The 72,089-nt window shown below is 42.4% G+C and overlaps 2 protein-coding genes across 9 annotated transcripts; one reads left to right on the forward strand and one right to left on the reverse strand.

Annotated features, from left to right (window-relative positions):
- Positions 1–23,211: 23,211 nt before the first annotated feature.
- LOC137032700 (ribonuclease inhibitor-like) lies at positions 23,212–58,447 on the forward strand. Of its 8 annotated transcripts, none has more exons than XM_067404586.1 (15): positions 23,212–23,639; positions 24,350–24,463; positions 24,741–24,849; positions 25,599–25,712; positions 28,680–28,775; positions 43,101–43,271; positions 43,350–43,520; positions 47,238–47,408; positions 47,630–47,800; positions 55,432–55,602; positions 55,802–55,972; positions 56,166–56,336; positions 56,521–56,691; positions 56,934–57,104; positions 57,216–58,447. In XM_067404586.1, exons 3-15 carry the CDS (start codon positions 24,746–24,748, stop codon positions 57,220–57,222), a joined length of 1,860 nt encoding a protein of 619 aa, XP_067260687.1. In that variant the 5' UTR covers positions 23,212–23,639; positions 24,350–24,463; positions 24,741–24,745; the 3' UTR covers positions 57,223–58,447. The 8 variants fall into 8 exon arrangements, with proteins under 8 accessions (XP_067260687.1, XP_067260689.1, XP_067260690.1 ...); XM_067404588.1 differs by having other exon boundaries at positions 24,741–24,798; XM_067404589.1 differs by lacking the exon at positions 55,802–55,972.
- Positions 58,448–68,566: 10,119 nt separating this feature from the next.
- On the reverse strand, positions 68,567–70,748 carry LOC137032661 (small integral membrane protein 28-like). The gene is made up of 2 exons (XM_067404522.1): positions 70,539–70,748; positions 68,567–68,989 (listed from the first exon to the last, which is right to left on the reverse strand). Exons 1-2 carry the CDS (start codon positions 70,641–70,643, stop codon positions 68,567–68,569), a joined length of 528 nt encoding a protein of 175 aa, XP_067260623.1. The 5' UTR covers positions 70,644–70,748.
- Positions 70,749–72,089: the final 1,341 nt, after the last annotated feature.

The raw sequence follows: 72,089 nt of genomic DNA on the forward strand, positions 1-72,089 counted from the left end.
GATCTGATTAAACAAATCCACAAACAGCACATTATCTCATTAACTTTAACTCTGCTTTAGTGTTATTTTAACTCTGGGGATTTTGCTGTGTGGGGTGTTCCCGGTCTGCAGTGGTCAGTATCTATCAAAAGTGGTCCAAGGAAGGAACAGTGGTGAATAAATGAGATAATTAAGTGATAAATTGACCATTATTTAAGACACCTGATGATAACAAGCAGAATCAAAGGAGAAAATCACAATTTTAAGCCACCATCATGGAGATGAGTGTTTGCTTTAGTTGGGCTCTTGATCCTTGACTTTTTAATATTAGATTTTGTTTGGGCTGTTGAGTTATAACTGCCAGACAAGCAAAGAAAAAAAGATGATCAGGTGGTGTTGGTTATGTAATCAAGATTTACATTATTGATTACAGCAGCACTGTGATTCTACAGCAGAAGATCAGCTTTTTCAATATAATCCAAAGAATTTCACAAAAGGTGTTCTGATCAAAAAAGAAAAAAAGGAGGTCTTTCATTTCATTCCTGTTTGGAAACTGCACCTTTCTTATTCGTCAAGCCAAAACTCAAAGGTGTGATTTCTGTAGAGGTTAAAACACCCCCGCGCAGATCGAACTGGTCTCTCATTGGGTCTTCTGCCTTTGTTCTTGTTGATTCTACTGATTGCTGGTCAACTCACGTGGCCCCCATTCACTTCACGCCATGCACAACTTCCTCGCAAGTTTGTCATCATTTCGTCATTCAACACAGAAGACATTGATTACAACTTCAGTACCATCAGAACGAACCATCAAGAAGTAACCATCAAATTAAATCCATCAAATGAAGTGTTGATTACAAGACAATAAGGACCACATTCTGAAAAAAATTAATTGTACATGCTTTATTGTTCATGCAAGACTGGATAAAGCATCGGCATAAAATGTATTCTCAAACTGTAGATGGTGGAAGTCAACAAAGTTGCATAAATTTAAAATTATATATAATATTCTAGGTGTGATACATCAGCACATTTCTACACTAGTTCTACAAAAGATTCAAACATGCACGCTTTCAGATTGGACGGTTTCTCTGTGAAAAATCACTGCTACTCTGTGTTCAAACAAAGGAGACATAATTCTGTGCAAATCATCTCTGTCTGCCCGTACAGTTGAAAGCTTTAGGTTTGCATGAAAATGACACAATTTCATTGAATGTTCTGTATACTGTCTTTAGGGAAACAACGAATCAACGAGGTGGTCGCATCAGATTTTGCAGTCAGGCACAGCTGCTCTCCACTGACTGTGCTGATCAAAAGCATGATGGGAAACAACTTGCTGACGACACAGATTAATGATTATTTGTTTAAACAACCGGGATGCATTGTTCTCTTTTAAAATGTTTGATTTTAAAACTCTGATATCATGTTTTTATATGAATAAATTATGAGTGAATGTTTCCAAAGTCTCTTGACAGTGCATTCTCTCTATGGGCTATGTGATTTTTGTCAAAAAATATATAAAAACATGTCTGTACTTTGGGTGTCTTGTTCATTTTTGTTCATATTTATTTTCAATTAAAAGCAACAGAACTTAAATTACATCCAGTTTATTAGCAACAAAGCACATGAGTGAGAATCCCACGATAACCATCTTTGATCTCATGAGTGTGTGATCCACTACGAAAAGAGAGAACTGTCAGACTTCAATCCTCCCCTCACTGCAGCTGCCTACTCCTACATTTCAGGCGAGGCGCATCTCAAATGAGCCTATTATGAGCACTGACCGGTGAAGTGAATAACACTGATCATCTCTTCATCACGGCACCTGTAAGTGGGTGGGATATATTAGGCAGCAAGTGAACATTTTGTCCTCAAAGTTGATGTTAGAAGCAGGAAAAATGGGCAAGCGTAAGGATTTGAGTGAGTTTGACAAGGACCAAATTGTGATGCTAGAAGACTGGGTCAGAGCATCTCCAAAACTGCAGCTCTTGTGGGGTGTTCCCGGTCTGCAGTGGTCAGTATCTATCAAAAGTGGTCCAAGGAAGGAACAGTGGTGAACCGGCGACGGGGTCATGGGCGGCCGAGGCTCACTGATGCACGTGGGGAGCGAAGGCTGGCCTGTGTGGTCCGATCCAACAGACAACACTGGTCATGAATTAGAAGTCTAAAACGAGACATTTTAAAGAGAAATGTCAGAGGATTTCGATAAAAGAGAACAGGACCTTCAGTTTGTTGTACAGCCCTATTTGTTTAAACTGCGAGAGGCGTCTAAGCATACGATATTCCTACATCCTGCGTCATACATCGCTTCAGGGGTTACTCATTTGGCGCAATGAGACTTATATTTTTCTTACAAAAACCCATCACCTCACTTTGGAAGGCCTTTATTAACCATCCTGGGGCTTTATGGAAAATATTTATGATGGATGGATGCATTCATTTTTGGATTCAAAACAGGTCCCCCATTCACTACCATTATAAATCTTTGGAGATCAAGGATATTTTTGAATATATCTCCAATTGTTCATTTGAAAGAAGATAGTCACCTATAGTCACCCAGATACACACCTAGGATGGCTTGAGGGTGAGTAAATCATGGGATAATTTTTATTTTTAGGTGAACTATCCCTTTCATGCTGGTTCTGATTTAAAAAAAAAAGTGTCAGAATACACAGTGCATCAGTTTGTTGCATATGGAGCTGCACAGCTGCAGACCAGTCAGGGTGCCCATGCTAACCCCTGTCCACCGCCGAAAGAGCCAACAGTGAGCATCAGAACTGGACCACGGAGCAATGGAAGAAGGTGGCCTGGTCTGATGAATTACAATTTATTTTAAATCACGTGGATGGCCGGGTGCGTGTGCGTCACTTACCTGGAGAACACATGGCACCAGGATGCACTATGGGAGGAAGGCAAGCCGGCGGAGGCAGTGTGATGCTTTGGTCATGTTCTGAAACCTTGGGTCCTGCCATCCATGATGTTACTTTGACACGTACCACCTACCTAGGCATTGTTGCAGACCATGTACACCCTTTTATGGAAACGGTATTCCCTGGTGGCCGTGACTAGAGGTCTACAAAGAAGACTCGAGGACCCGGAACCCGACCCAGGACCCGTACGGGTTCGGGACTATATTTTAAATGGTCAGCCGGGTCCGGGTCGGGTCCTAATCTATTACTTCGGTTCCCAGGTCTGATTAACATTGTGTGTATACCCGAGCCGCTTTGATTCGGAGATCACCCGGCCGTGTTGGGAGTCAGTCAGCGCTGTGCGTGTTTTGTAACTTGCAAAGTATGAGCCGAGAAATAAGGTGAAAAAACACGAGTGGACCCAGCAGAGCAGGCGGAGTTAATGCAAGCAAACGGTGATCATCGAGTTTTACTATTCCTATCGTCTGCAACAGTAATGCAAACAAACTTCAAATCTCAAGAACTGCTTGTAGCCTTGCACATTCGCATTTAAATAACATAGCCTAGCTATTTCAAATCATTAACAAAATATGAACTATCACACAAATGTTTTCTGTGACGCTTAAAGCTTATGTTTCAGGTCGCTCCAGCTAACGCGCATGTCTCGTGCGAGCGCACTTTCTTTCTCCTGTTTTTATAATAACATTATGCCGTCTTGTTATATCTAAAGTTTTGGTCAGACTCGGCTAAGAAAGCACAGAAATGACCGCAAATAAGTAATGCTAACGTCAGCGGCCATGTCACTGAACAAGCAATCGTTATTATAGTTCAAAAGGGCAAACAGTCAAAGTTATTTTATTATGTGAGTTGAATGGAGTCTCGAGATACAACGAAATAATGCAAAACTGCAAAGTCGCATTTGTCGTGACAGCAAGTGAACTTTTAAAGCTGGAATAATGAGTGGATTAAGCATTTCAATCGGCAAGAGAGGAATAACGGATGAACTTTCTTGGCAAGCGCATCACAGTCAGGTACAAGGGAGAAAGCTTTAGCCTACTAATAAGACAACACGTTTTATTTTCGCCACTTGTTTATTGACTTATTAATAGCAATTTGATGTGGAATAGACCTATGTGCCGATCGGGTCCAGACGGGTCCGGTCGGGTTCAGGTCCAGCTTAGACGGGTCCGGGTAGTACATTTATGGCATTTCTCGGTTCTGCACGGGTTCGGGTCTAACTTTCAAAATAATAGTCGGGCCGGGTCAGTTCCGTGTAGCACATTTACGGGTCTCTTCAGGTTCGGGTATGAATTTTTGGACCCGTGAAGACCTCTAGCTGTGACCTCTTTTCAGCGCTCTGCCACAAAGCAAAAATGGTTCATGAATGATTTGAGGAGCACAACAACGAGTTTGAGGTGTTGACTTGGCCTCCAAATTCCCCAGATCTCAATCCAATCGAGCATCTGTGGGTTGTGCTGAACAAACAAGTCCGATCCATGGAGGCCCCACCTTACAGGACTTCAAGGATCTGCTGCTAACATCTCTGTGCAAGATACCACAGCACACCTTCAGGGGTCTAGAGGAGTCCATGCCTCGACGGGTCAGGGCTATCAGGGCAGCATAAGGGGGACCAACACAATATTAGGAAAGTGGTTATGCCTGATCGGTGTACTTAGTGTTCAATTGGTGATTTGTAAAAGGCAGAGTATTCAAAGGGTTAGTTCACCCAAAAATGAAAATAATGTCATTTATTACTCACCCTCATGCTGTTCCACACCTGTAAGACCTTTGTTAATCTTCGGAACACAAATTAAAATATTTTAGTTGAAATCCAATGGCTCCACGAGGCCTTCATAGGGAGCAATGACATTTCCTCTCTCAAGATCCATAAAGGTACTAAAAACATATTTAAATCGGTTCATGTGAGTACAGTGGCTCAATATTAATATTATAAAGCGACAAGAATATTTTTGGTGCGGCAAAAAAAACAAAATAACGATTTATAAATTGATGGCCAATTTCAAAACACTGCTTCAGGAAGCATCGGATCATAAATTGAATCAGTGTATCGAATTTGCTGTTCGGAGCACCAAAGTCACGTGATCTGAATCATGATTCGACACACTGATTCATTTATGCTCCGATGCTTCCTGAAGCAGTGTTTTGAAATCGGCCATCACTAAATAAGTTGTTATATTAGTGGGGATAATATGATTAATATTGAACCACTGTACTCACATGAAATGATTTAAATATGTTTAAATAGGTGCGGAACGGCATGTGGGTGAGTAATAAATGACATTATTTTCATTTTTAGGTGAACTAACCCTTTAAGTGCATTTTGAAATTGAATAGAAGTGAAAAAGAAATAATTCAGAGAATACAGTTATTGTTCAGTGAAACTGTTTTTCATTCCTTAATTAATTTTTGTCACGATCACCAGTGAGAGTGCCCTATCAGCCACTAGAGGGCACTCCATCCCGGACTCTCATTTCCACCCGTTACATGGACTACAATTCCCATACACACTCACCCGACTCATTATCCATGTTCATTGCACCCAGCTGGACTGTATTATGTTATTAGTGTCTGTCTATTTATACTGAGTTGTGTCTGTCCTTGGTTGTGGTTCGTTGTTTTGTTACATGCACGTTATATTTCTGGCTTTTGTTTGTGAACTGACTACGTGGAGTTTGACCTTTGCCTTTCTTGGGATTTATGTTTTGGATTCACCAATAAATGCTGCAACTGGATCCTAACATCTTTTCTGTGTGCATCCATGACAGAACGAACCACCACTACAAGGATCCAGCAGCATGAGGGTTCTTCCGCCAGCCACGGGCAGGGAACGTGTGGCTTTGCTGGAGACGGTGAGGGCCTTGCGACAGGGAGAAGAGGAGGTAGGGTGTTTTGCCCAGTATTTCTGGACAATGGCGGTGGGGCTAAGATATAATGATGCTGCGCTGAAGGAGATATTTAACCAGTGTCTTAATGACTCTCTGCCTCAATGGGAGATGGATGGGCTGCAGATTTTGGATTTTTGGGGCTTCATCAAATATCTCGGTCATAGAAGCCAGTGGGCTACACCTGGTCAACCTGAACCCTAAAGAAGAGACTTCCCAGCCCGTGAGTCCGCTCCAGTCCGTGAGTCCGTTCCAGCCGCCACAGAGGAGGTGGGCACTGAGTCTTCTCTTCACTCACGTAAGAGGAGGAAGAGGAGGAAGGCTTCAATTATCCCTCAAGGCCTAGAGGCCTTCCCAGAGCCCGCTCCAGCCAGTGAGTCCGCTCCAGCCAGTGAGTCCGCTCCAGCCAGTGAGTCCGCTCCAGCCAGTGAGTCCGCTCCAGCCAGTGAGTCCGCTCCAGAACCCACTCCAGCCAGTGAGTCCATTTTGGGTGAGCCACCACATCACCCTTGTAAGCGGAGGAGAAGGAGGAAGAGAGCTTCCTCCGTCCTACAAGGCCTGGAGACCACTCTAAGGGTGGTTCGTGGGTTCTCCAAGCGCCTTGCCCTGCCGGCGCCAACGAAGTGCCTTGCCCTGCCCGAGCAGCCCGAGCCGAGCCCGCTGCCGTCCCAGGGCAGCCCGAGCCGAGCCCGCTGCCGTCCCAGGGCAGCCCGAGCCGAGCCCGCTGCCGTCCCAGGGCAGCCCGAGCCGAGCCCGCTGCCGTCCCAGGGCAGCCCGAGCCGAGCCCGCTGCCGTCCCAGGGCAGCCCGAGCCGAGCCCGCTGCCGTCCCAGGGCAGCCCGAGCCGAGCCCGCTGCCGTCCCAGGGCAGCCCGAGCCGAGCCCGCTGCCGTCCCAGGGCAGCCCGAGCCGAGCCCGCTGCCGTCCCAGGGCAGCCCGAGCCGAGCCCGCTGCCGTCCCAGGGCAGCCCGAGCCGAGCCCGCTGCCGTCCCAGGGCAGCCCGAGCCGCTCCCGCTGCCGTCCCAGGGCAGCCCGAGCCTATCCCGCTGCCTTCCCTGTGCAGCTCGTTACGAGCCCGCTGCCGTCCCAGGGCAGCCCGAGCCGAGCCCGCTGCCGTCCCAGGGCAGCCCGAGCCGAGCCCGCTGCCGTCCCAGGGCAGCCCGAGCCGAGCCCGCTGCCGTCCCAGGGCAGCCCGAGCCGAGCCCGCTGCCGTCCCAGGGCAGCCCGAGCCGAGCCCGCTGCCGTCCCACGGCAGCCCGAGCCGAGCCCGCTGCCGTCCCAGGGCAGCCCGAGCCGAGCCCGCTGCCGTCCCAGGGCAGCCCGAGCCGAGCCCGCTGCCGTCCCAGGGCAGCCCGAGCCGAGCCCGCTGCCGTCCCAGGGCAGCCCGAGCCGAGCCCGCTGCCGTCCCAGGGCAGCCCGAGCCGAGCCCGCTGCCGTCCCAGGGCAGCCCGAGCCGAGCCCGCTGCCGTCCCAGGGCAGCCCGAGCCGAGCCCGCTGCCGTCCCAGGGCAGCCCGAGCCGAGCCCGCTGCCGTCCCAGGGCAGCCCGAGCCGAGCCCGCTGCCGTCCCAGGGCAGCCCGAGCCGAGCCCGCTGCCGTCCCAGGGCAGCCCGAGCCGAGCCCGCTGCCGTCCCAGGGCAGCCCGAGCCCGCTCTCTCTGATACGGCCACGGGGGCCGTCACCGAGCTGCCCGCTCTCCCTGATACGACCACGGGGGCCGTCACCGAGCTGCCCGCTCTCCCTGATACGACCACGGGGGCCGTCACCGAGCTGCCCGCTCTCCCTGATACGACCACGGGGGCCGTCACCGAGCTGCCCGCTCTCCCTGATACGACCACAGAGCACCCTTGGCTAGCCCTGCTGTCAACCAAGCCGTCTGTCCTGCCACCGTCGTCCAGGCTTCCTGCCCTGCTGCCACTGCCCCGGCTGTTGGAACCAGCCTGGTCAGTTCTTCCAGCACCACCCTGGCACCCAGCCAGGACTCTAGAACCGCTGGAACCAGCCTGGTCAGTTCCTCCAGCACCACCCTGGCTATCAGTTGGGGACCCTGGATCTGGCCCGCCATCCCTCCCCCTGATCCTCCTCCTGTCCACCTCCCTCCTGAGTTTTTGTGTTTTTTTGTTTTTTTTTTTTGGACTGGTGGAGCGTCTGGTAGCCGCTCCTTTGAGGGGGGGTAATGTCACGATCACCAGTGAGTGCCCTATCAGCCACTAGAGGGCACTCCATCCCGGACTCTCATTTCCACCCGTTACATGGACTACAATTCCCATACACACTCACCCGACTCATTATCCATGTTCATTGCACCCAGCTGGACTGTATTATGTTATTAGTGTCTGTCTATTTATACTGAGTTGTGTCTGTCCTTGGTTGTGGTTCGTTGTTTTGTTACATGCACGTTATATTTCTGGCTTTTGTTTGTGAACTGACTATGTGGAGTTTGACCTTTGCCTTTCTTGGGATTTATGTTTTGGATTCACCAATAAATGCTGCAACTGGATCCTAACATCTTGTCTGTGTGCATCCGTGACAATTTTATTATTCATAAATTCATTTTATTTCATATTTTATTTTATTCTATTCATTTATTCATCCAGTTAGTACTGTAGACAACTAAGTTCATACAAAAGCATACACACATAATAAAAACACAAATATTAATTTTATTGATTCAGTGTATGGTGTGAGAGAAATTACACATATTTGGTGAGCTCAGACCCTCGCAGATATTTTCCCTCTTTTCTTTTCCGATGTTAAATCCAATGAATGAGTTACACTTCCATCATTCTGCTAGGATTTTCATATCACAGTGGACCCATGAAGACCTTTAATGTTTCCTACGTGACAAACTCGGTTCCCCTCCCAGCATTGTCTCGTGTACCAGTCAGTCTGTCCAGATCTTTGTATGCTGTAGCCTAGAGGTGTCACATAACCTGTACATGACATCTAATCCCTTCTGAGACAAAAACACTTTTTTACATGTTACTGTTTGCACAGAATTTCATTGTCTTTATTTATAGAGCTTTAATCTGTGCACTGAAACCAAACATAAAGTGGCTTAAAACCACCTACACACTGACACACAACCCTAAGCCACTGACGCATTTGAGGTGTAATAGATGGACCCTCTCAGGGGAACAGGTGGGTCTATATCTACACATTCGGCTCATCCTCTACTTGCAACAACTCCCGGTAAGAGAAACACAGAGACCTTGAGAATCTATCCAGACATGACGATGTTGGCAGCTGTGGTTGTTTTATTCCTAGCAGCCGGCTTGAGTGACAGCGTGATTCTGACTAAATGTGGGCTGAAGCAGCAGCTTCAAACAAGCCTTACACTGCCTCCGAATACGACCAACGTCCTGGCACAGAGTAAGTCTCCATCAACATCCAGAGCTCAATATCTGACTTGAGAGAGCGAACACTGATGCCTCCAAGTATATTAATATAGTTAATACTATTTATATTGTTAATACTGTTTGCAGGTGAGCATATATTGATTTTTTGTCAACTTTAGTCACTTATATGGAAAAGAGTGGCGGTGATATTCTTAAATTACCTTTCATGCAGGTTCCACAGCCCACTCACACCACGGATGATAACAAGAATGATAATGATAAAAATACTGGGCCCTATCTTGCACCCAGCGCAATTGACTTTATACACCGACGCATGTGTCATTCCTATTTTGCACCCGCGCAAAGCGCGCTTTTCCCTCCACAGAAGCACGTCGCTAAACTAGTGAATGAACTTGCGCTCCCTGGGCGGTTCAGCGCAAAAAAGGAGGCGTGTTCCGGCGCAAACAATCCCTGGTGCTATTTTGCTGTTCCATTAAACAATTGCGCCACTGACCAGAAAAAACCTAGTCTAAATTCAGTGGCGCGTTGCGCGTTGTTCATTATGCTATTTTAAGGGCGCATGCTTGACCATAATGTATAGCGTGCACAACGCGCATACACTTTGCTCATGTAATCTACACAGATGCAACAGTTATTTTTGCAAATCATAAATTGTTACACTAAAAAAATATTAACACATGAGATGACGTAAATCATTGTGGTGTGCCACGAAGATGTGAAAAAACCTGTTTAATCGACGCTATTTTGGGTGGGTTTCGCCCATCCCCATACAACACAACTTCTCTGTCTTTCACTGCTCTTACAAGAACATCAGTCTCCTCGGCTGTGAACCGCTCCTGGCGTGCGCCTGGTAAATACGCCATAATAATAGCAATCCATAATGGAACTTGCGCACCTGCTTTTAAAGGGAATGTTGGATGACGCTCTGATTGGTTTATTTCACGTTACGGCCAAACCACACCTATGAATAATGAAGCTACTTAAGACCAACCCATTTTAGATTTGCGCCGGGCGCAAGAGCCATTTATCCCGCCGGGAAAATAGCAACAGCGCCGAGACCCGCCCACAAAGTTACTTGCGCTCCGCGCTTTGACACTTGCGTTTCAGATCGTTAAAATAGGGCCCATAGTTTTAAAAAACAAAGGTTTTGCCAGAACTATTTTGGTTCCCCAAAGAACCATTTACTTAATGGTTCTTTAAAAAACCAGTGTGAAGAATATTTTTATAATCTAAAGAACATCTTTCACTATCTAGAACCTCTTGTACAATGTAAAGGCTCCATGGATGTTCTTCATGAAACCATAGATGGCAATAGAGAACTTTTATTTTTAAGAGCAGAGTCTAAAAATAAAGGTTCTCTATTGAAATCTATGGTTCCATGAAGAACATCCATGAAAACTTTCCATTGGACAAAAGGTTCTTTAGATTATAAAAATGTACTTCACACTGGTTCTTTAAAGAACCGTTAAGTAAATGGTTTAAATGGTTCTTCTATGCCATGGCATCACTTCAAAAACCCTCTTTTGGAACCTTTATTTTTAAGAGTATCAATGGAATCACTTTCAGGACAATTTTTGTTTTTTCAGCTCAAGAATGATAAAAGCAAACAGAATCCATGAGCTTGAGCATTTAAAGCATCAGGCAACATAACTGCAGTGCGTGCTTAGAATAAACAGAACAACGTGCATTGGTCGTTATCATTTATCATTCTTGGTGTGAACAGGCCTTCACAGAAACTCTCTTTACAGTCGTGTGTCATGTCCAGCTGACCTCTAACTTCAATACCAGCGCCATTAAGACGATCATTGAGGTAGAAAAGCCGCATGAAAGTCAAGGTCCTCGCAGGGGCAGGTCTGCCAAGAACGTCCGCCCCTCCACTAAAGTCACCCCTAAACCCCATTTGGAAAGTGGCGAGGACAAAAATGAGTTCTGGACCCTGTACGGCTTGTTCCAGCTCAGTGACCATGTGGTGTGCAACTCCACTCAACGCCATTCACTGAACCTCTGCGGACTGACCTGCGACAGTGAGTACTCGCTTTTATTCAACACTATTAATATGATAATTAGCCCCGCCTCCACTCACTCGCATGAGTTCAAGAGATCCACTCGGTCAACTTACTGAGGAAAACAATCACAATGGTATCACTCTTTACAACATCGGACACATAAAGATAATTAATATGATTAGTGTTTTGCTTGGCAACATTATCAAACAGCTAATAATGTGTTGTTAATGTTACACAAATCATGTTCACATTCATGAGTCAGACAGCTGTCTTCTAACAATCAGTAAACAAGTGTGTCCTTAGAAATGCTTTGAACAACTCAGAATGTCAGTGGAGAAAGATAAATATAGTTCATCATAACATCGTAATATGCATCAAACACTTGCCATATTGCTAAATATACCCGATTTTTCATATCAACAGAAAAATATACTGGGATAACCTTCTTTTGAGACTACCTTGCGCGGTCAGTTAATGATATGCTAAAGCCCGCCAGCACGTTGACATGATTGGTTACAAGTTAGTTTGTGACGTCAGAAACGTCTTTGGTTTACTGCAGTTTTAAAGAGAAAATACTCAACAATGGTGTTGACTGATGAATTTGTACATGGTTTGTCTTGAAGCATATTAAAAACAACAGATAGACATATAAATAACATTAACGTTACGGACTGCATTAATCATTAAAGAATTTTTAATCATTAAAGAATTGGAGCTGCATGATTAATCATTAAAAAAAAAAAAAAAAAAATTCCCAATGGCAATGATTCGACCAGATTTAAACATTTGACAAAATCACACCAAAACAATAAGATCTGTGTTTGCACTGCTGCTGATCCAGAGAGAGTAGTTGTCATATTTAGGTATTAAACAGCTTCACACCTTCTTTTCAATCACACAGTATTGTTATTTTCAAATATTCAAATTATTTTAAAAGTACTGGGATAAAACTTTATAGTTTGGATATAAACACTGATGTCAATGGAAGTGATAAAAATAGAGCAAATCACCTTTTGAAAGTAACTTTAACACTTGTGTCGATAATATTGTTACACCAGTAGGTGGAGACTGTTAAATGACTGTTAAAAAGTGTATTTGTTTTTGAACAAATCTCATGAATGAATGATTCAGTGACAAAGGCAGTCCATCCAGTAATAAAACAAGTGAAGTGTTTATGGTTGAGTCATTGAATCATTCATTCAAACCATTTTTTTTTAAATAATTCATTCCGATTGATTAAATGTTTTAAATAGACTGCAGCAATTAAAACTGCAGTCCGTAACTTTTGGCACTCTAGCGGATAATAAAGAGAACTGCATCCGTTTTGCTGTAAAACATTGTAGCCAGAGCTATACTCTGTTTATGTCTATAACGAGTCACGCAGGTACTGTTACTCCACAGAGGTGCCGACCCGACCCATGATGGTCTGAATATAAACACATTACAGTCAAAGACTAAAGAATAACACAAAACTTGTCACTCGTATTGTTTTGAATGGGAGAAAGTGTAACGCGCAATATGGCGGAACAAGTCCCGCCTTCTAAATAAGAGCCAATCGCCGACTGTTGTTAGATTTCATTAGTGATTTCAAATATGAAATTTAATCGTAAGGTTGGCGAACAGTTTTGGAGAATTTGATGTTTCCCCATTCAAAGAGATTGCATGATGCCCACGATGCCTAAGAGGCATTTCAAAGATGGCCGCCGAGGTAAATGACTTGTCTTAAAGGGACTTTGGTACAGTACAGTAGTGATTCAGGATTAGACAAAAACATGGTTTGGAAAACTGATTCATGATGTACTCGCTTATTATATAATTTGTGTAAGTTTTGAACTCAAATAACGTTACGGACTGCAGCTTTAACATTTTTCAGAACCTCTTGTAAATTACATGTTTTTTGTGTAGTTTGTCTGTTCTGAATCGTGGGAAAATCGTGATCTCTATTTGAAACAAACAAACAAAACAAAAATCTCAATTTAAACAGAATTGTGCAGCTCTACAAAAAAATCTGATGAGGAACTGGGGGATGATCACGGTTTCCACAAAAATATGAAGCAGCACAACTATTTTCAACATTTATAATGATAAGAAATGTTTTTTGAGAAGCAAATCATGTAACACTGAAGACTGGAGTAATGATGTTGAAAATTCAGCTTTGATCAAAGGAATAAATTATGGCTTAAAATATATAAATGTGTATTTTAAATAATATCTCACAGTATTACTGCTTTTACTGTATTTTCAATTAAATGATTAAATAAATAGCCTTCATGAGCAAAAGGGACATATATAGGCCTAAATATATATATATATATATATATATATATATATATATATATATATATATATATATATATATATATATATATATATATATACATAATATAGAAGTGTGTGTGTGATTTTATCTTTTTCAGAGCTGCTTGATGATAACATCAGTGATGATGTGGCCTGTGTCCAAGTCCTTATAAATAAAATGTGAGTAAAATTGTACACACAACAGTACATACAAATAATAATAATAAAAATGCTGTTATAGTATGAAGGTATTTTCGCAGTGAATCTTAATTTCTAGTGTTGTATGCTTTAATTAGCTGAGCTATAATACACAAAAATATACATTATTCTTGAAATGTGTTTGTAGACGTTTGAATTATTATTAATTTTGTTTATAAATAATATATGGTTAACATTTATTCCACATAGAAATGATTTTAGTAGTGAATCCTCATAAGGCAGGCAAGTGCAAGTGACCTGAAACTGTGTTCATCTGACTTTAACAGGACTGCAGTGATTCCTGACCCCGAAACTGCTAAACGCATCCATAAAATGTAAGTGAAAGAAACCTAAAACTCATGTTGAATGAGTTAATGGAAAACATGCCAGAATAATACAAACTGATATAGAGGTCTCTACAATAGCCACTATGGATCATTTCTTTTCTATAAGCATTCAGTCTTGCTTCTTTCAAAGCATAATATTTGACACTTTCCTTTGACAGGATCTCGTTGATCTACCAGCCAGAGTGTGCCAATGCAAAGGCCTCTGTTTACTTCGCTGACTGTCCACAACCCTGAGTTTAGACCTCCTGATCTGAATCCTGAACTTTGACATTCCCTGCTTTACTGCATTTACATTCTTAGCTTTAGACAACAAATCTTATTCTGCACGAATCATTAAAGCCTTTTGAAATGCAGTGTTGTGCTCATGAATTTAATTCATTCCTGTGTGTCTCTGTGGTCTGATGTACAGTCAAACATTTCCATTATGTTATGACATCATCGTTTCAGAAAATATACGGATTGCCTCGTCCACACAAAAACGCAAAGATGGCGTTTTCAAATTTTTCCACTCTGGGACCCGGTTTCAAAAACTAGCGGTTTCACCTTTCGAAAACGCCGGATCCGTGTGGACGAAACGCCTATCCGATAAAAAATTTGTACGGTTTCACAGAAACGCGTCTCTGTGTGGACGGGGCCTTAATGGAATTAAGGATTAATGGTTCTCTGTTTAGATCAGAAAGTTAAAGTCCCCCTGTAGTCAATAATTTTATCCCTTAAAACGCATCTTTGATCACCAAAATTACATATTTAAACCTTTTTTCCTGTGAAAAAAAAAAAAAAAAAATTATACCTTCATACATTTAAATAGCTTGAATGTGACTACCTCTATTGTAACCACACCCTTGCTTAATTTAATATATGAATATGCTAATTAGCCCCGCCCCACCTCCTCTCAGAGATCCACTGGTCAACTTACTGAGGTAAACGCTCCATAATGGTATCGCTTTTTACAACGTAATTAATAAGATTAGCCTTTTGCTCGACTACGTTATCAAACAACATGTTGTTAATGTTACACAAACCTCCTGTTCGCCATGTCAGAGTCAGACAGCTGCCTTCTAACACTCAGTATCCTTACAAACGCTTTGAACAACTCAGAACGTTAGTGGAGAAAGGCATAGTTCATCATACACCTGCTATATTGCTAAATCTACCCGATATTTCATATCAAGAGAAAAATATACCGGGATAACCTGGCTTCTCACGAGACTCTCCTGCTTCAGAGCGGTCATGGTTAATGCTAAAGCCCGCCGGCACTTTGACATAAATGACTACGGTAGTTTGGCTACGTTCACACTGCAGGGCTTAATGCTCAATTCCGATTTTTTAAAAAAATTAGATTTTTTTGCAAGGCCGTTCACATTTTCAATTAAATGCGACCTGTGATCTCCTGTGTGAACGTGAAATGACCCAGAAGTGACCCGCATGCGCAGAAGAGTATGCAACGGTCAACGACGTCACTCGTTGTTTGCGGAAGTAGACAGCCACTTCGTTTGTTCCAGGCTCCTTGTATTTGGATCGGAGGCTTTTTATTTTTCGCTGACATTGGAGCCAGGATCGTCTGTAACCACGCTCGGCCATTCCGCTTGAAATGTTATCGTAAACCGCCCGGTTCCGATAAGAGCCCTCGAGTTTGGCCTGAATAGAGCTGTCACCCCAAATATTAATTAAATCTGTGACCTCGCTTCCCTTCCATTGACTGGTCTCAGCAGCATCGTCCGCCATGGTTGTTGTTTATCTTCTCGTTCCCGCCTACTTCAACGCACAATTATGACATTTGTAGCGTATCAATGACGTACGGGTCGGATACATGTGGCCTGGTCGTTCAGACGGAGGTCGCATTTCAAAAGATCGGATACGTATCGGATTCAGGACCACATACCCAAGTGGCCTGGGTCACATTTGAAAAGATCGGATCTGTGTCGTTCAGACTGTCATGAAAAGATCAGATACAGGTCGCATGGGGCAAAAAAAATCGGAATTGGGTCGTTTCAGCCTGCAGTGTGAACGTAGCCTTTGTGACGTCAGAAACACCAGCGATTTCAAAACGCGTTTTTGAAACTGTCTTTGGGTCACTGCAGTTTTGAAGAGAAAATACTCAGCAATGGTGCTGACTTATGAATTTGCACATGGTTTGTTAGCATATTAAAAACACTACATAGACATTTTAGCAAAATTAAAAGCTTGATTTTCACCGCGGGGGGCTTTAAGACATTTTTAAAGACTATTTTTTCTCTTCCTGTTAGGCAGTATTTAGTGGGCAATATATTAAGTATATAGAACATCCACTAGATGGCGTGCATGTTAACGAATGGATTATGGCTCTGAAATAAATGCCAAACTTGATTTTTTGAGTACTGGGATAAAAACCGAAAAAATACCACAACAATAAATGTATTTATAGAACATTTATAATATAGTGAATTTTAAATGGACAGCATTATATTTAATGTGTCTGGCAACTTGAAAAAGTGTTTCATTGTATATAAACATTTAACAGATTTACTGTCAGTTTACACCATAGTTATTCAAATGAACTAAATGCAATTTTGTTACCCTAGCAATTTTTTTTTTTTTCAAAAAGGACCTAACAACAAATTGTGCAACTTTTGAATAATGACTCAAACAATTAAAAAAATTCAAGCATTGAATAGCCAAGCATCACATCAGCCTGAAGAGAGCTGAAGCCTGTACACACATCATATGTGAATTAAGTTGATAGTCGTAATTGTTCAATAATAATTGTTAATTTATGATACAGCATGTTATTATTACACTTGTACCTAATTGTTGTTCATTTTGGTAAACTGTAAGAAAAAATGTAGAAAAACAGAAAAAGGTAGGCTACTGGTAATTTTCTGCCATCTGTTAGGTTGTAACCATGTTACCCTAAAACACAAAATGCAATGCATGATTTAAAACACATGTAAAACACCTGTGAAAAATCAATACGGATAATTCCTTCATAGCAAAGTATATTGTGCCCTATTTTATTAACTTTTCTTAGAGTGTAGCTAACTAACTGCTAATACACTGCTTAAAACGATTATTGTTCAAAAATGTGTTGTGTGTTCAATAATTAAATGTTGCATTTAAAAATAAAAATATCTGACCATAAAGATGTTCTGATTACTTTTACAAAATAAAAAATATGTTCATGTTATTTTATGAACAAATCTAAATAAACATTTCAAATTCTATTTTTATGTGTATTTTACGCAATAACGCAGTTCCCTTTCGATACTTCACTCGTACTGCGTATGGGGAAAGGTCTCCGTTTTTCCCCGCTGCTGAAGCCTTTTTCAATAACGCAGTGTAACTGCACCGTCATTGGTTCACTCATAGACAAGTTGTTGAACCAATGGCGGCGCGGCATAGCTGCGCGGCCTATGGCGACAAAGCGCGCGAATATTCCCGCCGAAATGGGCGGGGTATAGGGCTATATAAGCAGGCGTTTCGCCATAGGATTTCAGTGTTTTCTCCTTCAGCGACGACATCTACTTCTCTTCGCTGATCTCCGCCTGAAGCCGAAGAAGCTCGCCGCCTTCCGCTCTCGCCGCCGTCTGAAGAGGCTCCCGCAGCGGACTCGCCTGGACTCGCCGGTGGAAGAAAGCGCCGGCGCCCTCGCGGACTGCAGCTTCTAGCGCCGTCGCCGAGCCGCCGCCTCCCGCTTCCGGCCGCTTCCTGTGGGTCCCCTGCCGCCATCCGGCGCGCCGCCTGAGAGCTTCATCCGCGGCTTAAACGCCGCTCTAAAAGAGCGATTTTCAGCGGTTTACACCGCTCTAAGAGCTTCCGCGGCCCTCGCCGCTCTAAAAGAGCCACCCAATTGCCGTTTTCACGGCAGCGGCGTCTCACGATGCCTCGCCACTCATGTGGTACTTGCAGGGCCCCCCTGCACGACGACGATGGACACAGCGAGTGTGTCGCTTGCCTGGGCAAGCCCCACGCAGACGGCGCGCTCGCTGGAGACTCATGCCCGCACTGCGAGTGTATGAGTCCCGCTTCCCTGCGCTCGCGGGTTGCCTTCTTCACTGAGGGCGATCGCGCCGCTCGCGCCCTCCCGTCTCCTTCCTCCCGCGAGCCGGTGAGGAAAAGACGGCGGGGTAGAGCGACTCAGCGCCAGGAGTTGAGCGAGCTCACGCCGGCCCAGCCCCCGCGTGCCTCGCCCTCTCCTCCCAGGGAACTCTCTCCCGTTCTGTTCTCTCGCCCTGAGCAGCGTCCCTCCGCAGAAGCGAGTGACCTCGTCTCATTCGGGGGAACAGACGACGAACAAGACGACTCCATGTCTCTTGCGGCTTCCGAAGCGGAAGGATGGGCTGGCGAGCCGGAAGACCCCGCTCCACCGCCTCCCTTGGAACCCATCGAGCATGGCCAGGGCATGGATGCCGAGCTCTTCCGCATCCTGTCTAGGGCCGTTGAAGAGCTGGACCTCGAGTGGGCCCCTCCAGAGGAGCCGTCTTGCAGCCGCCTGGACGAATGGTTTCTGCCAGGCCGCCGCCAAGCACCTCGCCAGCGTTCAGCGCCCTTCTTTCCTGAGGTCCACGAAGAGCTGACGAAGTCGTGGCGCGCTCCTTACTCTGCCCGCCTCCACACTACGCACCGCTCCGCCCTCACCGCCGTCGACGGCGCCGAGGAGAAGGGATACGAGCACTTGCCACCCCTAGATGAAGCGGTGGCTGCTCACCTCTGTCCTCCCGCGGCTGTGGGTTGGAAGACGAAGAGGGCCCTTCCTTCCAAGCCCTGTCGGACCACCTCTACTCTGGCTGGACGGGCTTACACCTCGGCGGGCCAAGCTGCCTCTGCGCTCCACACCATGGCCATATTTCAAGTATTCCAGGCCAAACTCCTCCGCTCTCTGGATGAGTCTGGAATCGACGCGCCAGCCTTCAAAGATCTCCGCAGCGCCACGGATCTTGCCCTGCGAGCTACGAAGGCTGTGGCCCAGGCCATCGGTCGTTCCATGGCCAGCCTGGTCGTGTTGGAGCGCCACCTGTGGCTCAAACTAACGGAGATCAAAGACCTAGACAAGACGGCCTTCTTAGACGCCCCGGTCTCGCCTTCCGGTCTCTTCGGGCCTGCAGTGGATGGCTTCACTGAGCGCTTTTACTGCCGCGCAGAAATCGTCTCAGGCTATGAGGCATTTCTTGCCTAAGCGCTCCAGCTCCGCTTCTGCGTCTAGCCGCCCCAGGACTGCGCCGGCTCAGCAGAACAATCCAGCCCCACCTGCAAAACAGGCAGCGCCGCCCAGGAGCATCGCCAGCGCCGCGCCCTGCGAAGCGCCCTCCCTTCCCGAGGCGCCAGAGACCCCGGCCCAGGATTGTGCTGGACCCGGTGCCTCCGAAGTCGTCCTGATTCGTCGGACAGGAAGAGCATGGGGGACCGTCCCGTTACGACCGGACCACCCCAAAAGCTCCCACGAGTAATTTCCCCTCCGCCTCGTTTATTTCCGCGCGTGGGAAACATACTCCAAGTGACAGCTGGGCCCACACCTGTTGCGCCCACCCCAAACGCCGTTTTGACGGCGAACAAATTTTTACCTCATCACAAAAAGAGCAAATTTCCTCTTCCACCCCTCGCGATGTACGACCCTCTCAACGGCGGTCTGTCACCCAACATTATTCAACCCCTAGCCACTCGGGCCGAGGCCTGGCAGGCCATCCCCGATGTGTCAGAATGGGTCATGGGGATTGTAAACCAGTGCTACTCGCTCCAGTTTGCACGACGGCCCCCCCGCTTCGCCGGGGTGCTTCAAACGTCGGTCAATCCGGACGACGCTCATGTCCTCCGGGCCGAAGTCATGTCGTTGCTGGAAAAAGGAGCTGTGGAAACGGTTCTGAATCCCTCTGAGACAGATGGGAATCCGGGTTCTGAATTATCTCGACGACTGGCTCATCTTAGCCCGTTCGCGAGTCGAGCTGGAACGCCACAGATCCGTGCTCCTCAGCCATCTACAATGCCTGGGTCTCAGGGTCAACTTAGCCAAGAGCTCGCTATGCCCCACTCAACGAATCTCGTTTCTGGGAGCAGTTTTCGACTCGGTCCATATGACGGCAGTAGTCTCGCCAGAGCGCGCCCTGGCAATTCAGCAGCTCACGGCATCTGTCACGAACAAAGCCTATCTCCCTCTGAAGTTTTTCCAGAGGCTGCTAGGGCTGATGGCTTCCGCCTCCCCGGTGCTGCAGCTAGGCCTTCTTCGGATGCGGCCTCTTCAGTACTGGTTGAAGTTCCGGGTTCCTCCCAGCGCATGGCGGCACGGCCGCCTATGTCTCAAGGTCAATCGGGCCTGTCTTCTAGCCCTGAAACCTTGGATGGATCCAGTATGGTTCCAGCGCGGAGTCCCTCTACGGGCGGTCTCACGGAGGATGGTGCTCTCAACAGACGCCTCCAACTTGGGCTGGGGCGCTGTGTGCGAGGGCAGACCGGCCTTCGGCTAGTGGAGCCACGAGGAAAAAGCCATCTACACATCAACTGTCTAGAGATGCTAGCAGTGATGAAAGCCCTTCAGTTCTTTCAGGCTTACTTGACGGGACGTCATGTTCTAGTTCGGTCAGACAGTATGACGGTGGTGTCATACCTGAACCACCAAGGCGGTCTTTCATCCAGCCGCTTATGCGCTCTGGCGAAACGTCTGCTGGAATGGGCTCTTCCGAGGCTTCAGTCGCTCAGAGCGACTCATGTTCCTGGCAGGAACAATCTGGGTGCGGACATGTTGTCACGGAGCAACATCCCCTCCGACGAGTGGATGCTCCACCCCCAAGTGGTCCTCACGATCTGGGAGCTCTTCGGGGAGGCAGAGGTAGACCTCTTCGCCTCAGAAGACAACTCTCATTGCCCAACATTTTTCTCGAAGGATGTAGATGCTCTGGCCCACACATGGCCCAGCACGCTCCTTTATGCTTTCCTCCGATCGCACTGATCCCCCAGGTCATCAGGCGTATCAGAGAAGACCAGCACAGAGTCCTTCTGGTGGCCCCGCTCTGGAGGAACCAGGTTTGGTCCTCAGAGCAATTCAGGCTCTCTCTAAGAGCCCCGTGGCCGATTCCCCTGAGACGGAACCTCCTCTCTCAGGCAAACAGAACAATCTGGCACCCACAGCCGCAGCTCTGGGCTCTGCACCTCTGGTCCCTCGATGGGAGCCGACTAGCCTCCCCGAGGACGTCCTAAATACCATTTCTCAGGCTAGAGCCCCGTCTACGAGGCGCCTCTACAACCAGAAGTGGTCAGTCTTTGTTGATTGGTGTTCAACACGCAACATAGACCCTGTGGAGAGTGACGTATCTTCCATACTGTCTTTCCTCCAAGAACGCTTGGAAATGGGGCGCTCCCCTTCCACGCTTAAGGTTTACGTAGCAGCCATTGCAGCGTTCCACGCTCCTATTGCTGGCCAATCGGTGGGACGAAATGGGCTTGTGATCCGTTTTTTGAGAGGTGCTAGGCGTTTGAATCCTCCTCGCCCTCTCACTATTCCCTCCTGGGACCTCTCGTTGGTCCTCAGGGCCTTGAAAGGAGCCCCATTTGAACCAATGGGTTCAGCCGACCTCAGGCCCCTAACGCTAAAAACCGCTCTGCTACTAGCACTAGCATCGGTAAAGCATGTTGGCGATTTGCAGGCCCTCTCCGTGAACCCTGCATGCCTCGAATTCGGGCCTGGTGACTCTAAGGTCGTTCTGAAACCTAGGCATGGCTACGTCCCTAAAGTGCTCTCAACTCCGTTTAGAGCTCAGGTCATCTCGCTCTCTGCTCTTCCTCCCTCGGCGGACGAACCAGAGCTACAGCTACTCTGCCCAGTCAGGGCATTGAGGACCTACATAGACCGATCACAGTCTTTCAGACAGTCGGATCAGCTTTTTGTTTGTTTTGGCGGCCGCACCAAAGGGTCTCCGGTCTCGAAACAACGCATTTCCCGTTGGATAGTGGATGCTATTAACCTGTGCTACTCCTCACTGGGCACTAATTGCCCCATAGGAGTCAGGGCCCACTCCACTAGAGGAATGGCTTCCTCGTGGGCTTGGACCAACGGAGTTTCCATCCAAGACATCTGTGAGGCGGCCGGCTGGTCTTCGCCGTCCACCTTTGTCAGGTTCTATCACCTCGATGTCCCGACCTTACAAGCTCGGGTCCTGTCGGTGTGATTAGCGGCCTTCAACAAGTCCCGCTTCACGCCACCATAGGAAGTATCTTCCTTCAGTGTAACCATGGGTTCGGTTAGGTTTTGCCTCCGCTTGTCCTTTTGGCCCCCCTCTGGGTTGGCCAAATGCAAGCTATATCGTTCCCAGCCGCGGCACGGCGTGGTTGAATTCGTTCCCCATACGCAGTACGAGTGAAGTATCGAAAGGGAACGTACTCGGTTACTAACGTAACCTCGGTTCCCTGAGATACGGAACGAGTACTGCGTCACTTGCCGTGCCACGAGGCTGCGGCTCAGGGTCGTCGCTTCAGTCGATTGACACTGAAATCCTATGGCGAAACGCCTGCTTATATAGCCCTATACCCCGCCCATTTCGGCGGGAATATTCGCGCGCTTTGTCGCCATAGGCCGCGCAGCTATGCCGCGCCGCCATTGGTTCAACAACTTGTCTATGAGTGAACCAATGACGGTGCAGTTACACTGCGTTATTGAAAAAGGCTTCAGCAGCGGGGAAAAACGGAGACCTTTCCCCATACGCAGTACTCGTTCCGTATCTCAGGGAACCGAGGTTACGTTAGTAACCGAGTACGTTTTGCGGCATGTATGCGCGATGACGTCATCATACATTACAACGTCATTTAACAACTTTTCGCAACAAATGGACCCGCCTCTTATAGCAACCTCACCTGTAAATTATGGTGCGTTCAAGTCTTCCTGGGAAGTTCGTATGTACGAGGTGGGAAGTCGTGTGTACAACAGTAGGTGCGTTCAAGTCACTTTCGTCGGAGTAAGATGGCGGTGTGCCTTCTCTAAATTAATTACACAAAATAACAACACTTCTGCTTCTAGAAAATGTAGAGCAAAGAATGTGCATTAGTTGTATGTTGCTTTTTTATGTTTTTAATTAATTTATGAAGCCATTGTAAAATTTATTGTTACATATTACATTTTTATATTGTGATGCTATCGTAGTTTTGCTTGGAATCAGCTTACTTCGTTGTAAATAGAAAAGTCTGACAATGTCACTGCTAAATACCTGCAAGTATTGTGGTATTTCGCTATGTTTCTGACTGACACGCCCCCAACTCGTATAGATCGGAGCTTAAAGAAAATTACGAGCTTCCCACTGGTATTTACGACATTGTGGTGGCGTTCATGTCGGTTCTGCTCGTAAATACGATCTTTCCGACATGACTTGAACGCACCATTAGTTGTCGGTGCTCGAAACACGGATGTGCACTTCGGATTCTAACAGAAAAAGTAGCCCATCTGGGTGTCTTTGGAGTATCCTACTCATTTCAACATACTTTGGGACACACTATATCTCATTTCGAATACCATTTATGACTGATACTAATTGGGATGGTCCCAATGGAGCAGAATGAAAGTGAAAGTAAAATCCATCGGCCTATGTTGTCATTTAAGAAAACATAAACATTTCGCCGATAGTATCAAAGAGTTTCCTTCATGTAGATTTTCCTGACGGAACATCAGTGTCCACAGACACATTTCCAGTGAGGTGAGTTACAGACACAGTTCAAGTTACCGCTTACATTTTTCTACCTTGCGCCTTGTCTCAGTTCAGGCCAGGGCCATTGTGTTTTGCTAATTACATTATTTTACATTTATTTTAATATAATGCTAAACACATTATTATGGTTTAAAATAGACTAATGCATTTGCATTCAGAACACCAATACTTCGTGATAGAAATAACAAACAATGTTTAACATTGTTATGCTGTGAAAATCTTCTTTTAGTTCACTTTTTGTATTCGAATATTTAGCGCCTGACATCATATACAGAAGATTCAAAGAGTTAGTTTTCTCTTATAGATTTACCAGCACTATATAAAAATTGTTTTTGGCACAAAGTACATAAATACTGACTGTAAATAATGTGGTGCAATGTGATGATATTCGCTAGTTTAGGACATTTTTGCTCTCTTACATTTATCCTCAAAACTTTGCCATGTAAAGAGTTGACAGGTATTGAAAGACTTGGATTATTAATATAATTATGTGGTTTTACAGAGGCACATTGACGCTGTGTGAAACCACCACAACCTAATGTGTCCTCATATGTAGGATTTAGTCTATTAAGTTAAGAAAGAAAAGTTGGTAAAATATGATTTTCATGCACATGGATCTATTTTGTGATTTCCTGAGAATGGCTAATGGTAATTAATTTAGCATAAATATTCTAAATTCCCTTCATGTTTTGTTTCAGATCAGTCCATATGCAAAGATTAAAGTCATCTGATCCCAGCTGTGTGTCCATGAAGAGTGACCGGTCAATGGATCCTCCCATTTACTTTAGTGGACACACTGATCCTGGGTTTAGGTGAGTGCTTTACTAAACCAGTTATCTTGTTACATCTGTGTTGAAACTAAGAAAATTGTTCGTTACTACTGTTAAAATGGACTAAAGTAATAATATATGTAATGCATTTCAGACGTTATTAATTAAAAGATCTTAATTAAGCTCCAATATGTGGATGTGTACTTGCTGTAAAGTCTCCAACAACATAATAAATATTAATAAAATAATTCAGTCACCTGAATCAGTTCATTACAAATTCATACATTTAAGAGTGTGATTTACATTCACTTGTGTTCAGCTTCAATGCACAGACCGCTGCTGCCAGAATCCAGCTGTGTGTCCATGAAGAGTGACCGGTCAGTGGATCCTCCCATTAAATTTAGTGGACAGACTGATCCTGGGTTTAAGTTAGTGCTTTACTTAACCACTTATCTTGTTACATTTGTGCTGAAACTAAGAAAATTGTTCATTACTACTGTTAAAAGGAACTAAAGTGATTGTATGTAAAGGTTAATGGATCAGTCAAAAAGATGTTATTTACTTCTCCAAAATGTGCATGTGCACCTGCTGTAAAGTCTCCAGCAGCATAATAAATATGAATGGAATAATTCAGTCACTTAAATCATACTTTGTGCTATAAATGTTAAACAATGTTAAATGTTGTTATGCTGTGAAAATCTTATTATAAAAACAATAGTTTGATTTTTGTATTCAAATATTTAGCTCTTGACATCATAATATACAGGAGTTTCAAAGAGTTAGTTTTCTCTTATAGATTTACCAGCACAATATAAAACTGTCAAGTTTTTTTTGGCACAAAGTACAGGAATACTGATTAAATAATGTGGTGCAATGTGATGATATTTGCTAGTGTAGAACATTTTTGCTCTTATTCTCAAAACTTTGCCATGTAAAGAGTTGGCAGGTATTGAAAATCTTTGATTATAACTATGGTTTTACGGAGGCACATTGAAGCTGTGTGAAACCACCACAACCTTATATGTCCGATTCCTCATATTTGGTCTTTTAGGTTAAGAAAGAAAAGTTGGTAAAATATGATTTTCATGCTCATGGATCTAGTTTTGATTTCCTGAGAATGACTAATGGTAATTAATTTAGCATAAATATTCTAAATTCCCTTCATGTTTTGTTTCAGATCAGTCCAGATGCAAAGACTAACGTCATCTGATCCCAGCTGTGTGTCTATGAAGAGTGACCGGTCAATGGATCCTCCCATTTACTTTAGTGGACACACTGATCCTGGGTTTAGGTGAGTGCTTTACTAAACCAGTTATCTTGTTACATCTGTGTTCAAACTAAGAAAATTGTTCATTACTACTGTTAAAAGGGACTAAAGTGACTATATGTAATGCATTTCAGACGTTAGTAATTAAAAGATCTTAATTAACAGCTCCAATATGTGGATGTGTACTTGCTGTAAAGTATCCAACAGCATAATAAATATTAACTAGAATGTACATTTCCTGAAGAAAATGTGAATGGTGCCTGCAGTGGCAAAACTCGGCACTCGGTTGCTAGGCAGTTGCTAAGATGTTCTGAGTGGTTGCTAGGCAGTTGCTAGGGTGTTGCTAGGCAGTTGCTAAGGTACTTGGGGTAGTTGCTAAGGTGGTGCTAGGCAGTTGCTAGGGTATTCTGGGTGGTTGCAAGGCGGTTGCTATGGTAACCTGGGTGGTTGCTAGGGTGTTGTTAGGCAGTTGCTAAGGTACTTGGGGTGGTTGCTATGCGGTTGCTTTGGTAACCTGGGTGGTTGCTAGAGTGATGCTAGGCAGTTGCTAGGGTGTTCTTGGCAGTTGCTATGTGGTTGCTATGGTAACCTGGGTGGTTGCTAGGGTGTTGCTAGGCAGTTGCTATGGTACTTGGGGTGGTCACAACAGTGTTGCTAGGAGGTTGCTAGAGTGTTGTGGGTGGTCGCTAGGCAGTTGGTATGGTAACCTGGGTGGTTGCTATGATGTTACTAGGTGGGTGGTAGTTTTCACAGATGGTTACTATGGAGTTTTTAGCATGTTCTTAACCCAATTTAACACTTAGCTAATCACTATTAGCATTTAGCTATTCACTGCAAGCATGTGTAGCATGTTGGAAGTCCAATTTGCTAGCTTGAGTCAAAAGAGCCAACCGCCATGTCTCTACGATGTTCTGATGCAGAGATATAGGTTTTGCAAACCGGTTGCTAGGGTACTCTGTTTGCTTGCTAGGGAATGGCTTGGCAGCTGCCAATGATGATACACCAAAGGCTGCTTGACAATATGAGCCACCCCTCATGTCTCTACGATGTTCTGATGCAGAGATATAGGTCTTGCAAAACGGTTGCTAGGGTACTCTGTTTGGTTGCTAGGGAGTGGCTTGGCAGCTGCCAATGATGACACTCCAAAGGCTGATGGCTGGTAAGAATGATATAAACCAACCCCCATACCTCTATGATATTCAGATTTTAAGATATCCCTCTATGCTTTGGGTTGCTAGGGTGCTCTAAATGGTTGCTAGGGCATGGCTATGAAGTCTTGAGGGTGATTTGTGATTGGCCGTATGCTGCCCCAAGTCAAATTAGCCCTCATGTTTCTATGACACTTGTTCTATCAGAGTCCCTTTAAGACAAGTCATTTCACTCGGTGGCCATCTTTGAAACGCCTCTCGGGCATCCTGGGCATCCATGCAGCTCCTATCTCTTTGAATGGGGAAACATCAAATTCTCCAAAGCTGTTTGCCAAGCTTTTGATTAAATTTCATATTTGAAATCACCAATGAATTCTGACAACTGTCTCATAATTTTTTTTTCCAAACGCTCAAATCATGACAAAAAAAACTGTATTTTTAGGCTGGATCAAGCTATTGTGCATGTGCAGACCTAAATGCGCGACTCTTGTGCCTCATTTCGGAGGCGCATGTCTGACTGTTTCTATAGGAACCAGAGCTTCTAACAGCCGCTGCAGTGACGCGATGACTTTACCAGTCAGTGATTGCTATTATTTTGAAGGCGCGACTTATTCCGCCATATTGCGCATTACACTTTCTCCCATTCAAAACGTTTGAGGATCCAATGGAGTTACGAGGTTTTGGCACAATCTCTTTAAAATCCTTTTCATTCATTAAATAATATGTAAAACCCACATACAAGCGTAAAGGGTGACCTATAGTTTTTTTTTTTTTAAATAACTAGTGCTTTACGTTTGACTGAACTGTACAATTGTGTTTATTTGTTGTTCAATAAATATTATTTTATATAAATATGTCCATTAGTGCGTAATATGGATTGAGTGAAAGTTACATTAATACGCCATAGATGGCGGCAACACTTTACAGGTGAATGAGTCAGTCACAAGAGACTTTTAAAGGGGCTCTATGTAAGATTTTTACTTTAATAAAGCATAAAAATACCCCAATATGTTTATTCAGATAATTAGGAAACATGCTAAGTTCACCTCCTTATTTCTCAGAAAAACAATGTTACAGCCAGATATTATACTTTGAAAATGTGAGCTCCGTGTCGGAATGTCTGTCTTTGTTTTGGTCTGTGTGAAACCATGTGCTGCCAGTTTATCCAATAGTATTTCGACATCACAGGTTGCCAGTTGGCGGAAAACACTGCGTATTGCAGCCATGGAAACCAACAAACAAACTGGGTCAGAGAATCACAGATTCTACTTGACCTAAAAAGCCTCTGAATCCATCTAAATATCTCTATGAACAACAGCATATTAAAACAGATAAATCAACTCATCAGCTTACAGTGTGTAAGTCAAACTATATTTTGAATTTGGACTGCAATACCTATTTTGAACAATGGGTGTCATTCCTACATAGAGCCTCTTTAAATTGAAAGGAACTTTTGCAAAGGAAGTTGTTTTAGCGCTGTGACATTAAGGATGTTATGGAAAATTCCCATAGCTGTAAAAAGGACAAGATCGCTTTCCTCAGCAGACATTCAAACAGACTTTCATAATGGATATAATATTATGGACATCGACTTGAAGAATGAATGTAATGCAATATATCAGACACAAGTAATAGCCTACTTTCTGAGGCAATCTTTCTCAATCTACAGCACTCGGCCTGCGGCCTCGTGCCTACAGACGAATCACAGCCATGCTGATATACAGCCATATCACATGGCTACGAGTGTGATATTGCTCATTCAGTCACCTGAATCAGTTCTTTACAAAAGTCATACATTTAAGAGTGTGATTTACATTCACTTGTGTTCAACTTCAATGCACAGACCGGTCCTGCCAGAATCCAGCTGTGTGTCCATGATGAGTGACCGGTCAATGGATCCTCCCATTTACTTTAGAGGACACACTGATCCTGGGTTTAGGTGAGTGCTTTACTAAAGATTTGATTATAAATTTTTACATTTACATTTACTCATTTGACAGACACATTTTTCCAAAGAGACTTAAGGCTGGGACACACGAGCTGACAGTTGGCCGTCTGACTGTTTTTGAGGGGTTTTTTTTGTTTGGTGTGTTCTGCACCAATGGCTCTAGTCGGAAGCTTCTGGGTTTTTTTGGGCCGATTCAGCATGTAGAATTGGTATTGGGCAGCGAGAGAGAACTCTGATTGGCTGTTCAGTTTAGTAGAACTGCCCCCTAATAGTCGACTAACCGTTAGTCTTCATGTAAACTCTCTGCATGTGAACTGATGAAGAGAGGTGTGACATGTGTAACGAAATGTAGCGGTTATTAATCAATTTATGGATGAAATATGAATATAATAATTCATAAGGTTATGAATAAATTATGATTCATATATCGACCCAATGGGGAATTAAACATATATTGTGAACCAATTACAACGAATTATAATCAATTACATATATGATTAGTTCTGGTTTAATAATTATTTAGAGAAACTGCTCGTTTGTCCAGCAAACTAAGTCCCTCACAGAATATTATAAACGGAGTTATTCTCTGGCCATGAAAATAACTAAAGCATAAAGCGATCGAAAAAACGTTAAAGTGACTTGGGTTTTCCGCTGAAAGAACAAACAGAACAATCGAGCATGAATAACGTTTTAATATATGCAAACTACGAATACAGAGGTTATACATCTAAATATATATACAAGAAAATACACACCTATGTACAAGAATAGAAGTAGAGAAGGAAAGAGAGAGAAGGCAAGTAGCAAACTCACAACCAGTCCTAAGCCAGCACGGAAATCAGTTTCATCATCTAAGATTGAGAAACGGCAGTATACTTGCATTGGTTGCGTGTGTCGAATTTCAGGTTAGCGCTGGTGCAGTTCGTTGGCTTCCTCCGTTCAGCGGGAAGGTTTGAACTGAGGACGAGAGTGAGTTTCGCTGGAAGATGGCGATCCCGAAGCTGAGCGCGATGACAGCGCGTGGTCACCGGAGGGGTCCGGGAAAAACGTGCACGAGATGCTCGTGAGACAATCGGGAGAGAACACACAAGAGATTGTGCGTCTTTGCTTTTATGACAGATAAGCCGACACACCTCCTTGAGGTGGGGTAGCCAATAACATGGGTGCAAAGTTGGCGGGAAAGCTTTCCCATTGTTTGGCCTCACGACTTAATCCAATGATTTATGACTCTCAGATCAGATCTCCAAACGGAGTGTGTTCTTCACAGTATCATTAAACACATAGAAAAATACATTTGTCCGTTTGGTGACATGTCTCAATGAATAGCTCGAGTCCGGAGCTTTGAAACGAGATCAAACTCGATAGGTCAGAAAGGCATAGGAGAGAAGTTATGGTTTACAGACAAAATTATATCGTTAAAATGCACACTAGCACAAATACACTCATTTAAACACTAGGAAACATGCATAGGCCCTAAAAATATATGAAATATATATTTCAGCATAGTGGTAGTTTACAAATACAGTTGAAAATGTATGATTGTGTGTTTCTGTGTCTGTCTGTGTGTGTGTTTTTGTGTGTCCCTGTGTGTGTGGGGTGTTGGAATGTGGATCTGGTCAGTCTCTGGGGGGTTTTACAACCCAGTCCAGCATGCTAAAAGCGTTCTGAACATTCCAAAGTTTATTGATTATCCTGATACGTGTGCATACGCTACAGATTCCCCCTTTCGGCCAACGAAGTTCCTGTGCGGACTTCGTTGGACGGTAACCAAGTTCGATGGCACATGGATCCGGATGGTCACGCAGCAGGTGGTTCCTACTGGTCCTTGAGGGAGAGCAGATAAGCACCTGTCCGTGGATTCTTGCATCCCTTTGATCCCTTGGGATAGGATGAAGGCCAGGCCCAGGGCGAGTGCGTACTTGATTGCCACGGAGAGGCAACGGATTGTGTTGGCAGCAGTCCAAGCTCGGGCTCTAGGTGAGCTGGTCAGGACAGGCAGTCGTGAGAGTGCTTGGAGGGCTGCATCAGTGGGAGTACTGTCACTTAGCTGGGACCCCCCTTTGTCAATCCTCAGTTCCATTCCTGGATCTAAGGTGTGATTGTGATCCCTGGGGGAAGATGGGATTTCCAGTTCTGACTGGTCCTCTTTGCTTGAGAGACAGTGCACTGCCAGGTGGCTGTGATAAAGGATGGAACTCAGGGGTAAATGGATCCTCTTACTTGGATTGGGCAGCCTGACATGAGTGGCGGTGTTGTGCTGATTGTAGATTACGATGGCAGCATGAGTGAGGGTGTGGATGAGCAGTCGATCACCCACAGTCTCGGCTTGTGTTCCGATAACTGGGGTGCGAGGCTTGGCCGGGCAGCGTGTGTCGCTGGTCATGGGCTGCAACCGGCCCATTCCTTCAGTGTGGTTTCTGAGGAAGAGCTGGTTTGGGCAGAAGTACTGAAAGTCTTTGGTGAAACTACACCTGCGAAAGTGGGGAGCCGGGCACAGCCGTGGGTTGCTGTTGTGGTAGGCTACCGCAACTGAGGTGTGTTTCTTGGCATGGGTGTTACGTTGCCGCCACCTGACATTGACCATGTCTTTGGGTCTGCCAGTAGCAAAGTCCAGCACAGTTTGTGTAGGATACTGAGGACTCCTATTCATAGCCACTCTGTCCATAGAGAAGCTAATTTCTCGCAGCAGGTCTGTCAACAGAGCTATAACCAGCTGATTTTGGGCAAAGTCATTCTGGAGGACTGTAAACAGTTGCTTCCTTGAGTTCGCAGTTTGGATCAGCAGGAAACTGTGAGTGCGGAGAACCACCGCAATACCTTTCCAGGATTTGCAGGTGGTTTGCAGGGTTTGGCTCTGTGTTGCGAGTTGCTTTCTCAGTTGTAGGCGGAGCTTGTTGTGCTGCTGATGAGGGGAGCAGGCTGTGATGAGACTCAAGTCTCCTGGTTGGTACAGATGCAACGGCAGTGGCACCTGCCGTGCCATCAGTAGTTCTGTGGGGAACACCTGAGTTGACTCCTGTACGGTGTCTGTGATGGCCATGAGCATCAGAGGAGGTTTTACCGTCCAGTCTTTCTGGTCGACTGACCGTGGAAATGTGATTCCTCGGTTTTGCAGTGAAGCTCGGTGCTTTGCGTTTGCAGTCTGGACATGACGGTAAACTTGACATCCTCTGGCGTGCTCTGCCACATCTTGCTGCATGCTGGGCCAGTGCGCCACTTGTTTTAATGTCTCGTCCGTAGTTCTGGTGCCATGGTGTTTGGCACATGGTGTGTCGTGGGTGTATATCAGTTCACCCCCCTTTTGGCCCTGTGGCAGTACAAGCTTTGGCGCTGTGAGGACATCAGGGACATACTTTAGAAAGTTTATTCCCACACGCAGCATGTGGTCGGTCTCGTGCAGTCGTTTGTTGCTAGGGGCCGCCGTGGGACCAGATGCCGGGAACGGGAGGTTGGAGGGGTCTGAGTGGTGGTACAAAACATGTCGAATGGAAATGTTGGAAAGTTTGGTTGTCAGTGGCAGTGGCAGTAAGGTGGGAAATGTTGCAGGAACAGTCCGCTGGCTGCGGGTTGTTGTTGCCACACTAAGGGTGGGTGAATGGGGTGGGTGTGACCATAGCTTGTTATGCAGTGTGCCAGTCTTGGCAAGGGCATTAGTTTGGTCGTTCACACCTTTGTCACGCCCTGGTTGCTTCAAGCATCTTTTCACCTTTTCCCAGTAAATGATCATGTCGTGTGCTTGGGTGAGGTGATCACGTGTCTGGAACATGTGTTGATGTTTCACCTGCTTGTTGCATTCAGTCTTGAAACCAGTTTGTTTCCAGCCCAGAAGATGGCATGTGAAACAAGGTCTGGCAACGTGTGAGTCTGTGCACATGAGTTCCCTGATGTTATGAGCTGAGGAGACGTGAAGGGTTTTGAGGGTAGCTGCTGCTTCACCATATTGACATGACTGGGGACCCCACCTGCTGTTCTGTGGTTGGCAGGGTTGGTTTCTTAACCATCGTACCCCTGCATTTGCCTGTGGGATGCCCTCATGGTTGTAGGAACGTCCATCGACGTAGGCCGTGGGCATTCCTTGGCACGCATTCTCTTTGAGGTATCTGTGACAGGCTGGTCGCTGTTGTTGGGGTACCAGTATCTGAAGTGTCAACGCTGGTGTGCTGTTATAGCAGTTTTGACAGGCAGCTGAATCTCCGCTCCGTGCAGACTTGTGCTTTCTGGCACGTTGTGGCAGTGGCACCTGCTGGTTCAGCCTCCTGAAGTCGCTGGTGGGTCGCCACTTGCTGTCTGGTTTGACAATGGACCAGGTAGGGGCTGAATAGGTGCTGTTGCATGGGCAGATAACACCTTTTCCTTCTGTTGAATGAACAACCTCCTGTACTGGTTCATGTGGGGCGATGTGACCTTCGTACTGCCTGATTAAGGTGGGAGGAGCATTTGGGTGTGTTGCACTATGCACTGTGTGAAGTTTAGTGAGACCACAGCATAAAAGGTCTTTGTCAAATGTCACTTTGAATTTGTGCAAGACGTTTCTGAGTTTTTGACAGTCTGCATCATTCTTTAGCGCACTTGCATCTTTCTGGATCTGTTGGCCTTTAGGCTCAAACCTTGGGAAGGGCTCCTCTGTTGTGGTGTTAGCTGTCAGGTTGGCTGTCAGAGGTGCAGCGCTTTCCTGAGTTTCACAGGTGGGCTGGTTAGCGACTGTGGGTACTGCAAGGTGTTTGTCCTCCATCAGCTCCGTTCTGTGCACCTGTTCTGTGGGTACCAGTTTGATGGAAGTGATGGAGATGCTCTTGAAGGATGCTGTGAAACTTGTGTTGCTTAAGCTTCCTTCTGGGGCCATGGCAGCTGGTATTAAGTTAATGACTGTTAACTTGCGTTCAAAGTCATAGGGGCCGTGGTCCATTATCCATTCTAGATGGTGGGCTTTGGGAATGCTGATGTCTGTGACCATGCATTCGTTGAGCCAGCTGTGAACTACGTAGGGTGACACTTCAGTTAGCGGTGTGGCTTTTAGAGCAAGTCCAAGTTCCACGCCTTCAGGTGACAGTGTGAAGGAGCCCAGCATGTGGCTTAGGGTTTGACCACATTGCCTGTTGAGCCAAACAGCACCCCCTTTGGTGTAAGGTGGTACTACAATTTCCTGTATGTTGATCCAAACAGCACCCCCTTTGGTGTAAGGTGGTACTACAGGTTCCTGTATGTTGATCAGGATGCAGACCTGTTGGATAGTCTGGCCTGACAGGAAGTTGGCAGTGTTGACAGGAACAACAGGAAGCTGTACAGTCATTGGGGCCCACAACAACTCATTTGCACTGTCCGTATGAGCATTAGAGTGCATCAGGATGTCTGGAAGGACCAGGAAGTGATGGGTTAAATGCCGGTTGTTCCATTTGAAGTTCACAACGCAGATGTCCTTGACGGTCATCATGGTTGACAGACGAAAGTCCAATGGGAAGCGTATTTGCATGTTGACAAATGGGAGGTCCGGTGTTCCTTCAATGAGGGCACTTAACAGCGTGTGGCTGAAGGCTGAGTTGTCTGCCCACAGTGTGAGAATAATGTCTGTTGTAGTTACATCATTCAGCTGTGAGTCTGTCATGACCTTGGAGCAGAGGGAGCTACAGTCTATGGTGGGTTGAAGTGTGCCGGGTAGCGAACTTGAACTGTGCTCTAAGACCGGGTTCCCGCGGTTAGCTGGGAGATTTCCCGCGACCTCTGTGACCTGACCGTCTGGCTCAGGTGGCCTGGGTGACTGGGAAGGCAGAAGTTCACACACTTGAGCCCAGATTTTCAGTGGTCTGGCGTTCAATAAGGGCTCAAAACAGTCTAGCAGGTCTTTGTGAGTGGAACAGAGAAACGTGTCCATTTGCGCTACGCACACAGGAGGTACCAGGCTCACTCGACCAATGGTGTGGTGTGTGGGAGCCGTGTGTTCAAGGTGGACCTCATTTGGACTGTGCGACTGCACATTCAGCTCACATCTTTGTGACTTGAGAGTCTGAGTTTGTCTTTCAGCTTCATTTCTCAGTCTTTCAAAAAGGTAAGGACAGGTTTCTGGACAGTGATCGGAGTCTGGGTAACTGGTTGGAATTTCTACAGTCTTTTTAGACGCAGTTCTCTGCTTGGCTTGAGCTTCGTCGACCAAGTCTCGCGGCTGCTGAATAGACATGCTGCTTGAGCAGGCCAAGGCTGCCAGATGATCACTCACCGCAGGGTGCAGCTCTCGGAGAAGCAGAGGGTTGAAGATGAAATCTTCCTCCGTTGCTGGCTGGTTACGTGCTCCGTAGTACCCTCTTTGCATTCGGCTGTAGAAAGTGTATGGGTTATTCAGTCTGCCCCGTTTTAGGTCCATGGCAGCAGGGAGCCCTTGATCTGATGCAGGGTCAGAAAGCTTTTGGATCAGAACCTGTCGCAGGTGCTGGCAGTTGGATGTGACAGCTGCTGGCGAAGGTTCTTGGCCGTTGGACGTTTTGGGCAGTGGACTTTTAACCCCATTTGGAATTAGGGCTTCTTGACTGGTTAGGGGAAACTCGGTGATGTGTGTTTCCCCTCCCATGCCACTTTTCAGTACTCTGTAACCAGTGTCAAGTCCATTCACATAGTCTCTTTGTTGTTTCGGAGCCATAACTCCTTTCTGGGCCTGTTTGAGATGATTTTCACAGGTCAGGGCTAAAGTGTGTCTGTCTTTCAGCGTAGTCTCTGCTTTGGCTAGGGGAGCTTCGCTGTGTTGGAGTTTTCCAGTCAGTTTTCTACGCTCCACCTCCAGGTGGAGCTCTGCAAGGGCTTTTTGAAGTCTTTGCAGCTCCTCCTGCAGCTCGGGTTTGGATTCGTCCGCTGTCCAACGCTGGTCCTGGGTCTCGACGAGTCGCTGATCGTGGTGACGATGAATCTGGGCCTGATTCCTCCGGGCGTCCTCCGCCTGGAGCTTGAGGTTGTGGGCGATGGCTCGGATGACTCTCGCCCACTCTTTGTAGCTCGGCATTGGATCGTGGGCCATTAGTCGATTCAGGTTGTCGTCCAGCTGCTCGTTGCTTAGGTGCTGGGGATCCACAGCGTCGTTGGGCAGGATTGTGCTGGTCAGGGAGCCCAACCCGGTCTTGAGTCCGTCCCCATGGGTGCTGGGGCTGGCTGCTCTGAACACGTTAGCTTGCTGTTGGCGAGAGAAAGACAGCACAAACAGAACCAATGCAAGCACGCGCAGGGCTAACGACTTATAATAATGCATGATTATATAATTCTTTGGTTTGGTTCCAGTTAACTGGTGCAGACAGTTAGTGGAATGTAGGCTAGACACTTAATTGTCGATAGCCAAAAGGACCACGCGGGTCAATTTGTGTGGGTGAGTGCCGGATTTGAATAAAGATTTTGACAGGCGGTAGCCCTAAGAGTCCTTTGATGACTCTCGCTGCTCGGTCGTCTATCTATTACTCAGTTTTCCGTGATGGCTCTCACAGGCTCTGCTTTTACATGAACTGAAAGAAACAAACACAGTAGAGAAGCAAAACAGAACAGGGAGGATGCAATTAAATGAGAAATAGAGCAGTAAACAAATAGAAAGGAATCAAAATAGAATCGCAATAAACTAAAACAGAAGGGCTAGAGGGGAGAAGTGAAACTTAAACTTCCTATTCCAGCTGGGTTTATGACGGTGTCAGGCGAGTGCACGGTTGCATCATAAAACCTAGAGGGATGGTATGGATCGAGAGCCTAAGGGTTGGCCCGCACCTGAGTAATTGAAGAATATGTAATATTCTGTGGCTTTCAATTAGGTGAAGTGACTGTATGTCGTAGGCCTGGGTGAATCGTGGGTGCTCAGATAAGAACTCAATGGCAGGCCACCTTTCCTCGACGATCAAACACTCTACTGCGGTGTCCGTGGCCACCTGTCCCCTTTGTACCACGGTGCAACCACTCAAACAGGGAACACCAGCACAATTGCGCACTTTGGCAAGGTATTTGCGCCAACGGCCCGAGTGACCAGTCAAGATTGAGTTTTCCCTGAACTCAGAGTCTGTCCCCTTTACGGGCAGTTACTCCAAACGGGCGGTTCTGTCATGCAGAAGCCTGAGCAGGGAAATTAAACAAAATTGCCGCTTGTTGTCACCCCGGGTCTCGTTGCCTCCCTGTACCTGATACACAACTCGCTGATGTCCTTGCGTGTTGCCCGTGATACGAGGTCAGAATGTCCACGATTCACACACGGTTAGTGTAAGAAGCGCCAGGCCAGGTAGCTCCACTCACTGGAACTCACTGGAGCAACCGTCAGCTCACCCCAGGGCGCTAAAGGGCCTTATCTGCAAGTGCACAAACAGTCAGGTAAACACGACTTAATTGTAAATTTAAACTCAATTTAAATCTTGTTTAAATAGAATTTAACTAAATTAAGTGTGTAGGATAAAAGAGTAGGGGTATAAAAGGAACTAGCTAGAAGCAGAACAAAAGTAAAAATAACATAAAACAAAAACAAATCAGATGCACTTGATTCAAATTTGAATTAAACTCTGTTCAATTAAATTTAAATGAGTGCATAGAATAACAGGATGGGAAAAAGCGAGAAGAGGATAATTCAGAGGCACTTGATTCAAATTTGAATTAAACTTGTTCAATTAAATTTAAATGAGTGCATAGAATAACAGAATGGGAGAAAGAAAAGAGAAAGCCTTCCCTATTTGCAGATTTTTCCTAAAGAGAATTGCTTGTTGATAGCAAAATGCCAACTGATTGACACTACTTAATTTTAAAATTGAATTAAATGTTATTTAATTAAATTCAAAAATAAGTGTATGAAATAAGGGAGGCTTGGGTGTGCGTGAATATTATTGCCAGCCAATAACACACAGGACCCAGAACTAAGAGTGAATAAAATAAAACATTAAGTAATAAAGGGAATGAATTTCCAAAGTAAACTAAAGAAATAACTTGAGAGAGAGAAAAGACAAAAAGGGAATGGATGAAATAACACAAAGTGGAATAAAAATAAAATAAATAAACTGAAATAAAATAAAATAAAGTAGATCTGTGAATACAGGAAAAAGAATACAAGGGAAAAGAGAATTGACTTATCTGACAGTGTCCACCAGGGGGCGCACTCTCAGAAAGTGAATTCCCTTGTTGGAAGGGAAACAATTTAAATTAAAAATTTAAACGTGTTTAAATTAAATTTAAATCAGTAAACCACATTCCAACAATGATTGGAAAGCATAACCACCAAAAGCAAATTACTTTTACAACTCCCCGCAGTATAGAGAAGCAAAAGATAACTTGGAGATAATTTCAGTTCAAAGTATGGAGCGGCTTTAACTCAGAACGTCCACGCGGTGGCGTCACTGAGTCCACACAACCAATAAGTAGGGAGGGGTGGCACACCTGAGCAGACTGCCCTCTGGCGTCTGGTCAGAGTTACTGCATCCCCTTTCTTTAATTCGTGATACAAAAACGAGCGCGCTTGTGGGTTTCTGACCCTTACGCTGTTTTAACTGCACGGTCACGATTACAACTATAGAACCTCAGCGGATTCTTTCATAAATATATGTGTACCGTTTTACTCACGGGTACACAACTCTGGGAATCAGTCCCTTTGGTGCAAACTTTAATGCACGCGAATATGTAACTTTTGCGGGATTGCTTCGCCGCTGTTACTAATCAACATTGGATCAGAATGCTGATACGAGCTCCAAATTATTACACATCAATCGATAAACCAGACGGACTGCTTTTCCGATTAGATCTGTAACGGGGATCACGTGGTTTTGGGTAGCTAGTCCAAACGACGTAACCCAGGAGCAAACCGGCTATTGTGAATTTTTGGACGACACAAGAAATTCAGATTCAGTAGCGGGTAAATATAATGAGGCCTCGAAAGAGTGGTCGCAGGAATCTCGCCACGACCCTCTAAACTCGCTGAACACGATTCAATTCGTTTATTCAAGCGGAAATTAATATTCAAAACTGTAACTTACTGCAAAGATTGTCGTCCTTCACAGATACGAGCTTGAGATATCAATGGACTGCAGTGTATTTCACGGTCAACCAAGGCTATGCCTGCAGTGTTTCGAGACACAAACAGCAGCTTGTTAACGGTGCGTAGTGAGGACCCGTGCGTCTTCTCACTGAATAAAACGCGCATGTAAGTTAAATCATACAAAATTATTCTACATTGCTCTTTTACCGAAAACCAAGTTTAAAACGTTGCTCGCGAATCCTCCACCAAATATATATATGTAACGAAATGTAGCGGTTATTAATCAATTTATGGATGAAATATGAATATAATAATTCATAAGGTTATGATTAAATTATGATTCATATATCGACCCAATGGGGAATTAAACATATATTGTGAACCAATTACAACGAATTATAATCAATTACATATATGATTAGTTCTGGTTTAATAATTATTTAGAGAAACTGCTCGTTTGTCCAGCAAACTAAGTCCCTCACAGAATATTATAAACGGAGTTATTCTCTGGCCATGAAAATAACTAAAGCATAAAGCGATCGAAAAAACGTTAAAGTGACTTGGGTTTTCCGCTGAAAGAACAAACAGAACAATCGAGCATGAATAACGTTTTAATATATGCAAACTACGAATACAGAGGTTATACATCTAAATATATATACAAGAAAATACACACCTATGTACAAGAATAGAAGTAGAGAAGGAAAGAGAGAGAAGGCAAGTAGCAAACTCACAACCAGTCCTAAGCCAGCACGGAAATCAGTTTCATCATCTAAGATTGAGAAACGGCAGTATACTTGCATTGGTTGCGTGTGTCGAATTTCAGGTTAGCGCTGGTGCAGTTCGTTGGCTTCCTCCGTTCAGCGGGAAGGTTTGAACTGAGGACGAGAGTGAGTTTCGCTGGAAGATGGCGATCCCGAAGCTGAGCGCGATGACAGCGCGTGGTCACCGGAGGGGTCCGGGAAAAACGTGCACGAGATGCTCGTGAGACAATCGGGAGAGAACACACAAGAAATTGTGCGTCTTTGCTTTTATGACAGATAAGCCGACACACCTCCTTGAGGTGGGGTAGCCAATAACATGGGTGCAAAGTTGGCGGGAAAGCTTTCCCATTGTTTGGCCTCACGACTTAATCCAATGATTTATGACTCTCAGATCAGATCTCCAAACGGAGTGTGTTCTTCACAGTATCATTAAACACATAGAAAAATACATTTGTCCGTTTGGTGACATGTCTCAATGAATAGCTCGAGTCCGGAGCTTTGAAACGAGATCAAACTCGATAGGTCAGAAAGGCATAGGAGAGAAGTTATGGTTTACAGACAAAATTATATCGTTAAAATGCACACTAGCACAAATACACTCATTTAAACACTAGGAAACATGCATAGGCCCTAAAAATATATGAAATATATATTTCAGCATAGTGGTAGTTTACAAATACAGTTGAAAATGTATGATTGTGTGTTTCTGTGTCTGTCTGTGTGTGTGTTTTTGTGTGTCCCTGTGTGTGTGGGGTGTTGGAATGTGGATCTGGTCAGTCTCTGGGGGGGTTTTACAACCCAGTCCAGCATGCTAAAAGCGTTCTGAACATTCCAAAGTTTATTGATTATCCTGATACGTGTGCATACGCTACACATGCACTCTCTTGGGTCCGTTAAAGACCAGTCTTGCTGCAGCATTCTGAATCAGTTGTAGAGGCTGAAGACAGCGCATGTCACACCTCTCTTCATCAGTTTACACTGGCTGCCAATAGCTGCTCGCATCAAATTCAAGGCTCTAATATTTGCCTACAGAACAATCACTGGCTCTGCGCCACTATACCTAAACTCACCACTTCAGATTTATGTGCCCTCCAGAAGCTTGCGTTCCGCAAGTGAACGCCGCCGTGTGGTGCCACCCTAAAGGGGCACAAAATCACTTCAACGGACCTTCTACTGGTCTGTTCCTGTCTGGTGGAATGACCTACCACCTACCACCTCTATCCGAGCAGTCTTTTCAATTTTCAAGAAACTGCTAAAGACACATCTACTTCATCAACACTTCATTGTAACACTTATATTTTACTTTTCTTTTTTCAATTTCTATTCTTTCTCCATCTATTTGTATTAAAAAAAAAAAACAAACAAACAAAAAAACCTTGCTATGACCACTTTACTGATGAAACAGACTGGCACAGCACAGACGCAGACGATGCGAGGGGACAACACATTCTGCTTTCATCATCTAGTTCTTTAGCGTCGGTTTGGTGTGTCTCTACCCTTACATAACAGAATCCTGACGCAATACAATATCCTGATACAATGTTTGTATATTATTTATTTAATGATTTTTTTTAATCCTAAAATAGTGGCCCTCAACATGCCAAATTCCTCAAGACATTCAGATCAAATCTGGAAGTTTCAGTGTCTGTATGAGGGAACAGCAAAGCAGGGAAACCCAACACTGCTGAATGAGATCTACACAGAGCTCTACATCACAGAGAGTGATTGTGGAGAGATCAATAATGAGCATGAGGTGAGACAGATTGAGACTTTTCCACTTCCTTTCAGAGAGCTCAACTTGATGAAGGACAAAATACTTAGTCTTTCAGAGCTTCTTCATGTATTTTTCCCTGAAACCAAAGAAATGAATCCATTCAGTGGTGAATATAATGTTGTCTTTGTTTTTGATGGTTTGGATGAGTGTCGTCTGTCTCTGGACTTCAGTGTGAAACTGTGTAATATTTCTGAATCAGCCTCAGTGGATGTGCTGCTGACGAACCTCATTGCAGGGAATCTGCTTCCCTCTGCTCTCATCTGGATCACCTCCAGACCCGCAGCAGCTGATCTCGTCCCGTCTGAGTGTGTCCATCGAGTGACAGAGGTACGAGGCTTCAATGAGCCTCAGAAGGAGGAATACTTCAGGAAGAATTGGTGATCAGAGTCTGGCTGATAAAATCATCACACACCTAAAGTCTTCAAGGAGCCTCTTCATCATGTGTCATATCCCAGTGTTCTGCTGGATCTCAGCCACTGTCCTAGAGAAGATGTTGAGCGCAGCAGAGAGTGGAGAGATTCCCAAGACTCTCACTCAAATGTACACACACTTCCTTATCATTCAGACCAACATCAAACATGAGAAGGACTATGAGAAGAATGTGGCAGATGAAGACTTGATCCTCAAACTTGGGAAACTGGCGTTCCAGCAGCTTGTGAAAAGAAACCTGATCTTCTATGAGGAAGACCTGAGAGAGTGTGCATTGATGAGACAGAAGCGTCAGTGTATTCAGGATTGTGCACTCAGATCTTCAGAGAGGAGTTGGGCTTGTATCAGGGGAAAGTCTTCTGCTTTGTTCATCTGAGCATTCAGGAGCATGTAACAGCTCTTTATTTGCTGCTTTCATTCCTGCTGGACAAGAGGGATGTGCTCAATGAAAACCTCAGCTCAAACATTCACATGAGTCCCGTGTCACACAATATCTGACCTGCATCAGAGAGCCGTGGATGAGGCTTTGCAGAGTAAGAATGGACATCTGGACCTTTTCCTATGGTTCCTTCTGGGTCTCTCCCTGGAGTCCAATCAGACATTCCTGAAAACTCCTCTGATACATGTTAGAAACATCTCATACAGTAAAGAGAAAATGATTAAATATTAAACATTAAAACAAGGATAAGAATGAATCCCTCACCAGAGAAATCCATCAATCTGTTCCACTTTTTAAATGAACTGGGTGATCATTCTCTCGTAAATGAAATCCAGGAGTGTCTCAGATCTGGAAGTCTTTCAACCACCAAATTGTCCTCATCACAGTGGTTGGCTGTTGTCTTTGTTTTATTAACCTCTGAGTGTTTGGATGAGTTTGATTTGAGTAAATACATAAGCAGAGAAAACCATACTTCACCAGATGAAGTACTTCAGAAGCTCTGTAGTTGAAGCCTCCAGATCAGCAGTGTTAAGTCTGAGATCAATCATCAGGTGTGTGTGTGTGATGTGCTTCTCTGTTCTTTGTTGTCTATAGTAATATTAATTTGGCCTGATTTTTTTTTAACAAAAGACACTCTTCATCACCACATTAACTGAACTTGAGATAAAGATGCTAGTTTTTAGGCTTGGGTTAAGAAAGTCTGTGAGGCCTCATCTGAAACTGATCTTGGTGTCTTGAACTTGGTCTTCATTTGAACAAGAATAATACTATTTTAAAGGATTATTAATCCTTATATTTTTCCCATTTTAATTTACTTTTAACACAAAATGAATCAATAAAAAGTAATAAAAACATTAAATCCACACAGATTTAGTTTTTAATATCTCAATCTCTCTGTGGTTGTGTAGTTTTTCCTGAACTGAGAGATAGTGTCATTGTTCTGCAGGTTGTGGGGGAGTAATATCACAGCTGAAGGTTGTGCTGCTCTGACTTCAGCTCTGAGATCAAACTCACACCTCAGAGAACTGAATCTGACTGGGAATAAAATAGGAGATGAAGGTCTGACGCTGCTCTCTGATGGACTGAAGGATCCTCACTGTAAACTGGAGACACTGAGGTAATATCATAGATTAATCTTACCTGAAACAAGAATTGAGTTATTTCTCTTCTTAGAGATTGTGTCTTTGTTCTGCAGGTTGAGTTATTGTAATATCACAGCTGAAGGTTGTGCTGCTCTGACTTCAGCTCTGAGATCAAACTCACACCTCAGAGAACTGGATCTGTCTGATAATAAAATAGGTGGTGAAGGTCTGACGCTGCTCTCTGATGGACTGAAGGATCTTCACTGTAAACTGGAAAAACTGACGTAAGATCATATATAAATCTTACCTGAAACAAGAATAATGTTATTTTAAGCCTTTAATTTCTATTGTATCATATTTGATCTAAATTGTCAACATGATCAAAAATGTACTTGATTAATAACGTAACCTTGGTTCCCTTAAATACGGAACGAGTACTGTGTTGTTCGTCTTATTAATTAATATTAATTATTAATAAGACAAGACACTATGAAGAAAACTCCTTTTTCTCCGATTTTGAAGCCTTTATACAATCACACAGTGTGAGTTGCGCGGCCGCTGGTTCGTGAAGTTAAATAAAACTAACCAATGACAGCGCGGAACGCGTGAGCCAATGTTGAGCGAGCCCGCCAAAAGGGACGGGGTCTTGGGCTATATAAGCGGCCGTCTCACCATCGCAAATCGATAAAATTCAACTGAAGCAATGGCATGAGGCGTCTTGCGCATAGCGTGGCAAACAACACAGTTCTCATTCTGTATCTAATGGAACCGAGGTTACGTTTCCCTTGCGATACTACACAAGTACTTTGTTCGTCTTATTAATTAATATTCATTATTAATAAGACAAGTAGCTATGGGGACAGTACAATCACACCGTGCAACGCTGGGGGACGACTGAGCATCAGTGCAGAGCACTTGGAAAAAGGGCTTGCGACAGACATTCAAGACAGGGTAGCCCAGACAAAGGGGTACTGAAATACTGTAGTCATCCACCTAAGCCCATAACTAGGGCACCAGAGGGAACAGAACATAGTTACGCCCAGACATGGTTGGGGTCGTAATGGAAAACCATAAGCTGGACACAGAAGGTAGGCTCATGCAGAAAGGACGTAGGAGGAAGTGTGGAGAGAACGACCATCTGAGCCCTAAAGGGACTTTCGGGACATATCCATGTCTCAGTTTCAGGATGACTTTGGAGTTGTTAGGCCCGAACTCAAGACACGAGGGGCTCACAGAGAGAGCCTGTAAATCTTCCATATGCTTAACTGATGCTAAAGCTAGCAGCAAGGCAGTTTTCAGCGACAGGGGTCATAGGTCGGAAGTCTGAATTGGTTCAAAGGGAGGTCCTTTAAGGCCTCTAAGAACCACAGAAAGATCCTAGGTAGGAACAATGAAGGAACGAGGGGGATTCAACCTCCTGGATCCCTTATAGAAGCGAACAACAAGGTTGTTTCACTCTATCGACTGCCCTGCTATAAGAGCATGAGAAGCTGTTATAGCTGCAACATAGACTTAATGGATAGAGGCCGTACGCCCTCTAACCTTAAAGTCTTGAAAGAAGGACAATATCTGGGATATGTCACAAGTCAATGGGTCCTTGCCCCGGGCTGTACACCAGACGGCAAAGATGGCCCATTTCAGAGAGTAGAGATGTCTTGTAGATGGAGCTCTGTGGTTAAGACATTTTCAGGGAGGCTTGCAGGCTCCCATTGAGAAACCACCCATGAAGTTCTCGTGAATCTCATGAATTTCCTCTCTTTTTGAGTATGTTTGTTTTTATTATGTCCGCTTTCACAGCGGTGCACTGCCAAGGCGTTTGAACAGACTCTGTGCAGGCAACAAACACTTTTTCTTGGGCACCCGGAACCGAATGGGATGACAGGAAACCTGGGCGAGGCATTTTGGAGGGTGGTCCGGCCACGGTGGGACTCAGCCTCATCCTCTTCCTCTCTTTGACATCAGGCCGATTTCTGAGATGCAGGGTCCAACACTATCTTTGGCCGGGGTCCCTGTCACATCGGAGGAGGGTGGCACCTAGCAGAGCGCGAGTACCATTGTGCTCATGTAACCTACTCGCCCCGCTCCGTGCGGGCCTCGAACCCGGGTCTCCGGTGTGGGAGTTGGACGCTCTAACAAGGAGGCTAAAGGCTGCAACCTCTAGCGTCAGTCGTTAGAGCATCTCTTGAGATCAGAGGAGTGAGGTTTTACTCGCACAGCAACTACTAGCTGGCCTCCGTTACACTCACCCCCCTAAACCTCACTCCCATCCGGGTCACGGCACCAATGTAACCCCTCTACCCAGGTCCTACTCGCCCTGCTCCGTGCTGGCCTCGAACCCGGGTCTCCGGTGTGGGAGTTGGACGGTCTAACAAGGAGGCTAAAGGCTGCAACCTCTAGCGTCAGTCGCTAGAGCATCTCTTGAGATCAGAGGAGTGAGGTTTTACTCGCACAGCAACTACTAGCTGGCCTCCGTTACACTCAGAACATGGTGCTGGCTTAGTGGCTTGTCTTTAGGCAGCTGCTGCTGAGCTGGTTCTGACTTTGGGCAGCTCGAAGCAGAGGAGCTGGAGCGTTTTGGCAAAAAGTGTTGCATGGCCAGGGATGACTTTTGTGCCGCTGTGATGTGCTCGGCGAAACCATTGACGGTGGGCCCTAAGAGACCAGTGGGGGAGACTGGCGAATCAAGGAAGACAGCCTTGTATCTCATCCTTGATCTCAGTCAGGTTGAGCCATAAGTGGTGCTTCAGCACCACCAGGCTGGCCATCGAATGCCCAATAGCCTGAATCGTGGTCTTTGTGGTATGTAGGGCCAAGTCCATGGTGCTATGCAGCTCTTTGAAGGTGGCTGAGTCATGCCCGGCCTCATCCAGGTCTCTGAGGAGCTTCGCTTGGTACACCTGGAGTACTGCCATGGAATGTAAAGCAGAAGCTGCCTGACTGGCCGAGGTGTATGCCCGTCCAGCGAGGGCCAAGGTGGTACGGCAGGACTTGGATGGGTGGGCGGCCTTCACCTTCCATCCAATGGCAGCGGGCGGATTTGCCATGGTGAGATATATAGCCTGAGACCCCGCCCATTTTGGTGGGCTCGTTTTCTTTAACTTCATGAACCAATGGCCGTGCAATTCACACTGTGTGATTGTATAAAGGCTTCAGAATCTGAGAAAAATTATTTTTCCCCATAGCGTCTTGTCTTACTAATAATCAATATTAATTAATAAGACGAATTACGCAGTACTCGTGTAGTATTGCAAGGGAACGTGTTGCACATAGTCTACCACTTCTGTTGTCTGATTGATAGTTAATAGTTTTTTTTAGCAAGTAAAAGGTTGTCACCTTTATTTATATAGTGCTTTTTACAATGCAGATTGTGTCAAAGCGGCTTTACAGTGAAAACTGGTAAATAATTTTGGCTGCACAGCAGCTTTAAAGAAAAAGCAGAAAACAGTAATGTCATCGTCCATTTCAGTTCAGTTCGCATACAATGGTGTCAGTACAGGCAGATCAAAAACATTGTTTAATATCAAGTGTCCCAAGGTCTTTTAGAATAGGTTTAAAATGTGTCTCTTCAGCTCGTGTTTAACGTGTGTCTTTTTGCTTTTAAATCTTTACTTAATTTTATGAAGTAATCAAGAATAACCTTTATATTGTTAATAATATTTCAAGATGATAATTTTCTGGACTAAAGCGAGTCGACTAAGGTTTACTTAGTCATCCATACATCTTTTTTTTGTTTGTTTTAAAAATCATGCTCAAATGTATTAAATATGATCTATCAGACTTTTAAAGAATATTTTTTTGTTCATCTCTCAATCATTATTGAATTACATTCATTATATGTTGTAAAATTACAGGGCTTTGATAATAAAGCTAAGCATTTAAATATCATGTTACTGACAGATATAGAGTGGCCACCGATATTTATATGGATTATATGTCAGTGGTTGTCATCTCTGTTCCTGGGGACCCATCGTGAACTGAGAGATTATGTCGTTGTTCTTCAGGTTGTTTGATTGTAATATCACAACTGAAGGTTGTGCTGCTCTGACTTCAGCTCTGAGATCGAACTCACACCTCAGAGAAGTGGATCTTTCAGAGAATAAAATAGGAGATGAAGGTCTGACACTGCTCTCTGATGGACTGAAGTATCCTCACTGTAAACTGGAGAAACTCAAGTAAGATCATACATTAATCTTAACTGAGACAAGAATGTTTTAAGGGGTTGTTTTCTTAATTTTGTTGAAATCATAGTGATCTACATTAATACACAATAAAGCAAAGTAAAAAAAAAAGTAATAAAAACATTAAACCCACACAGATTTAGTATTTACTATCTCAGTCTCTTTGTGGTTGTGTAGTTTCTGCTGAACTGAGAGATTGTGTCGTTGTTCTGCAGGTTGTATGATTGTAATATCGCAGATGAAGGTTGTGCTGCTCTGACTTCAGCTCTGAGATCAGACTCACACCTCAGAGAACTGAATCTGTCTGATAATAAAATAGGAGATGAAGGTCTGACGCTGCTCTCAGATGGACTGAAGGATCCTCACTGTAAACTGGAGAAACTGACGTAAGATCATAGATTAATCTTACCTGAAACAAGAATGTTATTTTAAGCCTTTAATTCCTATCGCCTCATATTTGATCTAAATTATCAAGATGATCAAAAACATGCTGCACACAATGTACTACTTCTGTTGTCTAACTGATAGTTTAGATTTTTTTTAGCAAGTAAAAGGTCAAGTCAAGTCACCTTTATTTATATAGTGCTTTTTACAATGCACTTTGTGTCAAAGCGGCTTTACAGTGATAGCTGGTCAATAATTTTGGCTGCACAGCAGCTTTTAAAGAAAATGGGGTCATTGTCCATTTTAAGTAAATTCAGTATTGATTTATTATGTTGTAAAAATCAATAGTTATTAATTTAGGTAATTCATCTATATATCAGCACTGGAGAAAACAGTCATGTCATCGTCCAGCTCAGCTCTGTTCGCATAAAACATTTGTGGTTCACGTGTCTTTTTGCTTTTAAATCTTTACTGAATTTTATGTAAACAAGAATAACCTTTATATTGTTAATAATATTTCAAGATAATCATTTTCTGGACTAAAGCAAGTCAACTGAGGTTTACTTAGTCATCCATTGTTGTGGCAAAAATCAACTCCGACTCTACTGCATACGAGACAAACACGTCCAATTGTCTTTAAAGCTTTTATTTCTTGCAAGAAAGGTCAGACAGGTCATACAGAAACACAAGTAGCTGCAGAGTGTAAGACCAAGAACGAAAGCTTCCCCTCACTTTTATATCTCTAACCTCCAAGGCCGAAGCCTCTGTCCTTTTACCATATTTGGAACATCCCTTAGTGGCTGTAACTTTCCACACATTGTTAACACAGACATGTTTTTAACATACATCTTGCATTTCCCCATACTATATCTTGCTCTTTGTATTTCTAACATCTGTGTTAACACTATGTTAAACATTTCCACTTGAGCCAACATCATACCATGTTCCATAAGCATCATATTTCACAAGAATACAGGTAAAAAGCATATGAAAAATTAAAATTTCCACAACAATTCCCTCTTCTTATCATTCATTGATAACTGATTACTTCTACTTCATTTCACATCATAGTCTTACTTTTGTGAAGAAAGTTAGAAAATGCTTAAGGCTTTTTCTGTGGGGATAGACCCTGTGTTTTAGCAAGCTAAATAGGATAGATAAAGAATGGGCTTTACCATGAAGTCAAATACCTCGGTCACATTTTACTATCACATTCTTTGAGGAATAACCACTAATCATCCATATTCATCTTAAAGTATCTTATACAGTAAATTTAAGTTCTTACGTCACAAACAACAAATTCAGATACATCACCCAATCATAGAAATCCTTCATTTTACAGACATATAGCATGCAAATTTAGGTTCTATAACATCTTATCACAACAGATGCATTTTGTAGCCCATGATGTCATTGTCCAGCCTCAGTGGTGATTTGGAATTCCTTGAGCTGATTTCACCTCCATAAATATTTTAGACAGGATACAGATAGAAATAGAAAACATAATAGAAAATAGAAAACATTGCTTTGCAATAGTTCAACATGTCATGTTCACTCAATTCTGTTGATGCCACTCGTTGTTTAGCCCCTTCTATTCCCAAAAATGGGTTCTTCCAACCTAATTTAGAATTTTCAGGCTTATTTTCAGCCATCCATTCGTTAGTTACCATCCCCCTTTTTGATACATTGTTCATCATTAATTGATCATAGTGGTTGGTGACATGTTTCTCTAAACAACATTTGCCATCAACACTAAACTAAAATCCATCTTTAATTCTTCAACCAGATTTTCTCCAGCTTTCTCTGCCTCTGAACATGCTCTGTAAAGAGTTAGAAAAATCAAGGTTATTTTCAGATAACAGATTACACACAATCTCCTGTGTCTGCTCCAGCACTTCCTAAAGAAACAGAAACTTTTTTCATTAGTTTGGGCACAACCAGAAATTCAAACCACAGCACCCCAAAGATCGTCTACCACCCCAAACTAATAATGAGCACTTGTATAGATAATTACAATTCTTTCCACCTAGTCTTCTCCCTTGTTTTCTGTCATAAAAGCTCCTAACTTCTCACTGTAACTCACATCGTCACTCTTTTCTTGAGACTCCAGTCTGCAGTCTCAACACACTTCTCTGACAAACAATTCTTTCCACCTTGACTTCTCCCTTGTTTTCTGTCATAAAAGCTCCTAACTTCTCACTGTAACTCACATTGTCACTCTTTTCAGCCCAGTCTGTAGTCTCAGCACACTCTCTGACAAACAGGACCACTTTATTCTTATGTTTAGCTCAAAATTTAGCAGGTACCTCAGCCAATGCCATGTACTTCTGAAGCGCACTCATTTACTGTGCAATGATTTTTCTTTTCTCTGTTTTTCAATTGATATTACAATTCTTTCAGTCAGTCTACCCCCTCCAGTGAGGGTCAAAACTCATCTGCTTATGCCAAATAGAGAACAGTAACCCTGAAACCAACACTTCACATCCCATGGTCACAACTTATCCTCCGCTATTCCGGTCTGTTGTTTTGTCTCTGAAGACAGAGCCATCTACAAACAACACGTCCTCACAGTTATCAAATGGTTTATCTAGCAGGTCAAGTCATGGTGTACAGACTTGATCAAGGATTGTCAAACAACAATGATGTTTCTTCTCATCATCCTTCGTTCTATGAAGGTTACTGGGCTCTCTGGATAATCTTGTTTACTGTGTCACTGTTTCTCTGCCGTCAAGTCTACATTTTTACATTTAGCATTGTGATCACACATAGCTGACAGTGTTTAAATTCAGACCCCAAGTTGAATTTAGACAAGGGGTTTTAACCCATGGACGGCAATCTTCAATTTCACAATTCCAATTTTCCATAAATACTTAAACTTACTGATCCAGAGAGTAATTCAAATCAACATCATAAATGACAATAGTAGTCATAATTACCATTAGTAGACAGAGCTGGATAAACAATCCACTTAAAGCTTGTCCCATGTTCTGTATCGTCTTTTCATCAGATTCAATCAAAATATCTGCTTCTCCAAATTTCTTGTTTCACTTAACCCATCTGTAACGATAAAACACTCATTCACACTAGTTAATGACATATACACGCTCTAAGGATTTTCCCCAAACTAACACATACAAAACAAAGTCCAGTCACTCTCACACTCACTCACATTAGACACACATGACTATAAACTGCTCACTTTCAAAGTTGCCTTTGGTGTTAATCCTAAAAGCATATCTTTAAACTTCCCATTTGTTCTGTAGATCTTTACTTAGTTTCTTACATGATCTTTTATTCAGTCTCAAAACATCTCTGTTCATTTTAATTCTTGTTCACAAAAGTCAGCTGTGTTGTTTTGGTTCTAGTCCCATTGCTTTGTTTTGTTTAAACTTTAGCAGACTGATAACAGACAGACAGAGTATCCTAGCCTCTACCCCAGCCATCTCTCTCTCTCTTCACAAATAATTACTTCAGCAGCCTCTTAAGACTGTAACTTAGACTATACATAACCCTTGGTCAAATGTAAATGTTTTAACTTTCAAATAAACAGAACATTACCACCATCTAAAATATGTTATTCCAATAGCCATTTTTGAGGGTATCTTTAGTTTGAATGCTGAATGCACTTAACTTTCTCTTGAATCTACAAAATCAGTCTTCATCTTTAACACCACCATTGCCTTGGAATTATCCTCTGCCATGTCTAATGACCTGCAGGAGTAAAAACTATGATAGAGACACATTAGTTCAAAAATCACACAGCCTCATGAATTCAGGGATTCATCATACTGCTGAATCTAAAACTTCTATACAGTTCTTGCCAATAGGGCAACCAACATCATGTCACTAAATTTTACTCTGGTCTTCCCAGAAATTACGGACAATCACCTCATGTTCTCAGTCGGCTCTTGAAAGCTCATTACCATCAGCTCTTTATCAATAATATTTTCCTCAGGGGCTTGTCCCCTGGCATAGTTGCATCAAGTTGTGGGCTTGTCTCAATGAAAAACAAGCCCTCTCAGGAACGCGGTTTCTGGTGAGTGGTATAGAGGAGCATTTTTGGGTCAGACTGTTCTTCTCACAGGTCATTCCCCCTTCATGATGCGGCTGGCCTCACAGACATCCTGCTCAACTCTCATACCCATCTCACATAAACACCTTCCATCAGGGTAAATGCCCAGTGGCGGCGGCAACCCCCTGCCTTAGGTTCTTAGGTCTGCCTTAGGTCCTCGTCTGGCCAAAGAGGATCTTACCCGTCTTTGAGAAATCACCTCGTGCACACTGGTTACCGCTCTTTCCCATCATTCCAGATCTTTGACAGTTTTATTCACCGGAATCAGGTGTTTTCTGGAGCTTAGGGAAGTTGCATTCAAGAGCCACCAGAGCCATTGGACTGCCTAATAGTGTTAAAACATGGAGACAGGTTAATAACAGCAGTATTTAATCACTAAATCATTAGACTGTGCATTCTCTCAGCAGCAACATATCAGTGCTGAGACTGTTCTCAGTGAATTTAACTCTCACTGTCCATTCAGTGTAGTGTTCTGTCACATCTGTAACCGGAGCCATCGGCCCTGCACATGGTGGTGACAAAGATCAGACAAAAAAGTTACTGGTCATACAAGAAATTCATCAAAATATTCACTTCTGACCTTCAAGGTCTATATTTCTAATTTAAAGACCACTTTACACTCATTGAGTTTTCCTTTAACAAATTTAACAGTTAATTTCCCTCTTCATGGCAATCATTTCTTTTCACATCTCTGTGTCCATGATTTTCAACTGAGACACTGTGCTTCACTATAAATAGCTTGTTATCTCTTATGACACAAGCTCAGATAGCAGCATTTAGCTGACTTTGAATGAGAGAGACTGAGGATTTCAGGACTGGTACTCTGCCTTTTATAACTTTTGACATCAAACTTTATCTACTGTCTTTTGACTCTGGCCTAGCTTAAGACTTTGCCAGAAATGACATTCATTTGTTGTATTTTGTCATATTGTTTATATTTGTCTTTTACTCACACATCATGGAAATTAGAGGTTACAAATTTCCAGTCAGGTTGAGTCTTTGTTACAACTGGCAGTCTCATTTTTCCTGCCATCTCAACTTTTGACCATCAGAAACCAAACATTTAGACATTAAAGGTCCAAAATCATTTTAGTCATTTTACATTGTGATAGCGATGCGCTCATCACAAAAAAACATACTTGAGACTGTTCAACCTTTTTCCCCAAAGTGAAACATTCTTTTAGAATTTTTTCATTTTCACTTTCATAATTAATTTTCTCCTGCTATATTTCCCTTCATCATAGCCACTTTTCTCACTATCAAATAGTTAGTTTGCAGATGCAAAACACATTATCAATATGGTTTCTACTGTTTTGCAGAACCACAATATTATTTTAATCATATTTCTACATCTAATGTCATGCATCCATTTAATGGATGAATAAACAAAACTTTTTTGTAAGTTACATTCTATCCTCCTTCCCTACATGCCAATTCTTTCTTCTTCCCTACATGCCAATTCTTTCTGCATTAACCTCCTTTCCCTTCTGTCTGCTTCCTCTAGCCTACAATCTATTGTCTGCTTACATTTCACACACACATTGTTCTCACACAAACACAACATCCCCACATCGCAGTTCTCTTCAACTCATTCCCTTACGACCTTAAGTCTTATGACCACTCAACGTTCCCTCTTCTTGGAAATCATAATACTTAACTAACTTTTCCTTCATTTTTATCGTGTTTTATATTTTTCTGTTTTTCTTCAGGTTTTTCTTTATCCTGCACTTCATTCTCTACTGGTTGCACTAACTGTTTCTGCAGAGCTTTCCGCTCTCTCTTTTCTGCTTCCTGCAACCAGCCGTTCACACATGTTTTCTTTTCCAGCTAATTGTGATACTTAATTAATTTATCAATGTCCCCTGGACACACACTTTTTGCAAGCTTGCTCTGGGATTCCCCATTTTGGTTCTCCTTTTCTGACTCCCGTGGCTTTCCTTTCTGCGCGCACCTAATAATCTGGTGGACGTCTCCTCCAGATCCAATTTTTATCCCAAAATTCGACGGGCTGAGCCTCACTGCTCAGATCACTACAGACTCGAGCGCTCAGACTGTCACACCTTCACAAATTTATAAACTACAGCATCCTCGTCTGTAGTTGGGCTCAATCCCAAAATTTGTTTCAGTGTGATCCAGCCTAGATTTATCACCCCAAAATCGGTAACGGGTATCGCCGATTGTTTACCCCAAAATCGGTAACAGGTATCGCAGATTGCAAATCTTCCACCTTGGAAAGCGCTCTCACTACCCAAACGTGGTCAGTTTTAGGAACCTCTTGATCGCACTGCTTCTTTTTTATGATGTTAAAAAAAGATCCCAAAATTTCTCCCCGGAAATTTTCCACAGCAGCCGACCTCAATTCCCAAAACCCTCCGGACCACGACCACAGAGTCAGTCAGAGTCGCCACAATGGTTTGTCCTGTTTCCTAATTATAATTTTCAAATCATAAATTCCCCTTTTTTCACTTTTTCTATTCAAAAACTTATTTTACCCACATAAACTCATATTTAAATCACTTAAATCACAAATTTTTCAATTTTTCCTGTTTCCTAATCTTCCAAACTTTACCAAATCACACTTACTCTTAATTCCCCATAAAATTTAAATTTATCTCTTACCAGAGAGTCGTGTAGCCACCCGGGTTCGTTTTCTGATTCCAGTGGTGTCCCCCTCTGGACCCTGGCGGTCGGCCCCTCATCCCTTAATCTATTCGGGGTAGGGCTGAGACTACTATTAAGTCCAGGATGATCAGTCACCGTCCGCTCTCGGGTCCAAAAAGCACATCCAAGGAATCCCACTTCTGACACCAAATTGTTGTGGCAAAAATCAACTCCGACTCTACTGCATAAGAGACAAACACTTCCAATTGTCTTTAAAGCTTTTATTTCTTGCAAGAAAGGTCAGACAGGTCATACAGAAACACAAGAAGCTGCAGAGTGTAAGACCAAGAACGAAAGCTTCCCCTCACTTTTATATCTCTAACCTCCAAGGCTGAAGCCTCTGTCCTTTTACCATATTTGGAACATCCCTTAGTGGCTGTAACTTTCCACACATTGTTAACACAGTTAACTTTCCACACATTTTTAACATACATCTTGCATTTCCCCATACTATATCTTGCTCTTTCTATTTCTAACATCTGTGTTAACACTATGTTAAACATTTCCACTTGAGCCAACATCATACCATGTTCCATAAGCATCATATTTCACAAGAATACAGGTAAAAAGCATATGAAAAATTAAAATTTCCACAACATCCATACATCACTCTTTAAAAAAAAAAATCATGTTCAAATGTATTAAATATGAACTATTAGATTTTTAAAGAATATTTATTTGTTCATCTCTCAATCATTGTATTGCATTCATTATATGTTGTAAAATTACAGGGCTTTGATAATTAAACTAAGCATTTAAATGTCATGTTACTGACAGATATAGAGTGGCGACTGATATTTATATGCATTTTATGTCAGTGGTTCTCATCTCTGGTCCTGGGGACCCATCTCTCTGCACATTTTCTAAGTTGAACTGAGAGATTATGTCATTGTTCTGCAGGTTGTATGATTGTAATATCACATCTGAAGGTTGTGCTGCTCTGACTTCAGTTCTGAGATTAAACTCACACCTTAAAGAACTGGGTCTGTCTCAGAATAAAATAGGAGATGAAGGTCTGATGCTGCTCTCTGATGGACTGAAGGATCCTCATTGTAAACTGGAAAATCTGTGGTAAAATCATACATTAATCTTAAGTAAAACAAGAATCATATTATTTTAAGGGATTGTTCTCCTTATGTTGTTCAAATCATGATTTACATTAACACACAATTAACTACAAAATAATAAAAACATTAAACACACACAGATTTACTATTTAATATTTAATATAGTTTCTGCTGAACTGAGAGATTGTGTCGTTGTTCTGTAGGTTATATGATTGTAATATCACAACTGAAAGTTGTGCTGCTCTGGCTTCAGCTCTGAGATTAAACTCACACCTCAGAGAAATGAATCTGTCTGAGAATAAAATAAGAGATCAAGGTGTGATGCTGCTCTCTGATGGACTGAAGGATCCTCACTGTAAACTGGAGAATCTGATGTGAGATCATAAATTAATCTTAACTGAGACAAAAATGTTATTTTAAGGGATTATTCTCCTTGTGTTGTTAAAATCAGTGATTTACATTAACACACAATAAAGCAAAAAGTAAAAAAGTCATAAAAACATTAAACTCACACCAATTTAGTATTTAGTTTCTGCTGAACTGAGAGATTGTGTCGTTGTTGTGCAGGTTATGGGGGTGTAATATCACAGCTGAAGGTTGTGATGCTCTGACTTCAGCTCTGAGATCAAACTCACACCTCAGAGAACTGGATCTGTCTGAGAATAAAATAGGAGATGAAGGTCTGATGCTGCTCTCTGATAGACTGAAGGATCCTCACTGTAAACTGGAAAAACTGTGGTAAGATCATACTTTAATCTTAAGTAAAACAAGAGTCATGTTATTTTAAGGGATTATTCTCCTTTGATGTTCAAATTATGATTTACATTAACAAACAATATAGCAAAAAATAATAAAAACATTAAACACACAGATTGCTATTTAATATAGTTTCTGCTAACTGAGAGATTGTGTTGTTCTGCAGGTTGAGTCAGTGTAATATCACAGCTGAAGGTTGTGCTGCTCTGACTTCAGCTCTGAGATCAAGCTCACACCTCAGAGAACTGAATCTGTCTGAGAATAAAACTGGAGATGAAGGTCTGACGCTGCTCTCTGATGGACTGAAGGATCCTCACTGTAAACTGGAGAATCTGATGTAAGATCATACATTAATCTTAAAAATAAAATTATTTTAAATTATTTAAAAATAATGTTATTTTAAGGAATTATTCTCCTTGTGTTGTTCAAATCAGAGATTTACATTTAACGCACAATAAAGCAAAAAGTAAACAAAAAGTCATAAAAGCATTAAACTCACAGATTTAGAATTTAATATCTCAGTCTCTCTGTGATTGTGTAGTTCCTGCTGAACTGAGAGATTGTGTCATTGTTCTGCAGGTTAAGTAAGTGTAATTTCACAGCTGAAGGTTGTGCTGCTCTGACTTCGGCTCTGAGATCAAACTCACACCTCAGAGAACTGAATCTGATTGGAAATGAAATAGGAGATGCAAGTGTAAAGAGTCTTTCTGCTTTAAAAGATGATCCACATTATAAACTGGAGACACTGCTGTAAGTATTGATTCATATCATATAATAATGTATTTTGAACTAGTCAATCCTCTGAACAGATGTGTCAGCAGTAATGCATATGTTACTGTCTGTGTTTTATTTTACTGACAGTTGTTAGATGATGGTGAATAAGGAGCCACTATAGAGACATCATCATCAACACTGAAGTCACATGACCTTACCTATACTGGACTTTACTGTATATAACTGTACATGATTTTTTGTATAAGATTTAATAAACTTTCTCTCATTCATGCATTAGTGCAGTGGTCTCAAACTGCCAGCCCGCGGGCCATTTATGGCCCCCTCTACCCGGCCCGCAACTGAGCTCAAAAATAAAACAGAATCTGGCACACTAAATTATTATTATTAGTATTATTCTGTAGTTGTCTTATACCATATTCCATATGCAAAGAAAAAGTCGCCGTTCTTAGGCGCCATTCACATATCGTATCACATCAGCGGCTACACCGCTTTCTTCTTTCCAAAGCGCTTTCGCTCCCGCCGCATCTGTCATTGCTATGCAACCATGAACTGCGCTCTCCACGATAACGAAGTTTCCGCAAAAGAAAAATTGATTTCTAGTCCTTGCATTAGCTCTACTACTAGATATATTATGGAGATGAGAAATAAAAACCGCATAGAAAAAATAAAAACCTGAAAAAATGAGCTTACCTCATCGCATACGTGTCACGATCGTGTTGCTTCTATTATGAGCGTGCTTGCCTAAATTACAGTAAAAGCACTCGTGCAAGTCGCGAGCGTTGATTTAAACCACCGAAACGCGTCCAATGCTACCAATAAATGTTACCAATGCTAAAAAGGTATCTTGGAAAAATGTGGCTCAACTGTGTGAGCAGAAGCGCTGCCAGGTGTCTGGAAAGAAATAGAATAGTGTACAAATGTATTCAGGGATTGCATTTGTTATACAAGATTTTGTTGTTATTTAAGCTAAAATAAAGTAAGGGAAAATATTTGCACTAAATGTTAAAAACTAATATTGTATGTGGTCTAACAATGATAGACACTGCTGTTTACATTTTTTGTTAAGTATGGCAAAAAATATTTTAGTAATGAAATTTGAAATAAATGAGAAATAATGCAAAGGAAAAGTACATTTTCGGAAATTATGTGCTTTGTTGTGCTTGAATGTTTAAATGGCAGGTAACACTTTATAATAACTGCACGCTATGAAGCATTAGTTAAGCATTAGTAAATAGTCAATTCATCACTTATAAAGCATTAATAGACATTAGTAAGCAGTTTATAAATACAGCTGTAAATGCTTTACTATTGATTTGTAAGCATATCTATAATGTGTTTAATAACTGTATTTTCACATTTTATTAGGGCCCAAGCGAAAATTCGCGCAGGGCCCTCTTGTTCTTCTAAGGATTATTAGGGCCCAAGCGAAAATTCGCGCAGGGCCCTCTTGTTCTTCTAAGGATTATTATTATTTTTTTTTTTTTTTTTTTTTTTTTTTTTTTCCGTCTTCCGGGGCTTTTTGGGGGCCTTAACATGCTCAAAAACTCTTGAAAATTGGCACACACATTGGAATCCGCGGCCATTAGGACGCCGGAGAGGCTGGTACCCGGGCGTGGCAGGGGGGCTCGACAGCGCCCCCTTGAAAAAAGTCAGAAAATTTGGTCCATATATTAAACATGCTTGCACGTATTAGTATGAAACTCGGTGCACATATAGACCTCATCGGGCCGAACAACTTTCGCGCTCTAAGTTAATCGCCACGCCAACAGGAAGTCAGCTATTAAGGGTTGTTTGAAAAACGCATGCTCTGGAATTTGATATACTCCTCCTAGACGATTAATCCGATCGCCACCAAACTCGGTCAGCATGAAGTCAAGACACTGATGATTAAAAATTGCCAGGGGATTTTTGATATCTCGAACGGTTTGGCCGTGGCGAGGCAACGAATTTATGGCGAGAAAAAGGAAACAGGAAATGTGTTATAACGTCTTAATACATATATTGATCTTTATGAAACTTCACGAGTGTGTTCGTTATAGGAGTCTGATCACATGGATGTGACTATTGTGAGTCAAAGTTATAGCGCCACCAACTGGCAGCAGGAAGTGTATCACTTTTTGAAATGTTTTGAGATCACCCTCTTATTTTTACCTGATTTGCTTCAAACTTCATCAGTGTAATGTCAATACACAGCAGATGTAGACCTATGACAGGATTTTTGATATTTGAAATATTGTTGCCATGGCAACAGGTCAAACTGTAATAATATTCTTGAGTGTTTTTGAGGCTCTTAACATGCTTCAAATTGCATGAAACTCGACACACACATCAATATTGTCAACCAGTAGACATGGACAAAGCCATAGAAATGGGCGTGGTGGAGGGGCTCAGTAGCGCCACCTTTTGACAAAAGTGGGGGGGTTGGTTTTTCCTACTGTCACCAAACTCGGTACACATATTATTCTCATCAAGCCGGACAATTTTCTAATTTACATTCATTAGCTCCGACCAACAGGAAGTCAGCTATTTTGGTTTGAATGTTAATTTTTTGAAAAAACAGGCTATGAATTTTATACTACTACTCCTACAGGGTTTATCCAATTTACACCAAGCTTTTTTTAACTTGTTGCGAACACATTGAAGTTGTTTAATTGCAAACGGATTTTGGATATCTCAAACGGTTTGGCCGTGGCGAGGCAACGAATTTATGGCGAGAAAAGGGAAACAGGAAATGTGTTATAACTTCTGCATACATTGATTGATGTTTATGAAACTTCAGGAGTGTGTTGGTTGTTGTAGTCTGATCACATGGATGTAACTATTGTGAGTCAAAGTTATAGCGCCACCAAATGGCAGCAAGAAGTGTATCACTTTTAAAATGCTTTGAGATCACCCTCTTATTTTTACCTGATTTGCTTCAAACTTCATCAGTGTAATGTCAATACACAGCAGATGTAGACCTATGACAGGATTTTGATATTTGAAATATTGTTGCCATGGCAACAGGTCAAACTGTAATAATATTCTTGAGTGTTTTTGAGGCTCTTAACATGCTTCAAATTGCATGAAACTCGACACACACATCAATATTGTCAACCAGTAGACATGGACAAAGCCATAGAAATGGGCGTGGTGGAGGGGCTCAGTAGCGCCACCTTTTGACAAAAGTGGGGGTTAGTTTTTCCTACAGTCACCAAACTCGGTACACATATTATTCTCATCAAGCCGGACAATTTTCTAATTTACATTCATTAGCTCCGACCAACAGGAAGTCAGCTATTTTGGTTTGAATGTTAATTTTTTGAAAAAACAGGCTATGAATTTTATACTACTACTCCTACAGGGTTTATCCAATTTACACCAAGCTTTTTTTTAACTTGTTGCTAACACATTGAAGTTGTTTAATTGCAAACGGATTTTGGATATCTCAAACGGTTTGGCCGTGGCGAGGCAACGAATTTATGGCAAGAAAAGGGAAACAAAGTGTTATAACTTCTGCATACATTAATTGATTTTGATGAAACTTTGGCTTAGTCTTCGTTGTACAAGGCTGATCACATGGATTTGACTATTGTGATTCAAAGTCATAGCGCCACCAACTGGAAGCAGAAAATGTGTCACTTTCAGCATACATTGACATCACCCTCTTATTTTTACCTGATTTGCTTCAAAATTCATCAGAATAATGTTAAAACTTGGCACATGTAATCCTTTGAAAATGGGCAGGGAGGAGGGGCTCTATAACGGCACCTTGTAGTGCAGTAAATGTGGAGTGAATTTGACATAGTCCTTTGATGTTTAACCGTTTTAAGTGCCTATTGCCCGCTGTGCACAGTTGCCCTGAAGCCACCGGGGTGGCGGTGCCACCGGGCTTGGGCCCGCCATCGCTGCTCGCAGCTATATTTATTATTTTTTTTTATTTTTATTTTTTTTTTTTTTCCGTCTTCCGGGGCTTTTTGGGGGCCTTAACATGCTCAAAAACTCTTGAAAATTGGCACACACATTGGAATCCGCGGCCATTAGGACGCCGGAGAGGCTGGTACCCGGGCGTGGCAGGGGGGCTCGACAGCGCCCCCTTGAAAAAAGTCTGAAAATTTGGTCCATATGTTAAACATGCTTGCACGTATTAGTATGAAACTCGGTACACATATAGACCTCATCGGGCCGAACAACTTTCGCGCTCTAAGTTAATCGCCACGCCAACAGGAAGTCAGCTATTAAGGGTTGTTTGAAAAACGCATGCTCTGGAATTTGATATACTCCTCCTAGACGATTAATCCAATCGCCACCAAACTCGGTCAGCATGAAGTCAAGACACTGATGATTAAAAATTGCCAGGGGATTTTTGATATCTCGAACGGTTTGGCCGTGGCGAGGCAACGAATTTATGGCGAGAAAAAGGAAACAGGAAATGTGTTATAACGTCTTAATACATATATTGATCTTTATGAAACTTCACGAGTGCGTTCGTTATAGGAGTCTGATCACATGGATGTGACTATTGTGAGTCAAAGTTATAGCGCCACCAAGTGGCAGCAGGAAGTGTATCACTTTTTGAAATGTTTTGAGATCACCCTCTTATTTTTACCTGATTTGCTTCAAACTTCATCAGTGTAATGTCAATACACAGCAGATGTAGACCTATGACAGGATTTTTGATATTTGAAATATTGTTGCCATGGCAACAGGTCAAACTGTAATAATATTCTTGAGTGTTTTTGAGGCTCTTAACATGCTTCAAATTGCATGAAACTCTACACACACATCAATATTGTCAACCAGTAGACATGGACAAAGCCATAGAAATGGGCGTGGTGGAGGGGCTCAGTAGCGCCACCTTTTGACAAAAGTGGGGGGGTTAGTTTTTCCTACAGTCACCAAACTCGGTACACATATTATTCTCATCAAGCCGGACAATTTTCTAATTTACATTCATTAGCTCCGACCAACAGGAAGTCAGCTATTTTGGTTTGAATGTTAATTTTTTGAAAAAACAGGCTATGAATTTTATACTACTACTCCTACAGGGTTTATCCAATTTACACCAAGCTTTTTAACTTGTTGCGAACACATTGAAGTTGTTTAATTGCAAACGGATTTTGGATATCTCAAACGGTTTGGCCGTGGCGAGGCAACGAATTTATGGCTTGATAAGGGTATCAGGAAATGTGTTATAACTTCTGCATACATTGATTGATGTTTATGAAACTTCAGGAGTGTGTTGGTTGTTGTAGTCTGATCACATGGATGTAACTATTGTGAGTCAAAGTTATAGCGCCACCAAATGGCAGCAAGAAGTGTATCACTTTTAAAATGCTTTGAGATCACCCTCTTATTTTTACCTGATTTGCTTCAAACTTCATCAGTGTAATGTCAATACACAGCAGATGTAGACCTATGACAGGATTTTTGATATTTGAAATATTGTTGCCATGGCAACAGGTCAAACTGTAATAATATTCTTGAGTGTTTTTGAGGCTCTTAACATGCTTCAAATTGCATGAAACTCGACACACACATCAATATTGTCAACCAGTAGACATGGACAAAGCCATAGAAATGGGCGTGGTGGAGGGGCTCAGTAGCGCCACCTTTTGACAAAAGTGGGGGGGTTAGTTTTTCCTACAGTCACCAAACTCGGTACACATATTATTCTCATCAAGCCGGACAATTTTCTAATTTACATTCATTAGCTCCGACCAACAGGAAGTCAGCTATTTTGGTTTGAATGTTAATTTTTTGAAAAAACAGGCTATGAATTTTATACTACTACTCCTACAGGGTTTATCCAATTTACACCAAGCTTTTTTAACTTGTTGCTAACACATTGAAGTTGTTTAATTGCAAACGGATTTTGGATATCTCAAACGGTTTGGCCGTGGCGAGGCAACGAATTTATGGCAAGAAAAGGGAAACAAAGTGTTATAACTTCTGCATACATTAATTGATTTTGATGAAACTTTGGCTTAGTCTTCGTTGTACAAGGCTGATCACATGGATTTGACTATTGTGATTCAAAGTCATAGCGCCACCAACTGGAAGCAGAAAATGTGTCACTTTCAGCATACATTGAGATCACCCTCTTATTTTTACCTGATTTGCTTCAAAATTCATCAGAATAATGTTAAAACTTGGCACATGTAATCCTTTGAAAATGGGCAGGGAGGAGGGGCTCTATAGCGGCACCTTGTAGTGCAGTAAATGTGGAGTGAATTTGACATAGTCCTTTGATGTTTAACCGTTTTAAGTGCCTATTGCCCGCTGTGCACAGTTGCCCTGAAGCCACCGGGGTGGCGGTGCCACCGGGCTTGGGCCCGCCATCGCTGCTCGCAGCTATATTTAATAATTAATTTATCATTTCTAAATCAAGTATTACATTACTTACAAACCAGTTATTTAGGAGCTGTCAGTGCTTCATAAGATCATTTAGAAAGTGTAAGTAAATAAAAATAATTAAATAATTAATAAACTATTTAAACATTTATTTATACATTTTATTATTTAGACATGTATAGTATGTTAATAAATGCTTTATTAACACATATTCCTACTGCAATTCATGATTAATTCAGGCAGTTATAAAACATTTAGAAGCGGTCAGTTAAAGTCCCTGTAAAGTCATTTTAAAGTATGTGTTTTGAGCTTTTCACACCACAGAAAAATGTGTTATTAACCACCCAGCCAAATTTGAATGATTAAAAAAATCTGCAAGTAAATGAAATAAGTTATCAAAATCTCGAAAAAATAGGCAGCGCTCTTTGCTCTCAAACGCTAGGGGCGTGTCCGCTGTCGGCGCTGAAACCACACCCACTCGCGAGAGCTGCCGTCTCAACTTACTTGTCTAATGAGTCAAACATACTGATGCATATAAACAAAAGAATCACATTCGAAGGTTGCACATTTTAGTAGAGTTACTGTGGACTACCTACTAATTATACACAAACTCGGTAACTTACACTCATTGGTGGGCACGTAGCCTACTGCCGGACTGTTGTCGAGTCGACAAATGACGGTGCCGCGAGACGGGAGGAAATAAGAAGACCGAGTTGTATTGTATATTATAACAACCATGTTATATGCATTAGCGTGACGAAGGCATTACTAGCTAAATGTACAAAGGGCTGTATGATTGTAATGACACTCGAGACCATAGGCTCGAGACACAGCGAGTGAACCGCTGTAGAGGCGGCGCCACGCTCGGTGCATTATCGACAGTTATATAGTGTTAGGGGAGGGACTATGCTCGGGGGACGATGTGCGTCATTAGACCCCCGTTTTAGCTCCGCCCAAAAAATCCTGAGCAGAGACTTGGTGGAAAACTGTTTAACGCTCTAACTTCACAATTAAGCATTACTCAATTCACACACTTTGTAATGTGTTTCAGCAATACATTTGTAACATTTATAAAGTGTTTAGAAAGAATTCTCAGAATTGACTTTACAGGGACTTTAACTATTTTTGTGAGCTCATCTAAAGTGAGACTATTTATGTTTTGTAAAGCTTTTATAAATGAGATTTAAAGATTCAATGATCTTCTGCACTGCTGTCCTCTAATGTTTCAAAGTTAGTACTGAGGTAGTTTTGACACTAGGAATATGTGTTAATAAAGCATTTATTAACACACTAAGTAACTGTTAACTAAGTAATTATTTACTAATGCTTAACTAATGCTTCATAGCATGAGTTATTATAAAGTGTTACCGGATTTAATGATGATGGTTTTTAATGTTTTTGTCAAATGTCTTTCTGCGATTTGATTAAAACTTATATCTGAAGAGGACATTTGCTGTTGTCTCATTATTTTTATGTCTTTGTGGTGTGTGTGAAAGGCAAAATGGTTATGATTAAGGTGCAAATTTGTGTCATCACATGATCACATCACCACAAGTTGTGGTGGTGTAAATGGGGTGTAAAACATTTTGAGCTTGTCCACATTCGACCACTTCCACATGTAGTTGAAAACACACTGTTTAGTTGAAAACAACATGTTTTTTTTCATAGTGGAAAAGCTCATGTGGTCGAATGTGTTCAAACAGCCACAAAAGACCGCAAACTCTCCACCTACTGACTTCATGCGTAAACATTATGGCAAGTGCGCTAACTAGACGGGATTTAAACTTTGTCAGGTGAAGACCCAAGTTTGGTTTAAAAAGATTAAAAACATACAAAGCACATGTTCTTCACCATTCCTGATTTCTAACACACTCACAGCATTTAGCGTGGTCTCCCGACTGTCAGAGCAGAAACGAAAGCTGCTGCTCTCTTTTTCGCTCTGTCTCCTTTCATATGTAATGCGTTCATATGTAATTTGTGTGAGCTTATTTCATCCATTAGATCTATAGATCTGGGGAAAAAAAAAATTTACCCACCATAGACCCTTCCTTCGAAGAAATCAGGACAGAAGTGGGCGAAAGTGGACAAGAGAGATGGATTAAAACAAGGTGTAAATAGGAATACGTTTCCCTCGTCCACTTGTAATCCGATCGACCAAAACGCATCTTAATACCAGGTGTAAACAGGGCCTGGGTTGCTGCTGGAAGATGTGCACTGCAAAAAATGCTGTTCTTACTTAGATTTTTTGTCTTGTTTCTAGTCAAAATATCTTAAAGTTCTTAAATCAAGACGCATTTTCTTGACAAGTAAAAATTATTTTCTTGTTTTCAGGAAAAATAAGTCAAAATTAAGTAAGTCTTTCCTTAAAACAAGCAAAATAATCTGCCAATGGGGTAAGCAAAATAATCTTATTTCAAACCAAGAATAAGCTATATAATCTTGTTTTCAGTTTGGACTAAGATTATTTTGCTTACCCCATTGGCAGATTATTTTGCTTGTTTTAAGGAAAAAAGTACTCAATTTTGATTTATTTTTCCTGAAAACAAGAAAATAATTTGTACTTGTCAAGAAAATGCTTCTTGATTTAAGAACTTTAAGATATTTTGACTAAAAACAAGACAAAAATTCTAAGTAAGAACAGCATTTTTTGCAGTGTGTTAGTGAGGGCAGCAGGCAGTGCCCGTTAAACTGAGGTCCTGAATCTCTGTGGTCATAAAAAATATTTAAAAATGTAAATTAGGCTAATTAGATTGTCTTACACACAAAAGTTAGCGATATTTGCTCGCCGTAACAGAATGGCTTCACAGAATTTTAGATGTTTGTTATGATGATGTTAATTGTGCATATTCTCAAATAAAGCATATAGGCTACACAATCTTAGCAAACAGTTTAGCTAATATAATAATGCACTGCAGCATGAAGCTTTTTGTTGATTGTCACCATTGCTGAGATTCATATGCTGATTCTTGATGTCAGTGTTTGTCTGATTGATATACATAAATTACTGGTGCTGGAGCATCTATATCGTAAAAAAGACACCGTATATTGACAGTAAAATTTCAAATTATATAACTTATCTTTATTAATATTTTAGATAGTATCAAAGATAGATAAATAGCTCTTTTTCCAGCAATCAGGCACCTCAGTTCCAACCACGTTCAGTTATCCGGGAGTGCGGGTGCGGTGACACGCTGCTACACAGCAAAATCTCCAGAGTTAAATCAACTCTGCTCAGAGAACATATGGCCCCTCTCTACATAGAGTGAAAATAACACTGAAGCAGAGCTAAAGTTAATGAGATAACATGCTGTTTGTTGAGTTGTTTGATCAGATCTTGAGAGATTTTGTCTTTTATCTTCAGTTGATTTCATCTAAGTCTGTGGCTGAAGTCAGTTGTAGTTCTTGTGTTTCTCTTCAGTGATTCTGCGTGTTAACAGCAGGTGTTCATCACTAATGCTCAAACATAACTTAAATACTTAATTATCTCATTAACTTTAACTCTGCTTCACTTTAACACTAAGCAGAGAGGGACTGAATGTAATCTTAGCAGAGTTTATTTAACTCCGGGGATTTTGCTGTGTATGATGGCAGTGGCCTCATTTTCGCTTCAAAAATGCTCTTCAGAAATCTACGGGTGACGTCACGGACACTACGCCCATATTTCTTTTACAGTCTATGGTTTCAAATGTGACATTCAGATATATCATTAATAAGTAACAAGCATCTGTTTTCTGGCTTTTTTAACACAACAAGCGAGTTTTCTAAACAGTGTTAAAACAGCCAAAAAAATTTAATTGGAAAATTCAAGGATCAAGAGCACAACTAAAGGAAACACAATTCACCTAAATGGTGACTAAAAAATATCATGTTTAATTATTTATAAATAAATGGGGGGAAAAAGCTGTTTTGGAGTTCTTTAATCATCCTCTGCTGAGATCTTGAGAGATTTAATTTAGTTGATGTTTCAGTGGCTGTCATCAGATCAATTATTATTTGCAGTAGGAAAGAATTTGAATTAAAATGTTCTCAACGAAACATGGCTGAAAAATTTGAAATAAAATAATTTAAATAATTATTTTATTTCAAATTTTTCAGCCATGTTTCGTTGAGAACTTTTTAATTGACATAAGAACAATTTTTTGGTTTAACTAGGAAATAAGTCAAATTAGGTTAAATGAAAAGGAGCTGTGGTATTGAAAACTTAAAAAAAAAAAAGAAAAAAAAGAAGTAAGTTCACTTTACTTTCCTAAAGTTATTCCAAATAAACTTTATAAGTTCAAATAACTAAATTTGTCAAGTAAATGAAACTTAACTGAGTCAATGTAAAAGAATAACTCAAAAAGATTAGTTCAGTTGTTTTTTTGTTTTTACAGTGTTTTCAACAAATGTTGAGTGAAATATGAAATTAGGATCCTTAATATTTTTTTTTTCCTGTGCAGGCCTAGGCTAAGAGAAGATGTGAAGACATATTATATCAAACTGGGCAAAATAGTACAGTGATACTTAGTGGTCTTTAATGTTGTTTTTATTAGAAATACTGAAGACTTGTTTTTATTAGAATACTTGAAGACATGACTGACGATGATAATGAAAATCTTGTCAGGACTGTGCTTTATGTTTGAATACAAACAAGGACTGATGCAGTCATGCAGATATAAAAAGTGACATGTTGTTAATTGACAGATCTCTAGTATTCTCTACTAATTGTGTTACAACATAAAGTGTGTCTAATTAGGCAGTATTTCAAAGTAAAACACATGGTGATTACTTCCTGATAACACACAGCCTACTACTGAAAAAGCACAAAGATTAACTCTCATGACAATGTATAATACATTGTTGTTTTATTATCTTACACTTACAGTATAAAAGATCCTGCCAAACTTGGTTCAGATGATGTCGCTGTAGGGAGGACCGAGGCTAATTGTCGCACTTTTTACTCAAGTGAATATTTCTCACTTGAGGTATATTTTTAGAAAGTTAGGCACATACCTTTACGTTTTTCGCCATTGTTTTAGTTCATTGGTTAGAATTCGACTAACCAGTTCTGGAGAAAATAAGCATGTGTGTAACTGAGATTTAAAGCCCTTGAGATATTTTCCATGTGTGACAACTAGCCCTGGTGTCTCTATACTAGTCTTCTCTCAGACAAACTCCCCGCTCGCCTTGAGCTCCGGACACAGTTTGGCTTCGAGGTCTTCAATCTTGATGGACTCGACGTCTTTTCCGCTGCTGAGGCTGGCAGCGCGCGTGATCTTTGTCAGCGTGTCCTCGTAGGGTGGCGGGAGGTAGACCATGAGGAAGACCCCGTCAGACATGTCTGAGCTCGTGCTGTTTAGCCGCTCCGCGTTCCCGGTGAGTGACGACAGAATCTCGGCGTTGCGCTCCGGGTCCTGCAGGTCCAGTGCGATGATGTTGTTCAGTCCGAGCTTGTTCTGTCTGAATCTTCGGTAAAGAAGGACAAACGCGATACCGAACACGATGAGCGTGACAAACGGGAGAACGGCATACAGGATAAGCTCTGATTTCCCACTGTTTTCCGTCGAAAGCTCATTCCAGTGGTAACCCTAAAGGGACATTAAGGACATGATATTGAATTTGAACATTTTTGAAGGCCTGCATAGTCCTAAAAAAAACCTTAATGGAACACTCCACTTTTTTTGAAAATAGGCTCATTTTCCACCCCCCTAGAGTTAAACAGTTGAGTTTTGCCATTTTCAAATCCATTTAGCTGATCTCCACTTTCAGCATAGCTTAGCATAATTAATTGAATCTGATTAGACCATTAGCATCTCACTCAAAAATAACCAAAGAGTTTCAATATTTTTTAAAATATTGAACCCATGGTATGGCAGCAGTTCCTTGATTATTATGCCGGAATGAGAGTATAGTTCCTAGCCATGTCGACCTAGAAAATCACAACTTTTCATTTTCCGTCAGTAGTTAGTATACGATGTAACTACAGAAGAGTCAAGTTTTAAATAGGAAAAATATCAAATTATTATATTAATATTATTTTTGAGCAAGATGCTAATGGTCTAATCAGATTCTTTCTTTGCTGAAACTATAAATGCAGAAGAAGTATCTATGAATGGATCCAGTAACTTCTCTAATGGCCTCATTCAAGTTATCTCTTGACTAAATCAGTATGCAGCACCCTTGCTTTTCTAATCCAGAACCAGTGTGTCCGCCACAACTGGACTGCATCCCAAAATCTGTTGCTTCTTCTACCGTTTTACCAACACTAATCACATAATGCTGCTTTTCAGCTAGATTAGATATTTTAGTGCTTAAAACCCATTTGTTTATGCCAAACCACTGTCACCTCAAATAAACCCTGATGTAAATCACAACTGAAACTTCAAAATATAACAGCACTAAAATTTCAGCACAAAACAAATGTGTTGAGTTTGACTTCGACTATAATATACACTCTTAAAAATAAAGGTTCTTTATTGGCATCAATGGTTCCATTAAGAACCTTTGACATCCGTAGAACCTTTCCAATGCGTAAAAGGTTCTATAGAGGAAAAAAATGTTCTTTAGAATAAAGGGGAAAAAGGTTCTTAGGAGAACTATTCACTGAAAGGTTCTTTGTGGAACCAAAAATGGTTCTTTATGACACTCCTGTGAAAACCCACTTTTGGAACTTTATTGTTAAGAGTTTGATTCTCACATGAACTGAATGACTAAAGGCTTACTGCAGGTCAGGGTTATTATAATTTTGAAAATTATTATTTTCAATTTGTCCTTTTCAATTTCATTATGTTTCACTCTTAGAAATAACAGATTCAAATGTTTTTGTTTTTTTGCAGCGATGCCACAGAAGAACCATTTTTGGTTCCCATGCAAGGAACCTTTCAGTGAACAGTTCTTAAAAAAAACATTTTGACTTAGTGGAAAAATGTTATTTAGATTATTACAATTTTCCCCTCACAAGAAACTTTAGTCCAATGGAAAGTTTCCATGGATGTTAAAAGTTCTCCATGGAACCGTTGATGCCTTTACTATTAAGAGTGTAGTTTAGTTTTAGTTTTTCTGTGCCTCAAAGAACATTTGTGGTCTAATCTGTCATTTTATATCCTAATGATTTGTCTAATGGGATCGCTCACTAACCTGTAGCCGTTGCTCCACAGTAGGCGGTGAAGGAGACCCTGAAACCCAGTCATCTCTTCCTGCTGGTCCAAACTTTATCCAGCTGCTGTCCAACAATCGTCGCATTCTATCTTTGACAGAAGAGCTTTGGATGATGATGGAGAGTGAGCGCTCGGTAGATGAGAGAGAAAGACCAGCAGCTGTCTAAAGAGCGCAGCGGGATAACAGCTGCATCTTGTGTCTGTCTGAACTCAGAGTGTGTGTGTGAGAGAGAGATGGAGTTTGTGTGTGTTAAGTACTGTCTCACATGCTCGCACATGCAGATCAGTGAAAATCAGGCCAGCGGTCAGCCAATGGCGCGGGGCGAAAAAACACCCGAAAGGCAATCATTTGGGGATTTGTGCTGTGCGCAGCTGGCCTATATTTAATAATAAGCAGAGAGCTGTCAATCAAACAAGTCTCAGTGCAGAAATGTCATTGTCTTTGCATTCAGAGCAGCTGTCCGCAAGGTGTGTGAGATGCACGTTTGCATGCACATCTAGGAATTGTTTAGAACAGGCAGCTGCTGCTTTAAGATATACTTTTTGCTTTGGAGGAACTTAACTCTGTAAGGCCTGATATAGGAAATAATATATTTTTTAAATTTTACAGTTTATTGAGCCAGGAAAAACATACAGGAAAAAAGTTTACAAACGTGTTATGTTTTGTATCATATTTGATACATCAGGCTTTTATGTCCTATATAGTGAGAATATACAGCTTACAGCTTAGCAATGAGCAAAAATATGCAATTTGGTGCATTTGCTGATTTGTATATGTCCGAGATGAAATTCTGAGAGCTTGAAATGAAAATCAATGAGATCTTTATAACAGTATAGTTGATTACTTGAATAAGGTGCATATACATTTCAGTTGCCCTACATTGTTATACGTGTGTGCAGGCAGACAGATGAAGAGAAAGATGAATGAAGTTCCAACCCCTGACAGCATCATAGTGATGGCCTAGATCCGGCCCATACCTGGTCCACATGTAATCCACATGTACCAGATGTGGGCCGGATCTGGGCCACACTATGTTGCTGTCTGGGACACAAAGTTTAATAATCCACAACAAAAAACAAGGTAGTAGAACACAATCTAATTGTAAACATGACTGGAATGAACTCAAAGGCAAATCACATGAACGTATATACAAAAGATAATAAGTTGCACACAGCTGAACAGAATTACTCAATAATCAAGGTAACCATGATTACTAAATACTGGCATTAACTAGGAACAAAGGACAACAGAAATTAATGAATTTAAACTAACAGTCAGTGAAAACAGAAACTAAAACTAACTGAACATAACTGTGACAGTTCACCCCCCGCCGGGATGGCACGACCTTGCGCTGTAACAGATGATGAAAAGAGAGAGGGAGGGATGGTGGGTGTATTGGAGGTGAACAAGGTGGTGCCTAGGGGATGGTGAAATGAGATGACAAAGAAGGAATCGAGGAAAGGAGTAGCCAAGACGTTAGTGTGGCTGACGACATCTGGGGGATGACCGACGGAGAAGAGGCCTATGAAT

This window comes from Chanodichthys erythropterus, chromosome 12 (assembly GCF_024489055.1).
Source record: "Chanodichthys erythropterus isolate Z2021 chromosome 12, ASM2448905v1, whole genome shotgun sequence".
NCBI lineage: Eukaryota > Metazoa > Chordata > Actinopteri > Cypriniformes > Xenocyprididae > Chanodichthys > Chanodichthys erythropterus.

Bases quoted from the DNA above. Each gene is read 5' to 3' on its own strand.
- LOC137032700 (XM_067404586.1), top strand. From the start codon at position 24,746: ATGCACAGACCGCTGCTGCCAGAATCCAGCTGTGTGTCCATGAAGAGT. The intron at 56,337-56,520 runs GTAAGATCATAC...GTTGTTCTGCAG, and splicing joins TGTAAACTGGAAAAACTGTG to GTTGAGTCAGTGTAATATCA. The intron at 56,692-56,933 runs GTAAGATCATAC...ATTGTTCTGCAG, and splicing joins TGTAAACTGGAGAATCTGAT to GTTAAGTAAGTGTAATTTCA.
- LOC137032661 (XM_067404522.1), bottom strand. From the start codon at position 70,643: ATGCGACGATTGTTGGACAGCAGCTGGATAAAGTTTGGACCAGCAGGA. The intron at 68,990-70,538 runs GTTAGTGAGCGA...ATGTCCCTTTAG, and splicing joins CTGTGGAGCAACGGCTACAG to GGTTACCACTGGAATGAGCT.